At 37.5% G+C, this 72,089-nt stretch overlaps 1 protein-coding gene across 1 annotated transcript; it reads left to right on the forward strand.

The window, feature by feature from the left end:
• Positions 1-11,069: 11,069 nt before the first annotated feature.
• On the forward strand, positions 11,070-60,029 carry LOC126458040 (DNA-directed RNA polymerase II subunit RPB1). The gene is made up of 26 exons (XM_050094832.1): positions 11,070-11,218; positions 13,845-13,977; positions 14,059-14,195; positions 14,552-14,710; positions 14,790-15,083; positions 15,406-15,566; positions 16,654-16,875; positions 17,835-18,092; positions 18,841-19,051; positions 19,895-19,985; positions 26,229-26,347; positions 26,624-26,792; positions 27,771-27,940; positions 28,060-28,188; positions 28,270-28,492; positions 28,654-28,864; positions 30,164-30,414; positions 33,705-33,910; positions 35,142-35,405; positions 36,415-36,577; positions 44,695-44,924; positions 45,922-46,125; positions 46,223-46,526; positions 56,289-56,477; positions 58,185-59,323; positions 59,722-60,029. Exons 1-25 carry the CDS (start codon positions 11,141-11,143, stop codon positions 59,318-59,320), a joined length of 5,712 nt encoding a protein of 1,903 aa, XP_049950789.1. The 5' UTR covers positions 11,070-11,140; the 3' UTR covers positions 59,321-59,323; positions 59,722-60,029.
• The last annotated feature ends 12,060 nt before the right edge of the window (positions 60,030-72,089 follow it).

Here is a 72,089-nt window from a genome sequence, read left to right on the forward strand (position 1 = left end):
TGTCCTCAAGTACTGGGTGATCAAAAGTCAGTATAAATTTGAAAACTGAGTAAAGCACGGAATAATGAGTTAGAGAGGTACAAATTGACACACGTGCTTGGAATGACATGGGGTTTTATTAGAACCAAAAAAATACAAAAGTTCAAAAAATGTCTGACAGATGGCGCTGCACCTGATCACAATAGTAATAATTAGCATAACAAAGTAAGATGAAGCAAAGATGATGTTCTTTACAGGAAATGCTCAATATGTCCACCATCATTCCTCAACAATAGCTGTAGTCGAGGATTAATGTTGTGAACAGCACTGTACAGCATGTCCAGAGTTATGATGAGACATTGGTGTCGGATGTTGTCTTTCAGCATCCCTAGAGACGTCGGTCTATCACAATACACTTGCGACTTCAGGTAACGCCAAAGCCAATAATCGCACGGACCAAGGTCTGGGGACCTGGGAGGCCAAGCATGACGAAAGTGGCGGCTGAGCACACGATCATCACCCAACGACGGCGCAAGAGATCTTTCACGCATTTAGCAATAGGGGGTGGAGCGCTATCCTGCATAAACATCGTACGTTCCAGCAGGTGTTTATCATACAGGCAGGGGATGATGCGATTCTGTAACATATCGGCGTACCTCTCATCCATCACGGTAGCAGTTACAAAACCAGAATCACGTATTTCCTCGGAGAAAAAAGGCCCAATAACGGTATATGTGGTAAATCCAACTCATACCGTGACATGTCCCAAATGGAGTAAGAGTTTTGGTATCAACTGGTGCAGCGTACCTTCAAAACTGGTCTATTACGAATCATATTTCAGTCTGGAATGACTCAGGTAATGAGAATTATAAAGGTATTTTCCCACAGAGACAAAAATGATTGCAAATACAGTATTATGATTATCTTTGGAGGAAACTGAAATAGGTTTGTGATAAAGCACACTCGTTAACAAGCTGCAAGACTGTTTTGTTTCTGAAAGTGAAGTAAAGATTTAATTTCACAATGCACTGGAGTATTGTTTTTTTGAATATAAAATGTCACTTAAGTCTATAACACATTTGTTGTAGAAATTCCTTTTCACAGACATCATAACTGAATATAAGTGCATTAGTGGTTGTAATGGTAAGTTAAAATCATTATTAAAATGCCAATGCCTGCTCTCAGTACAGGTAACACCATCTACCTTTATTCATACTTTTGCGGTGTGTGAACACCACTAGCCCAAAACCAAATGAGCATTAAATGTGATCCACCTAGGAAATCATTCAGAATAGGTCATTGTCTATATGAAATCTTTTAATTCGAATAAACTTACCTGTCATACTCTTGAATGTTGACCTTCCTCCTGGGAAACCCTGCAGACTATGAGGAAAACTACTGCATATTAGTGCACATATGATTTAAAAATAATTCTTCAGTTTGTGGTTATATATTAGTGTTTTTTCTATAGTATGGTATACATATATAACTTTTCTTTTGATTTTATGTTTGCAAGATAGTGTGCTAATTGATTCATGTTATTAGCACTTATAACTGTTATTGCTAAAAATTTGATTTTCTCTATATTTTTACTGCATTTCCAATATCTAGTTACTAACACTTAACTGTTATCAATATTGTTACTTAATTTTCTTCTGTGACAACAGTAAAATTATAACCAATTTTGTTCATTCTGTACCAAACTTCCAGCATGATGTGTCTAATATAATTATAAAATTTAATCTATGGACAAAAAAAAACGAAACTAAACTAATTGTTGCATGCACCAAGGCATTTGAGCAGCCATTCTCCCCACACTCAATATGCGACTGATGTCGAAAAAATCCTAACATTTGGTACAGTGTGAAGTACACTCTACCACACTCTCTACTAAGCAAGATGGCACAAAGGTTTTATTATTTATTTATTTTTTATTTAGGATGACCAGATTAGGAGCTTAAGTCCTTCTCTGGATGTGACCAGGGACAACACATACCAAAGATATTACAAATAATTCCTAAGAATAATAATAATAATAATAATAACAGTATTAATTGACACTAATGGTAATAATAATGATGATATAGCTACATTAGCTTAGCACATTTGAAGCTATGTTTAATATCTACATCTACGTACATACTCCGAAATCCACCATACGGTGCGTGGCGGAGGGTACCTCGTATCACATCTACCATCTTCTCTCCCTGTTCCACTCCCAAACAGAATTGTACTGCAGTCAGCCTCAAATGCTGGTTCTCTAAATTTTCTCAGTAGCGATTCACGAAAAGAACGCCTCCTTACCTCCAGAAACTCCCACCCGAGTTCCTGAAGCATTTCCGTAACACTCGCATGATGATCAAACCTACCAGTAACAAATCTAGCAGCCCACCTCTGAATTCTTCTATGTCCTCCCTCAATCCGACCTGATAGGGATCCCAAATGCTCGAGCAGTACTCAAGAATAGGCCGTATTTGTGTTTTATAAGCGGTCTTCGTTACAGATGAACCACATCTTCCCAAAATTCTACCAATGAACCGAAGACAACTATCCGCCTTCCCCATAACTGCCATTACATGTTTGTCCCACTTCATATCGCTCTGCAATGTTACGCCCAAATATCGACGTGACTGTGTCAAGTGCTACACTACTAATGGAGTATTCAAACATTACAGGATTATTTTTCCTATTCATCTGTATTAATTTACATTTATCTATATTTAGAGTTAGCTGCCATTCTTTGCACCAATCACAAATCGTGTCCAAGTCATCTTGTATCCTCCTACAGTCTCTCAACGACGACACCTTCCCGTACACCACAGCATCATCAGCAAACAGCCGCACATTGCTATCCACCCTATCGAAAAGATCATTTATGTAGATAGAAAACAACAGCGGACCTAACACACTTCCCTGGGGCACTCCAGATGATACCCTCACCTCCGATGAACACTCACCTTAGAGGACAACGTACTGGGTTCTATTACTTAAGAGGTCTTCGAGCCACTCACATATTTGGGAACCAATCCCATATGCTCGTACCTTAGTTACGAGTCCTCAGTGGGGCATTGAGTCAAACGCTTTTCGGAAGTCAAGGAATATGGCACCCATCTGATGCCCTTCATCCATGGTTCGCAAGATATCATGTGAAAAATGGGCGAGTTGCGTTTCGCAGGAGCGATGGTTTCTAAAGCCGTGCTGATGCATGGACAGCAACTTCTCTGTCTCAAGAAAATTCATTATATTCGAACTGAGAATATGTTCGAGAATCCTGCAACAAACCTATGTTAAGGATATTGGTCTGTAATTTTGAGTATCCGTCTTTCTACCCTTCTTATATACAGGCGTCACCTGCGGTTTTTTCCAGTCGCTCGGGACTTTACATTGGGCAAGAGATTCGCGATAAATGCAAGCTAAGTAGGGAGCCAATGTAGCAGAGTACTCTCTGTAAACCCAAATTGGAATCCCATCAGGACCTGGTGATTTATTTATTTTCAACCCATTCGGCTGCTTCACAACCCCAGGGATGTCTATCACTATGTCCTCCACACGGGAATCTGTACGAGACTCAAACGGCGGTGTGTTTGTACGATTCTCCTGTGTGAAAGATTTCTCAAATGCTAAATTTAAAATTTAAGCTTTCGTTTTGCTGTCTTCCGTTGGCAGGCCAGACTGATCAGTGAGTGACTGGATGGAAGCCTTCGACCCGCTTACCAACTTTACGTACGACCAGAATTTCCTTGGGTTTTCAGCAACATCTTTTGCTAAGGTATGACGGTGGTAGTGGCTGTATGCTTCGCGCATCGCTCTTTTTACAACACCACCAATCTCTACTAACTTTTGCCTGTCCTCATTCTCCCGAACTTTCTTGTACCGCGAGTGCAACTGTCTTTGCCTCCTGAGCATTGTCCGAATTGTGCTGTTAAACCACGGTGAGTCTTTTCCATTCGTAACCCACTTTTTCGGCACATACTTCTCCAAGTGTGATTTACAATGTGTTTAAAATTTGCCCATAATTCTTCCACGTCCATCGTACCGGAAGTAAATGAAGTCGATTCATTTACTATGTGGGATGCTAACAACTGCTTATCTACTCTTTCTAGTAAGAACACTCTCCTAGCTTTCTTGACCGACTTTTTAACTTTCGTAACCATAGTCATAATGACAACATCATGATCACTAATCCCTGTCTCAACACTGACACCGTCGTTGAGGTCTGGTCTGTTCGTGGCTACCAGATCTAAAATATTTCCATTACGCATTGGCTGTCGATTTAGATGCTCAAGACAGTTTTCGGATAATGTGTTCAAAAGTAATTCACACGACGGCTTGTCTGTACCACCTGTAATGAATCCATAGACATCCCAGTCTATACTACGTAGGTGTAAGTCGCCTCCGACTAATATAGCATGATCTGGGTACTTCTGTGATACAGAGTGTAGACTCCCTTTGAATGATTCTAGAACTGTCACGGTGGAACCTGGTGGCTGGTAATAACACCCAACAATGAACTTTATTTCTCCTAGCCCTGTTAAACGTGACCAGATAACTTCACAATCACCCTCTACTTCGACCTCAGTAGACACAATATTTTTGTCAACTGCAATGAAGACACTACCTCCTACGGTGTCTAACCTGTCTTTCCGATACATGTTCCAACCCTCACTATAACTAGAACCAGAAACGATAAAGGAAAAGGAGACAACTCTTGTGACAAGAGATAGGGGAAGTTCAGTGGGATGGACGAGAATGAGCAGTTTAGAATGTGTGAGAGATGGCTTCTGCAATCGAAACGGATCATTGGATGTCTTTTGGAGTGTGGAAGGAATATAATTTCTCTGATATTTTTTTAGGAAAATTGTTCCAATATCAGGTTCCTGATAAAGAAAATAGTTCAGAAAGCATGACAGTGCTATGTGACAGTACAGAGAGAATTTCACTTTGCTGGGAAAGAGTATTTCTACTGTGCTGTTCAGATAGTACAGTAAAAGTCGAAAACAAATAAGACAGAGTACAATGACTGAGAACGCAATAGAGCAAACATAGCTCTCTATGCTTATTGTCATGTAGCCATCACAATTGTTTGTAGGCTGGTGTAATACGGCCAAAATAGCATACATCACAAATGTATATTACTTAGGTATTCATCACCAGTTCGAGCCTGCGTGAGCCATCATATGAAAGTACTTTGATAATGGTATCATCATAGTCAAGTAGGGGGAGTATTAGTGTCTCTAAGAGCTTTTTTTTAAGTTTAAAAGGAAATAGTTTCTATATTACTATAGTGTCATGGTTACCTTCTTACAGACTGCAGTTGTTTACTCAGGCCAGTTTAAACGATGATCCAGAATTATTCCCAAGTTCTTTGCAGAAGAAGAAAAGATTGTTTCTGTGTCATTTAGGATTAATTGTGGAAGTATTTGTCTGAGCTGGGAGGTAATAAATCCTTTGTGAGCGACTTGGTTTTTTGCCTGTTATATGGTTTAGGTTACAGACCCATGCTCTGCACATACACTATTAGGCAAAGTAAATAGGCATCTACATGGTGGATGCTGTGCACAGGTATTTTGGACTCGCACATAGCTACAACCGAGTTATATCAGCATATTGGTGATATTTGCAGAGGAAGAGGAGGCTTGACATATCATTAAGGTATAATGAGAAGAATAATGGGCGCAGTTTTGATCCTTGTGGGAACTCTGATATTACATCCCACCACTGTGACCTTTTTTTTCCAATCATTACACCCTGTCGGCGAGATGGAAGGTAAGTGTGGTACCACTGTACAGCACTTGAAGAACAAATTTTGGCTTGTGCGTTTAGGAGAGAGAATGTCAGAGCTGACAGTGTTGGAAGCTTTCCTGAAATCCAAAGAGCACATGATATTCGCCTGTTGTTTATCTATTGCTCGTTTCAGTTCACCAGTTACTTTTACAAGAGGAGTCGTCGTGCTGCGATTTTTCCGGAAATTGACTGGTATTTATCTTAAAGTTTATTTGATATTAAATAATTAGTAAGCTGTTCATGAACCATGTATTCTACAGCATTGGGTAATACTTGTAAAATACATACTGGACTCATATTCAGGAGAACAACAGTTTAAATCCGCCTCTGCCCATCCAAATCTAGGTTTCTGGAATTTTCTTGAATTGCTCTGTTTCCTTCGAAAGGGCACAGCCAATTTTCTTATTAATATGGGCTACATCGCTAAAGACCTCAACTTTGATGGGATATTAAACGATAATCTTTCTTCTTTCCTTTTCAATGCTTTTAACAGTGGTGTACAGAGTACTGCATTTTCCTCCTCAGTTGTTTAAATAGAATTCATTCCAGATCTCAAATGGGAATTGCCAATAATCCCATGGAACACAGGAATAAAATTTATGTTACATTTGAAGGGAATCTGTCTGAGCTATATTCAGAATCTGCAGAAGCATTGGTCTCTCTAGAAATGCCTGAGCCTTCACATGCAACATCGTGCAGCTATCAAATAGATGGCTAGACTCCCAGAATTCACATGTCAATGCATGTTAAAGAAAAAGTTGTTTTACTTTCTAAAGCGTGCAACTGTAAGTTTATCACATGAAAACAAAAATGAATCACTGATATTCTTGCCCTTTAAATTACCACAAGCGGAATTTTAACAAGTATGGAAAATTTTGAAACACAAAAACGAAATATTGTGATGAAGTCCAGTATATAGCAGGACTTATGATATGCACATACATAAGTGTGATACCACACTTAACACGTATGTACAATGACAAATCAATAAGTTTATTCTCATTTAAATAAAGAAGAATGCAATTTTACTAAATGAAAGAAATATTGATATCATATATGAAAATAAAAAATTATTCAGCTGTAAAATATAGAGTAGCAAATACAATATGCATCACATTACATGTTAGAGAAAACGTTTTTCTAACCAACAAATGTAAGAAATAATTACAATTTGAAATCATTTATTAAATTTTCGGTCCATCAAGTGGTTCATAGTATTATTATACATTCATTACACAAAATGAGTTTCGTTACCTGAGTTCTTAGTGTATACAGTAGGATGTAGCCCTCACTTACTTTAACAAACAAGGTACTTGTGATTAGAGCTGTTTTGATAAGCTGATAAATTGATAATTTGAATATCCCTGTGTCTGTACATCCAGAGGAAATTACAAAAAGGAAAATTTAAAAATTAAGGAATGGTAGAAAATGTGGAGTGACATGACCACCTTCAAAGTTACAGTAATTCAACGTTTAAGAATTTATAGAAACTAAAACACTCTCTGATCATGAATTTCTTTACTTAATTTTGTTTTCTTGAGAGACTTGTGATCAAAGACTGCCTTAGTTTCTAGGAATTAAGGAAAAGTTGTGCAGTGTAAACACAATTCTCCTTTAAGTAAGAGTTTTAAATGTGTGCTGTTATGATATTGTTTTGAATGGTGTTTTTTTAATTATATTTTCACATTACGTTGTTTCACCAACGTAGCATCTTAATGAGAGTAATCAACAGATAAAAACTGGAATCATGTATAAGAGAACTTAGTATCAGTTTACTCAGGTATGTTGTTCTTTTTAATTATTTTTATTTTCAGTTTTCATGTGTAGGGATTGAATATGTTTATATCTTTCGTTCTTTAACTAGTTTTGAAATATTGGCATCCTTAATAACCTGTAGAGATGTAATGAATTACACTGTGGTATCAATTTTCACTTCCTGTGATCCTACCTACATCTTCATATTCCTCTGCAAAATCTTCAATAACATTTACTACAAGCTACTCTTCATTTCTCATGTGAAGATCTACCTCTAGCTTCAGTTTTCTTTCCACTTGATGTTTCCCGTAGTCATATTTAGCTGGTTTTGTCACATAATGAAGTCGGTTGGGAGAAATTATTGTAGTCGGACCTTCAACGGTACTTAGTCAGACTTATGAGCACCTCTCCTAATTTCCTTATGAATCTTTACAGCAAGTAAATGTAATTATGTCCTCTTCCAAATGTATCACAAAGACCACAGATCTGTTGGAAACGATTTAGCGTTTCTCACAACTTATTTGTTTGTGGCTGTATGTGTTGAGAACCGAAATATCATGCTTTATCATTCTCATGATAACTGCTTGAGCATCTCGGGACACAGTATTATGTGTGGCATCTTAAGAGTGTTATTTAATTATTAATAATATACATATACTTGAGACAAGATACCGGTTTCCACCAATACTTTATGTCTAAGAAGTTTATTGTGTGGTTAAATCAGTAAGGAAAGTAGCTTCTATAGAAAGATCAACAGTCTTTGGACATATAGAGAAACAATCTATCAGATGTTACACATCTGACAAGAGCTGTAGTCGAAACATACACCTCATTTATTTCTCAAAACACAATACTGAATCAGCTGTTCAACCTCAAATTGTTGCCACTTATCAGTACTTTTGCTAGTGTAATGACTACTTTGGAAGATGGCATGTGGGGATAATTCATGGCTGGTTCACACACAAGGAACCGTCTGCAGTAATGTCTGTGCACATGACATGTGTGCAGATAGATCATAGCGTGTGGACCTAAAATTTGCACAGAAATAAGGTATGTGTAATCCTGGATATTGGAGTTACAAGTTTACCACACACAAGCGGATTTTAGCGACGAGCCACGGAAATTTTCTGACGGGTCTATGAATATTTCTAGATGCTGTTTCAATTGTAGGCCAACATGAAATAAAATTTCAACTATAAAATTTGAAATCAAGTTTCAGGAAAGAGCTCAAAAATGTGCAAGCCTCTGAAAGAAGTAGAAAAATGGGGGGGGGGGGGGAGGGGCTATGAACTGTAGAAACTAAGACTATGGTGAGTGCCAATAAGAAGCTGCTCGTACCATGTTCATTGCTGTATTAGTCATAGCTGTGCTACATCCATTATTGTACTGGTATTGCGATTTACTGTACTTTACAGAGGATCAAGAATACACTCTTCCTACCATATCGAAGCTTCACAATTTTCAGATGAATACCCACGATTTTGAATCAGATCCACATATCTGGAATGCTGCTTCCAGTAATCCATTTTTGATCCATTTTGAGCGATTGTTCTTTTGAGGAGTATATGAGTACATAGCATACAAGTCGACAGCGATTCCCACAATTTTCTTCCTAATAACGTCCAAATTAACTTTCTGTCGACGACATAAACGAATTTGAAAAGCTAAGGATTTCCTACAGTAAAATAAAGTCTGGAAACGCCGAAATATACAATGTACTTCGGCGAGACACAGCTGCAACTACAAAAACTGTCGGCTATGGCCTCTGTCCATTCAGGAATGCATTGCAGTTCAGGGACCGCAGATACATCACGAAAATCTAAACATATGCAACTAACAATGTCATTAGCGACTGTATTTTTCTCCCTCATTATAGCTGTCTATTCCACTTAAAGTTTTATTTAATGAAAATTGATTCATCAACTTATTTTCTTATTTATGTATAACGTGGCCGTCAGTTCCCGTTTTGTATTGTAGAAACTAAATCATTTGTAGCTTTCAGATATCTGACCCTGCTTTTGGAAGATCACTCAATGAAAAAAATATCCAAGTCGCAACGGAATATTTGCAGTTTACCGCGAAAAAAGCACAATATAATGAATATGAAGATTAAAAAACACAAAAGCACAAAATCCACTACCAATATATATATATATATATATATATATATATATATATATATATATATATATATATATATATATATATACAGGGTGTTACAAAAAGGTACGGCCAAACTTTCAGGAAACATTCCTCACACACAAAGAAAGAAAATATGTTATGTGGACATGTGTCCGGAAACGCTTACTTTCCATTTTATTACTTCTCTTCAAATCACATTAATCATGGAATAGAAACACACAGCAACAGAACGTACAAGCGTGACTTCAAACACTTTGATACAGGAAATGTTCAAAATGTCCTACGTTAGCGAGGATACATGCATCCACCCTCCGTCGCATGGAATCCCTGATGCGCTGATGCAGCCCTGGAGAATGGCGTATTGTATCACAGCCGTCCACAATACGAGCACGAAGAGTCTCTACATTTGGTACCGGGGTTGCGTAGACAAGAGCTTTCAAATGCCCCCATAAATGAAAGTCAAGAGGGTTGAAGTCAGGAGAGCGTGGAGGCCATGGAATTGGTCCGCCTCTACCAATCCATCGGTCACCGAATCTGTTGTTGAGAAGCGTACGAACACTTCGACTGAAATGTGCAGGAGCTCCATCGTGCATGAACCACATGTTGTGTCGTACTTGTAAAGGCACATGTTCTAGCAGCAGAGGTAGAATATCCCGTATGAAATCATGATAACGTGCTCCATTGAGCGTAGGTGGAAGAACAAATTAAAATGAGCTCTAACATGGAAATTAAGCGTTTCCGGATATATGTCCACTTAACATCTTTTCTTTATTTATGTGTGAGGAATGTTTCCTGAAAGTTTGGCCGCACCTTTTTGCAATACCATATATATATATATATATATATGTTTGAGCGGCGAAAACGGTTTATCTTATATATATATATATATATATATATATATATATATATATATATATATATATACGTGTGTGTGTGTGTGTGTGTATATGTGAGCGGCGAAAACGGTGTAGCTTTCAATGTTAGAGACGACATCAAAATTCTCTTCCCGAGAAACCTTGACATCATGAGGCGTGACGTGAGCGTCCATTGATGGCCTACGTGAATGCTGCCAACTGAAATGCTTTGTGAAATATATTTGTGGGTCGTTGCGTGACGATCAGTATGAATTGACCTGAATTATGATACGTTCTTTATACAATTCTTTCACTTTTGAGTGACTTGAGCGGCCTCTACTAATTGTGAAACGTTTTGCTTAGTTATCTCATAGCTGTAGCCTCACTGGCGCCTCTCTCAGCTAGGCGTCTCATGCGGCGGCTTGTGTCACTTGGTCCTTAAACGGGCCCTAGGTAGAGATGAAGACTCCTCCTTATTCCTCACACCAGAGATACTTGTACTCAACTTGTGTGGTACAACGAGGGTAAATTTATGGAATTGTCTTTGGTTGCAATATCTTTGAGATGTAGTAGGGAAAAACCTCGGAATTGCCATCAGTGGAACAAGTTGGGACAAGGCAGTCAAGATGTCGACGAATGATTCTAAGGCGCCTGTGCGTTACGTCAAACGTGTGCAGTTTGGCATCCTTTCTCCAGATGAAATTGTTAGTAAATAATAGTCGGATCAGCTATTGTGTGTTTGAAAATGTTTGATTTAAAGTGCCGTATTTTCAAGATTTTTGTACCCAGATTCTGTTGCGTAATTTGAAGTTTTCATTAGTAGTTGTAAGAAACATTACCCGAACATGATTGTGTTAGGTTCTTAATATCTGGACAGATATTGAAATTCTTGTAGTGTTGCGTGTGTGAAATTCTTGTAGTGTTGCGTGTGTTTTGTCAGCACAAAAGGATAAAAAGGAAGAAAGTCCTTGATAAATTTGGTTGATTTGTGGGTAGATTTAGTAGGATCTTGGGAATTAGTGATATGAAGTTTAGTTTTGTATGCAGAACTATCTTCCAGTAATTTAGCATAAAGCCTTGCAGGAGATGCCATTTTGCTTCTTCGAAAATGATGTGGCTTATTCTACATTTGACGTATTGTTTTATGGATGGTCTACAATCCATTCGGGCAATAGTAATATTTTTGAGTGGGAAATATTGCTTTCTCGTTGTATTTTCTATTAAAATAAGATAATGTGCGATGAAAGCTGCAGTGGGAGTTTTATCCCCACCAGAAACTTAAAAACACCATAATTTCCATCAAAGCTTCAGGTTCAGTGTTTGCCTTGGCTGAGTTTCCGTTTGTTTAGGAATATAGAAAAATCAGTGGTGTATGAGTAGAACCACTGAGTGATATTTTTGGCACGTGAATTTGAAGAAGCCATTAGGCATAGGAAATTGTTACATTACTTTGTGTACGGAACCCTAATGTACTTGTAGTTCATAGTTTCTCCAACACCAGCAACTTCATCGAAATATTGGCAGTTCTACGTGAATTTTTGTAAATATTGTAATGCATATTAGTAAAAGAATAAATTATTTTGCTTCCTGCTATCCTTGTCTGTCTTTGATTGGTTGATTTACAATACTACAGATAACTGTGTACTTGGTAAAGACCAGCGGTATGAAGATGTGAAAGTATAGCAGTTTTGGCACCTATTCTTTTTAACAAAGAATAATTTCTCCCAGTTGTATGTAATCACATAATACCTATCCTTCTGACTTGCAAATAGGCGCTTATGAATGTAAGTTTGAAGACCATTGAATAAATTCCTGTACTACTGGAAATTATTTAAGCTATTAAATAAGGATGAACATTTTCACTTTTGTTCTTATTGACAGAGAGAGAAAGGGGGAGGGGGAGCAGGGGATAAAAAAACCTGTGTACATGAAATTGCACTCAATTTTCCGATTACATGGTTTTGCAATATTGTGGTGAGAAAGGAATTTAATTAGTCTTCAGTTTATATAAAAGGGTGATGATGTACATTGCTGTCTGAATTGGATGATTGATAGGGACATGGGCTAGACATCAAAATGTCCTAATCCGTAAGGTGTATGAGGGGAAAGTAGTATTAAAATAATAAAATTGGAAAAATTCAGTTAGAAATTGATTTAACACAAAATTGACATATCAGTTATTTGGTAATACTTCAAAAGGCTGCGACAAGCAACAGTTCAGCACTAAGTTTATCTGTTGAGTGTGAAATTTAGCATTTTCTGATTGTTCAAACTAGGACACAACAAACTTACTGCTCCAATGTGAGCCTGTGTTCCATGAGTAATAACCTTTGTTGTCACTGGGATGTTGATACCTAATTTTCCTTCCTACCTTCTTTACTGTTGTGGAATTGTGCTATAAATTGTTTAATTTCTATGATTGTTTATTGTTCAATAACTTAGGTGTTACAGAAATGTTTCATATAGACCGTGGAAGAGTAGGTCATAAGTCGCCAAATAGTTGTAATGTTAAGCAGTGGAGAGGTGTTTATCTCACTTTGATGGGAAACTATATGAAAACTAAGAAACTTTTTATCCCTTTTTGTGCTTGCTGTTCGCCTAGTGCCTCATGTGTTATGGATAGTGACCATGTTAATTCATTTTTATACCTATAGTTACTTTTTATGCTAGAAAGTGATAGTTGAGTCTCTTGCAGTATTCAGATCACTCGGCTCCCTGTGAGTGAGATGGTGCAGTGGTTAATATATGGAACTCACATTTTAAAGGATCAGAATTCAAATATCTCTCCAACCATCAAAATTTAGCTTTTTGTGGCCCTAAGTCATGTAAGGCAAATGCCAGGATGGCTCATATGGAAAGAACACAGATTACCTTTTTCCACATAAGCATGTGTCCTGTCTGACCTTTGTTCCTTTTCGATATTTCATGTATTATATTGAGTCATCCTTCTGTCTCAGTAGTTGTACTTACAAAGTTAGAAAACATTTTCCTTCTATCCTTATGCAAATGAAAAAATTTTCCTTCTATCCTTATGCAAATGTATTACTGTGTGGGTTTTCCAAGACTTTAAAAATTCATGTTTGTGTTTTTACTGAAGTTGAAGGGAAAGTAAGGTCCTCATGAGACAAGTGACATTGAAATGCAATAATAGCTTGCAGCTGTGAGTATCATATACCACTTTTTAATGTGTAATAGTTTAGTTTTCTGGGTGAAGATATGCTGGTATCACATTTTTCTGTGCTGAAGATTTGGTTGTGTCCTCTACTGCACAGAGCTTTGTGGTACTGAATTTTAAATGGGCATTTAATATGTCGTCATATGTCTTTTCAGCGACGTATGTCAGTCACAGAGGGCGGTATCCGCTACTCGGAAACGTATGAAGGTGGTCGACCAAAGCTCGGTGGGCTGATGGATCCACGACAGGGTGTGATGGACAGAAATTCCCGATGTCAGACCTGTGCAGGTGAAATCACTGTAGTTGTAACAAAGCAATAATTTTTATACTTGGTTTAATTCTGAGTGACTTATTGTTTTTTTGTTGCAGGAAACCAAACTGAGTGTCCTGGACACTTTGGTCACATAGATCTCGCAAAGCCAGTGTTCCATGTTGGTTTCCTTACCAAAACTATAAAGATTCTGCGTTGTGTTTGTTTTTATTGTTCAAAGCTTCTCGTCAGTCCGGTAAGACAGTAGTATTTATGTATATTTTATTTCAGTCTTTCGATTAAGGTAGAATAATAAAATACTATTTATATGTGTGTCCTTTAAAGTGTTCAAATCATAGAGGTAGCAGTGTAATAAAAGGAGCACTGTTAAGTTTCTGTAGAGCATAGAAAATAATTTTTTTTTCTTTAGGAAGATTGTATTTCTTATACATTAAATTTTCTTAACAAAATTGTTCCCTAGTTTATGAATTTGCTTCTCTCATTGATTAAGCTGTTTATGAATTAATGATATAACAACAGTGTCGTATTTGTGGCTTATGCACTCATCATTATGCTGACAATGTAACAAATCAATATTTCTCATCATTTCAGACTAATCCAAAGATTAAGGAAGTTGTTATGAAATCAAAAGGCCAGCCAAGAAAGCGACTTACTTATGTATATGATCTGTGCAAGGGAAAGAACATTTGCGAAGGTGGTGATGAGATGGATTTGAATAAAGATAACCCTGATGATCCCAACAATCAACAGGTACAACTATACCATATTTCAGTCTTACTGAAACTTACTTCTGTGATCCACCAAAATTATGAAATTCTTTTGTTGTCAGCCTCGTAAGCAAGGTCACGGAGGTTGTGGCCGATACCAGCCAAGTATTCGTCGTGCTGGACTTGATTTGACTGCTGAATGGAAGCATGTCAATGAAGATTCACAAGAGAAGAAAATCAGCTTAAGTGCAGAGAGAGTCTGGGAAATCCTGAAACACATAACAGATGAAGAATGCTTCATTCTTGGAATGGATCCAAAATTTGCAAGGCCTGACTGGATGATATGTACAGTACTTCCTGTGCCACCACTTTCAGTGCGCCCTGCTGTTGTTATGTACGGTTCTGCGAGAAACCAGGTGTGTTTGTTGAATGCTGAGTGCATTCTCAGGAACAGAGAGTCATTATAATAGCAAGTTGATTCTCTCTCTCTCTCTCTCTTTCTCTCGCTGTCTGTGTGTGTGTAAGGGGGGGAAGGGTGGTGAACACTTTTTTATTTATGCTAATGCTTTGCTTTCATTAATTGCGCAGAACTCTCTTGTAAAATCAAAGTGTAATATCTACTTTATGTACTGTTGCATGTACATTTTTTTATCTTTTGTTTGACTTATTCTGCATACTTTGAGTTACTGTATGCAGTTCTGTAAATGGTTAATAATTTTGTGTGCCTTTGTTTTCCAGGATGATCTCACACACAAGCTCGCTGATATTATAAAATCCAACAATGAACTGATGCGAAATGAACAGGCTGGAGCTGCAGCACATGTGATATCAGAAAACATCAAAATGTTGCAGTTCCATGTTGCCACACTAGTCGATAATGATATGCCTGGTCTACCACGGTAAGCTGTATTCTTCATTAGATGTTCAATGGGTAATAGTTGATAAGTGCAGTTCATTATGAAGTGTGTTTTAATAAGGTGACATGCACAGTTAAGTAAGAAATGAACCACTCTAAACAATGAAGTACGAAGTTAATGGAGTTGATTGATTAAATTTTGCCATGGTGGTACAATGGTAAGTATTTGTTTAGAATTTAATTTATTAAAATGTCAAAGATGAAATGAATGTAAGCTAACGGAAAAACACCTTTAACTTTTGCAATGTATCATCATACAAGCCTAAAGCCCAGCGTTATTCTCTGTACTCATAGATTTGAAAGTGTATTTTCCATTTGAACCAAGGCTCTTAACCAGTTGTAATTATTGTGGAGTAGAGTTCTCAAAAAAAAAATTGTTTAGGATGATACAACTGCTTGCAATGATCCAGATGTCATTGCTGTCTTGATTGGAGAAAACCAGAATCTTACCTTACAGTTGTTCAGATTGACATTGTGTTGCTAAATCTTGTATTTTGCAGAGTTCCGCTAATGATGCTTGATACTTTGTGATGACTGTGGCTTGGAGGCCACTTTGATTATTGCCTTGTTAAGTACACAACATTTAATTGCCTGAGAGTTTTTGTAGGTTTAAACACAATGTACCACATGTCTTGCTTTTGCATTTATGTTAGCTGTTATTGTAGCTTTCCTTCACTTATTACAACAATTTAGAAAATTCCACAAATTTTATAGAGAATTGTGACAGTAGTGAGTTCTGTGCATATACATCAGAGTGTAGGTTATATTTAAGACATAAGCAGATTATTTTTCTCCATACATCTTGGATATTCAAATATGCTTAGCAGTGGCATAGTGGGTAGCTTTCCATTGGTTACAGTGGAATTGCAGAATTTTTTGAAGGTACAAACTCAAATGGTGCAATAATTTTATAATTCATTGTTTGTAGAGTTGACCCTACTCTTTTGCAATCTTATTTTAATAATGCTGAATTATTCTGGTGTCTTAATTTTATGGTTTATTAAGGATTGAAATTTTTATTTATGAAAACTATTTGTTCTGGTTTTACAAAATTATCTTTATGTTTCTAGTGCAATGCAGAAGTCCGGAAAACCTCTGAAAGCCATAAAAGCTCGGTTAAAAGGAAAAGAAGGGAGAATACGAGGCAATTTGATGGGTAAACGAGTGGATTTTTCAGCAAGAACTGTAATTACTCCTGACCCAAATCTTCGTATTGATCAAGTTGGTGTTCCGAGGTCCATCGCACAGAACATGACATTTCCTGAAATAGTAACTCCTTTTAACATTGACAAGTAAGTCAGTGTTTTGCTGTTATGATATGAGTTTGATTTGTTAAAGTGGTAAATGGCAGACATATGTGTTATTATTATTATTTGTTAATATTTTATCATTCCTCAGGCCATTTTTAACTAAAAGTATGTATTCAACTTCACTAGTAAAGTGACAAATTTGTGATTTCTGCAGCTCTCCTTCTTGTTACCTTTAACACAGATTTATCTATACCCAACTTTAGGTTTTCTAAAATAAACAGTTTTTGTCTTGCTGATAACCCTTGAGAATTCAGATTTAGTGGTATTGTTGACCTTATCAGTATTAATGTTTAATGAAGGGAATGTATGTCAAGTCATGGAGGTCTTTGACTTTTTGTAACATAATTTTGTTAATTAGATGTTCCTATGCAGATATTGTAAATGGTTGTTTCTGAGCAATTATGTGCCCAAGTTGGGAAGTTTACAGTAGGAAATAAGTTGATGACAGTGATACTGAAAGCAGTAAATGCTTATTGGAAAAATTCATAAGAAAATCGGTATTAAAATTACCAACAACCATTACATCCTTCTTTTGTTCTCTTAAATAGACCAGTTGAGATTCATGATCATTTATGAACATATTAAAGTCACCTGGTGGTGCTTGGTGTGCACCTACTATGACAAAGGATATTTTGTGCAACTCTGTCACGTGTTTCTATATTGCGCTCCAAGAAAAATTTTACTTGTCACATAACATTGTTTTTCCTTGCGAATTTCAAAGAAGTTATTAAATTTTAGTTAGCAGTGCTAATAATTATATCATTTACTTTAATAGAAAGGATTTAAAAACTACGCAATAATGAGTAGGGTGTGGTGTAACTCTTCTGTCCACGAACTTGGAGTTAAAGTACTCTTTCAGGAAGCCCATATCTAACCCGGAATAATCACTGTTAGGGAACATATGTTATTTGTGTTACTGTTAATCATTTAACTTTCTACAGGATGCAAGAATTGGTACGTAGAGGAAATTCGCAGTATCCAGGTGCAAAATACATTGTCCGTGACAATGGAGAACGTATTGATTTGCGTTTCCATCCAAAATCTTCAGATCTGCATTTGCAGTGTGGATATAAAGTAGAACGCCATGTCCGTGATGGAGACTTGGTGATTTTTAATCGGCAACCAACTCTTCACAAAATGTCAATGATGGGACATCGTGTTAAAGTTTTACCATGGTCAACATTCCGTATGAATCTCAGGTGAGGACAGTGTTTAAGCCAACCTTTAAAAAAATTATACATATGTCATTTATGTTATCACAACAGTGAGACAATAAATTTTCCCATAAGATTTGTTTCCGTGCCATAGTTTTTAGTTTGGTTATGGTTTTTTTGACCGGTGTGAATGCTACAAATGATTTCTCAGTTCTCTTTTATTTATTATAAAGAACAGTTGCTTCATTTGATGATTGTTCATTATTATGAATGTTTAAATGAGTAAGATTTGTAATTAACTAATAGTAGATTAAGAGTATAGAGGGTGGCCAAAAATTTCTGAAACACTTGTAGTGATGTTGCAGGTCAGATCGTACAGATACACAAATGTTAAGAAAAAAATTCAACACATTGCACTGTTTCCTTGTTATTTAGCATTAAAATTAGCCAGTGGGGTGTCGTGCTCACGTTCAAGCAGCCTACCAGAGGCAGTGTTGCCCAAGAAGTACTTTGTTTGGTTAACTGAAACTTGAATGCACGACGACCTGATCTGCTAACTTCAGCGCTGAATAACTCAGAAACAGTGCATGTATAAAATTTTTTTCTTAACATTTCAGTCTCAGTACAACCAGCCTTGCAACATCCCTAAAAGCGTTTCAGACATTTTCTGACTACCCTGTATAGTGTGTGACATATTGGCTTAAGGTGTCTGCATTAGGTATCTAATTTGGCGTTTATTGTTGAGTTCTATTTCCTCAGAGTCCGAAAAAGTAAAATCATTGTTTCTTTATAGTTGCACATCACCATACAATGCTGATTTCGATGGTGATGAAATGAATCTGCATGTGCCACAGTCAATGGAGACAAGAGCAGAGATTGAAAATCTCCACATCACTCCTAGGCAAATCATTACTCCTCAAGCAAACAAACCAGTTATGGGTATTGTGCAGGACACACTCACAGCTGTGAGGAAGATGACAAAGAGAGATGTTTTCCTTGAAAAGGTATTGTAAAATGAGAATTTATAAACATTTTTATAACGGGAAAGGAGCTTCTGAAGAAACACTGCAAGTAGATCAATGCTTAATAATACTGTTTAGATTTTGTTTCTAAGGTTGTTGAAACATTTTATTTAGTTTGGATGATTTTTATATTTGTGGAGCATATTGTCAACTTGTTATAGGTGATTAACTACATAACTTCATGTAGGTTTTTTAATTCATGTTATCTTCAACTACTCGGTCTTACAGTTATTAATATTTCAACTTAGTAGTTAAACTCATCAGCAGTATTTCTTTAGCAGACCTGAAATGCAAATTATCTAATAAAGGGAGGAGAAACTGTGATGCCAACTATTATTTTTATCTTGCCAGCATTTTCCAAGTTTCAGGTTGCTATCCAATAGAGTTTCATCTGCACCATGAATCCCTTTTATTTCCACATGGCTTTACAAATGCCAGCGAAAACAGATGACTCTTGTTCCAGAGACATGTAGTATTTCGACTTACATTGAAGCAGTGATTCTTGACAGTAACCACACTGTGGTTGTTTAGAAAGTGAACATACGATACCAACTTGCTATTTCTTTATGCATGAAATAGTATGTTTTGCCTGATTTTGAAAACAGTATGTCTGTTCCTCCTCTTGCAACTTTCTTCTCAAATGTGTGTTGAAAATTACTAGTTATTGATCTCCAAAGATATCAGTGCCATCAGGGTGTTAAACCTGAATCTTGCTTCAGTTTCTCCTGCAATATTTGAAATTACTACCTCAGTTCTTTGAGTTTTTTTTATCTTTTAGTGAGATTTTGTATTACTGTAATTAAATTACCATGATTCAACTTTCAGGAACAAATGATGAATCTTCTTATGTTTCTTCCAATTTGGGATGGAAAGATGCCACAACCAGCCATTCTAAAGCCTAAACCTCTCTGGACAGGTCAGTAAATAAAATTATCAAACTGTGCTTTTGTGTTTAAACATTTTACAAAACTTTCATTGACCGTAATCAGAGAGATCATTATGTGAGATCACCGTTGAAAAAAGCATACAATTTTCATGTTGGGGGTTGAGTTAAACTGGGATAGTCAATAAATATATCCAAATAAACATTACATTTATTATGTAACATGTAAAATAATGCAAAGTGAAGAAAGGGTAAACTACTTGAAGGAAACACGAAAAATTAATTATTTGATAATGTAATAGTTTGTGATTTCACAAATTGTTAAATAACATTATCTCCTTTGTTACCTGGATTAACTTTGTAATAGCGGATAGTGATACGGAATACTGAAGTGTTTAACTATGTTTCCCTTTTAGCATTATAATGATAAGTGATTGAGTTGATGGCTTTGCAGTTGCTTACTATCTGGATGTAACGCTGAAGTAAGTTTTACCTTTCTCAGTGAACATGCTCAGCTGTATTGATAGTAATGCTTAATAACAGTTTCTGCATCACTAAAGGTCATGAAGTAATATTAATGTCCTTTGTCATTGTAACTGTTCAGGTACATAATCACGGTTGTAGAGATTTTGCGTTTGATGTAAACTGTCATGATTACTGGGCACCACTCATTTCTGAGTTTTCTCTCTAGCAGTTATAGAAATATCTTATGTAGGTACCACTGGTGGCTTAGAAGACCATTCTGTTCTAGATAGCATCTTCTTGGTATTTACAATGAAGAGACAGTTGAGAAAGACTTGATGGGAGAGATGTCCAAAGATATTGTGACAGTACAGACTGTTTACTGTGTCCATGTCCTCCCACTTTCTGGGTGAGGTTAGAGATGTGCATGTTCCAGAGAAATATTTTATTGATTTATAACTGAAACAAGCACATCACTGTCTGTCAAGGAAATGGAAGGATATGGAAATCGTAGTTCATACTGCCACAGAATCTTTTGGGCATCTTTCACACCAGGTCCTTCTGTTTCAGATGAGCATCAGCCATGATGCTGTCATTGTCTGAGAGAGTGATTCGAGTGGCAGATTGTGCAAGAACTAGGGTTTCAGTATGTTTACAGCAGGCCATATCGGCCAAATACTCTCTGAAAGCATTTGACAGTGGTTACAGCACTTTAGTTATATGAGTTGGAGAAGCCTTGTCAGATCGGTATTGCAACTCTTATCTAGATGAGTTTGGTTAATCATTTTTAATGAAATCTGTTGTGAGCTCAATTTTTAGTTTAAACTAATTTATAATTGGAATTCCTCGGAGGTGTCAAATTTATCTAGAAGTTGATCGTTAAAATCACCTTGAAGTGCTTCATTCAGTTATATTAATTGTTTAAGGCAGCTGACGTTCTTTAAAAGCCTTTCACACAATATCAAAGTCCTTTGTTAGGTTGTGGCATGTTAACATTTTTTTTGCAACTGCCTGGCACAGTAGCTCATGTCAGTGGTGCTTTTGGAGGAGCAAAAGGCACACCAAGATTCAGAGTGAGTTCTGTCAGAGACGGTACAAAGCCTATTCAGCAGAGTTTTAGCAAAGATTTATTCTGCAATGGAGAGCAGGGAAATGACACAACCGTTACTGCAAATGCTAGGGTTGCGTTTCTTACAAATGATAATTATGCTTTTTGTGACAGTTCATACTATTTCTTTTCCCCACATTAAAAGAATTAGGCTGAATTTTCTTGTTGTGAGAGGTATAGTTCTCTGTATGAGTTCCAGAAGAATATTGTCTGGGCTGGGACTCTTTGCTTTTAGAATTTTAAGAGCTTTGCTGCACTCTAAATGGCAGAGGTGCAGCCATCCAAGAATGAGGAGGATTTTGCCACAAATTCCAAATAACGTCTTATGTACCAGATACATTAGGGTTTAATAGTAAGTTAGAATTATTTCCAGTTCCTCACGATTTTTTTGGCTACCAGTGAGAATAGTGATATTGTCTAAATTTTCTTATTGAGGAATTTTGGGCCCATAGAGATTTTTGGATGCCTGTATGTAGGTTCCCTAGGATACCTGCTGCTGTCTGGCTTTTTGCTGTCTCCATTTCATCTTTTTTACTCTAGAGAATGGATCCTGAACAAGGGACAGATGGGCTTCTCTCTGTCATCTTACCTTCAGCAGGTAACATCTTTTTACTCAGATAAGTGACATCGGTGATATAACGTGTTGACGCATTGTTCAACAATTCTGTTTTAATTTCTTGTCAGATGGTACTATTCATCAGAAAGACTTCCAAATATCCTGTTCAAAGTTTTGTTGGAATAAAGTAATGTTGTGTTTAGGTTGTAAATTTGGGCGAACAATCTATGTACTGTTGCCCAACCATACTTAGATTTGATAGCATAAATTTAGAATGAGATTTTCACTCTGCAGCAGAGTGTGCGCTGATATGAAACTTCATGGCAGATTAAAACTGTGTGCCGGACCGAGACTCGAACTCAGGACCTTTGCCTTTCGTGGGCAAGTGCTCTACCAACTGAGCTACCCAAGCACGACTCATGCCCCGTCCTCACAGCTTTACTTCTGCCAGTACCTCGTCTCCTACCTTCCAAACTTTACAGAAGCTCTCCTGCGAACCTTGCAGAACTAGTACTCCTGAAAGAAAGGATCTTCAGCATTTTTTCTTCACACCACATTTCAAAAGCTTCTATCATATTCTTGTGTGAATTGCCTATTGTTCAAGTTTCACTTCTATCCAAGGCTGCACTCAAATACCTTGAGAAAAGACTTCCTAATATTTAAATTTGTATTAGATGTTAAGGAATTACTCTTTTTCAGAAATGTTTGTCTTGTTGTTACCAGTCTCCATTTTATTTCTTACCTACCTCAACCATCATCAGTTATTTGGCTGCCCAAATAACGGAACTCATCTGCTATTTTCAGTGTCCCATTTCATAATCTAATTCCCTTAGCACCTGATATCCTTGGACTATGTTCCATTATCCTTATTTTACTTTCATTGATGTTCTTCTTATCTCTCTTTCAAGACTTAGCTATCACCAACATTATTACCATGTCATTGGCAAACTGAAAAGTTTTTACTTCTTCACACTGAACATTAAATCTGTTTCCAAATTTCTTCTTGGTTTCCCTCACAACTTAACTCAGTATACAAAAATAGAAGGAAAGGACAAATTGTTACTCACAATAAAGATGACACATTGAGTTGCAGGCAGGCACAGTGAAGAGATTCAATTGACTACATCTTCTGATTATTAGTGTCAACAGGCCCTGGTCATAAGATAAATAACTGTGTGCTTCCTTGCTTCTGTCTCTTCCATGCCTCTCCTCCCCTGCCACTCCCCCCCCCCCCCCCCCCTACCTCTCCAACTCCCTGCCCCACAGCCCACAAATATGTAAATTGAGATGTCGATGTAATCGTAGCTGCAGACTTGTAAATTCATGATAATTTATATTGAGGAAATAAGTCTGTGAGGTTAATTTTTCAATGGAACTTGGTATGCAACAGTTACACTGTAGGTATGTAAGTTCTAACAGATTGTCAAGATTAAGGCAAGTCGTTCTCTTTAATTTTTGTGCCTCAGCTTCTCAGTGTTCGCCTTCCAGTTGTCTGTAACCCTTTACTTGGAAGGTATTGTAATGCAGTTGTAAACTGATTTTTTTTTTTTTCCCTTCATTGTGTTCATAGTTTTGAAGCACAGAAGCTTATTAAGGCATGATGCATACCATAAACATACTGTTCTGGTGTCTGACCTTCTCTTTGAAATTCCTGACCCTGCTATCATGCTACATCTCATCAATTTAAAAAGAGCTAATCTCCATTTTAAGCAGCGCGCCATGAGTAAATATGTTTGCATCGAAGGCTACGCCGAACTTAACGGTAACTCTGTTCCTCTGAAGGCTTGATTGCACTTCCCTGCACAATGTAATTATATCTCACCATCCAATTTTACTGTGAGTGCAAGTGAGCGTGAGCACTTTTGTTCGCCTAGCTGCATCCTCAACAGGCCTGTGTTGTGGTATCATGTAAAAATTTGAAGTAAATTGGTCAAGAAAATCTAGAGATTTTTAGTAACAACATTAAACAATGACTTTATACAGTAGTGTGTATAAGTAATATATTTTGAACCCATTCTGATGTGTACAAGAAATTTAAACTTGTATGGAAATTCAACGGTCAATGTGGCACAGTTTTTATGGGTTGAGTGAACTTGTACTTTATGGCATATACCACAGCCCACTATTTAATATATTTTAGTTAAATCAGTATATCCTCCTCTTAACTTAAGCTGTAGGGTCCATATATATTTTTCCGTAATAGGTGTTTTCCTTAAATAGTTTGACTCAATTATACTAAGTGACATTTTTATGTCATATAAATAATATCTAATCACTAGCTCATTTCCTAGGAATGTAAAATAGGCTAATAGGAATGAAACTACTGCACATTTTCAGTCTGTGTGTAAAATCACCAGCAGGTGTCTTGCTTCAAAGAAAGTGTCCAGAGAGAAAACCTAATTTTTATTTGAAAGTTGTTTTATTCAACTAATGTCATCGGATGAATGTGATTACATGTAAAGTTAAATATTGTTCTTTGTTTTAAAACAGTCAGTAAGAGTTGTTTGCTCTATCCTTCCAACATAATGTACTGACAGAATTTACCGCAACAACTGCTTGACATTGGGAAAACTTAATTGAGCTGAGGAAGAATAGTGACGAACAGAGTCAAGCTCTTCCACAGCCACAACAAAACGTATTGCAGGTGCATCATCATCATCATCATCATCATCATCATCTCTGCCACCACTACAATAAACTGTTTCAGCTGAAGAACGAAATGTGGACTGTCCTGACAGTCAACATTCCTGAAATGTCATAGTTATTGAGACATCTGTGGTAACCTTCCATTCTTCTTCAGGAAGAGCACTGTCTCCTACAGTGACCAATGCTGTACAAAAGTGAGCATTTTCAAATCATTCTCAGTGCAGTAGGTTGAGTCCCAGCACTATAGGTAACAATAAACTTATCCTTAGTCTGTAATATGTTTCCTTTCTCTCTGGTAATAAAATTAATCTCTATATAACCACCTTAACTTGTTCTCATAGGATGCATTATGTATTGGTCCAGAGTACCATCTGCAGTGCAGTTTGCAGGATAAACATAAAATGTTGTTGTTGTTGTTGTTGTTGTTGTTGTTGTTGTTGTGGTCTTCAGTCCTGAGACTGGTTTGATGCAGCTCTCCATGCTACTCTATCCTGTGCAAGCTTCTTCATCTCCCAGTACTTACTGCAAGATACTGAGAAATTTTGTTACCTTCTGTTGTGGATTCTATCTGTCAGTAGTATAAGAAATCTTTGCTCATCTGCTGCAGTAATATTGTTACGTCTTCTGAGTAACCTTCTAAAAAGTTTTGCTATCATTTAGGCATTTCTGTGGGCATTCTAAGTGTGAAGCATTGTTTTTAAAACACCTAGTTTTTAAGTCCTTGAATTTTTAATGATACTTTTCATTTTACAAAATATTAACACACAACAGTGCAATCGATGTTAACTTGTGGCTTTTTTTTATAAGGGATGTAAATTGAAAGATACAGCAATGTCATGGCAAAACTGAAAATGTATGTGCCTTAATATCATGAAAAACTGTCTGGTCAGTTGAATAGTAAATTTTCTTCATTTAGTGAGTGTAATTACACTAAACTATCATAGGCACAGAATTTAGCGCGTTGGTAAACAACAAAATACTACAATGATTTTTGATTTACATCAAATTTTTTTCTACAGTCAATCACGTTTCTAGTTCAGTTAATCTTTCACATGATACATCTTGGGGAAATAGTATCGTTCAGTGTACTTTTTGTAATTTTATGAGGAGTTAAAAGTGATGCTTGCTGTGTGTGAGGTGCTGCATTATTTTGGAAACTCTATCACGTGAAAATTTATCATTACTACTCTTGTCATATGGGAAATTTGAAGGAAACTATGTTGAACCAGCAGCTTTTAAATTGCTGTACAGTCTCCATAATGATTCAGTTTGTTAATTTGGGAATTTCTGTACTCTTATCTACACTATTTTGTGTCATCTAATGAAGAGTTCTTAGTTTACTGTGAAATAAAGAGTCAATGCTATGTTTACACCATATGAAATTTACATTTTTACCATAATATATGACCACACATCTTCACATACGGCAGTATTACATATATCTGTGACAGTGAAATTAAGCTTTAAAATGTTGAATTAATGTATTTACTTCCCGGTTTTGCAGGCAAGCAGTTGTTTTCTCTCATAATTCCTGGTAACGTGAACATGATTCGTACTCATTCCACACATCCTGATGAAGAAGATGATGGGCCCTACAAGTGGATATCTCCAGGTGACACAAAGGTAAGATAGAAGTATTTGCATAAGGGCAGAAATGACACTCCCCCCATCCCTCTCCCTCTCTCTCTCTCCCCCTCTCTCCCCCTCTCTCCCCCTCTCTCCCCCTCTCTCCCCCTCCCGCCCCTTTTCACTCCTGGTACAAAATTTGCTGGCAGTATTGCTCGATATGGCAACATATGGCCTCGGAATTGAGAATGTAAACTTCAGTGGACACACATGAAGATAACCCAGCTGAATTAAACATGAATTTCATTTAACATAATTGATTTTTCCTCCTAGGTAATGGTGGAGCATGGTGAACTTGTGATGGGCATTCTGTGTAAGAAAACACTGGGAACCTCAGCTGGTTCTCTACTGCATATTTGTTTCCTAGAATTGGGTCATGAAGTGTGTGGTCAATTTTATGGAAATATTCAGACTGTAGTGAACAACTGGCTGCTATTGGAAGGTAACTATTTAGTGAATGTTTAACAGACTTTATCTTAAATAACACTTATAGCTCAAGGTGATATATTAGTGTGAAGATGATAGTAAGATTTTGAATGCAAGCATTACAGTTGAGCTATAAGTGCTACTGTTTGATATAGATCCCACATGAATAAGTGGAACCAGTTCACTTGTTGATGAAGATTTAAACTCTAAAATGCATCACTCACAAATGTAACATTAAAGTGTTACAAATACTTTTCTTTTTACGCGTTGCAAAAGAAGTTTTTAGTATCATCTAAGAGCAGCGATTATTTTGAAATATTTATATCAAATATTAATAGTTATGTTACTCCAATTGTGACAGTTATTTTGGCAGTTAAAATTGTGTTTGATGCATGCAATAGATAAAAATATAAGTTTTTTCCTGTAATTTACTATTTTATTATGCAAGTTACACAGAGGAAAAGTACTACTCATTTCTCATTGAGGCTTTCTGACAGCCACCCTGTATTGAATTTTACCACCTGAAGGATAATTTAGAAGTGCCAGATATTACATATTGGTATACAAGGTGGACAAAAACCAAACAAACACCTTCTGGAAACAATTTTCCACAACTAATAGGAATTTCTCAAATATGAAAGAGCGTTACTCATCTGTTTTCCCAAGAGAAATTGAAAACTAGACATACTAAAAATACTCAGTAAATCTTGTGCTTTGTTGTCTTGCACCCTAGAGGCTCTAGTGAATGAGAAGGAAAGAAAGTGCAGAAGTATAGAGGAAACTAATTTCAAATTGAGATGCTAAGAGGTACTTACTGTATATGGAGGATGAATATTTTATGTGGAACACTGAAGACCAAGAACTTATTTTGATTGCATTCTAGGTGTGCTGTAGTCTTACCTTTATCGTATAAGTTTTCCACCTCGTCAGAAGCATGTCTTAGACTATTTTGTTTGTGTCATACTTTTAAAACACTGATTTTTTACGTTGCTAGGTCACTCAATTGGTATTGGAGACACCATTGCTGATCCTCAGACTTACACAGAAATCCAGAAAGCGATCAAAAAAGCTAAGGAAGATGTAATAGAAGTTATTCATAAAGCTCACAACATGGAGCTTGAACCAACTCCTGGTAATACTCTGCGACAGACTTTCGAGAATCAGGTACTGTCGTCGTACAATGGTTTACAAAATGTATTCACACTTTGAAATGCAGGATTGAACCATAAAATATGTAAATATTGACTATCTTTTTTTTAACTTACATTTTCTCTGATTTGTAGGTGAACAGAATACTGAATGACGCTCGAGACAAAACTGGTGGTTCTGCCAAGAAGTCTCTGACAGAGTACAATAACTTAAAAGCTATGGTGGTTTCAGGTTCCAAAGGGTCAAACATCAACATCTCTCAGGTAACACTAATTGCATGCTTTCAGATGATGAATGAAAACCGTACATTCTGAAATGAAGTAATTGTTCTTTGTAATGTACAGGTCATTGCTTGTGTGGGACAACAAAACGTTGAAGGAAAGCGAATACCATTTGGTTTTCGTAAACGAACATTACCACATTTTATTAAAGATGACTATGGTCCTGAATCCAGAGGTTTTGTTGAAAACTCATATCTGGCCGGTCTCACACCCTCAGAATTTTTCTTTCATGCTATGGGTGGTCGAGAAGGTCTTATTGATACAGCTGTGAAAACTGCTGAAACAGGTAATTTTGCAGTTTGTCAAAAAGTCTGTTTCTTGCCTGAAAATCGACAATGTTTCACTTGCTGTTATTTTTTAAATAAGTTTATGAAAGCACATACATGATTAAATATTGCAATCACAAACCAATCTTCGTGTGTTAATGATTTTTTGTTGTTTTATTAGGATACATCCAGCGTCGTCTGATAAAGGCTATGGAAAGTGTAATGGTGCATTATGATGGAACAGTACGTAATTCTGTGGGTCAGCTCATTCAGTTGCGTTATGGGGAAGATGGGTTGTGTGGCGAGACTGTGGAATTTCAGAATCTCCCAACCATCAAACTCTCAAATAAAACATTCGAAAAGAAGTTCAAGTTTGACCCAACAAATGAACGGTAAGATAGCTCTGCTTCCTTGTCTGCTGCCCAATATGACTTTTTTATGTGGAAGTATGTCAGAATGCCTTAAAAACAAGAATTTTGTGATAATAGTTTTGATTTGCATTCAGAATTTTAAACTGCAAAAATTGCAATGCTCTTGGATTACTAGAGTCATGTTATACTTTAAATATTCTCTTTGCTGGTCATAAACAAGTTAGGACTTTTCATTTTTTTTATCAGTGGTTTAGTCAAAAGCAATAATAGATGGATTATGAGATTTAAATGAAATCATACTTACCAGTGTCCTAACTTGTAGATTATGGATTTGAAGTAATAGTGATCACTTCGATAATCCTAATGGTGGACCTTTAGTGCAAACACATATTTCAACAAAGTCTACTCTCTTCTAAGGCAGTTAGTGTTTGTTTCCTGACCTATTAATACCATATGTATGAGTACTTACAGTGATACCTATGTTGTTGTGACACAGGAAAATCCTGTGCGGAATGCCAATAATGCAAGGAGTAAAGATAACCACTCACCATATTATTGAGTTAACTTGCACATAAACAAGACAGAAAACATAACTTTGACTTCTGACAGTGTCTTTCAGAATTAGAGTGCGTGCACACTGTGACCGCCCCCCCCCCCCCCCCCCCCCCACACACACACATTTACACGCGCGCCCACCCACCCACCCACCCACACACACACACACACACACACACACACACACACACACACACAGAGAGAGAGAGAGAGAGAGAGAGAGAGAGAGAGAGAGAGAGAGAGAGATACTTTTTTTTTGAGGGGGGGGGGGGTGTTTCAGTAACTTAATGCCTCAACTGTAGGGTGAGTGGCTATCTTTGCCCCCTGGCATTATTTAAGACCTGTGTTCACATACTATTGCAGCATATCAAAAGTAGAAAAAATATTGTATTCAGATTCTGAGTGACCTGTTCAATCTTTCTCACCTTTTCTAATCATCCCACTATCTTCCCTGAGAAAGGAGCTAACATTTCTATTAGGTAGAATAGTAGAAGGTAAGTATTACTGTTCTGTCTCCTTGCAGTTTTAACTACATTCTTCAGCAAGGAAAAGATTTATTTGCTTGGCATGTGATATTTTATAATTTGTTTAGTTAATAACATTATTTAGTTTACAGAACATTTCAGCCTGTGTAAAATGCTGTGGAATAGGAGTAAGTACAATTAGTGTTGATAAGATGAGGCTGTTCTTTTTACTAATAAATCTGATAGAAATATGTCTTCTCTATACTGTCTTTGCAGTGTTTTCATTTGATTAATTTTATAGGCACCTGCGTCGAATATTCCATGAAGATGTCCTGCGAGAATTAATGGGCAGCAGTGAAGTAATATCTGAACTTGAGAAGGAATGGGAGCAGCTGTGCAGAGATCGCGAGGCTCTTAGGCAGATATTCCCAAGTGGAGAAAGCAAAGTTGTGTTGCCATGCAACTTGCAGCGTATGATATGGAATGTGAAGAAAATTTTCCATATAAATGAACGTGCCCCTACAGATCTTAGTCCACTCAGAGTTATTGAAGGTAAAAACAAAAACAAAGAATGTACTTAAGTCAACCTTAAATGAAGCATTGAAGTAATGTTCTTTCTACACTTATTGTATTTGATTATGTTGGGATCATTTTTGTAAAAGATGGAATGTTTTGATCTATTTTAATTTTTCATGAATAACACTTTATTTTAATGGTTTCATTCGTAGATTAAAAGAGTGAGAATGTTGTCACATTGATTGCAGAGACGTTTGTAACTCATTATTCATTTTTATTGAATGTAATTTTATCACAGCAATTTTCCTCTGCAAGTTTAGAATCTAAAAAAAGTTAAGTTATTTTAAAGCTAAGCTCACCAAGCCTAGTATGAACTTCTTTACAGTGTATGTTATGCAACATGAATCACCACCATACAACGAACTCAAACGATCACAAAGAACTTCCGTTGTTGATATCATTGCAAGCAAGACATTTTTCTGTCAGTATGTTTGGTAAAGTATTGACCAAGTGGTTTCCTGCACTAGATTCATTGTCAACTATCAACTTGGTGAGTGTTTTTCTGATTCATCTAACCTTTCGGCATATCCCACAGTATAAACCCTGAAGAACAAGAAGACCACAACTGTGCAAAAAATGGCTGTCTTTGAAAAAACATCTACATCTACATACATACTCAGCAGTCCACCATACGGTGCGTGGCGGAGGGTACCGCATACCACAACTACCATCTTCTCTCCCAGTTCCACTCCCAAACAGAACGAGGGAAAAATGACTGCCTATATGCCTCTGTACGAGACCCAATCTCTCTTATCTTTGTGGTCTTTCTGCGAAATGTAAGTCGGCGACAGTGAAATTGTACTGCAGTCAGCCTCAAATGCTGGTTCTCTAAATTTCCTTAGTAGCGATTCACGAAAAGAACGCCTCCTTTCCTCTAATGACTCCCACCTGAGTTCCTGAAGCATTTCTGTAACACTCGCGTGATGATCAAACCTACCAGTAACAAATCTAGCAGCCCGCCTCTGATTTGCTTCTATGTCCTCCCTCAATCTGACCTGATAGGGATCCCAAATGCTCAAGCAGTAGTCACGAATAGGTCGTATTAGTGTTTTATAAGCAGTCTCCTTTACAGATGAACCACATCTTCCCAAAATTCTACCGAAGACGCCTTCCCCACAACTGTCATTACAGGCTTGTCTCACTTCATATCGCTCTGCAGTGTTACGCCCAAAGATTTAATCGACATGACTGTGTCAGGCGTTACGCTACTAATGGAGTATTCAAATATTACAGGTTTCTTTTCCCTGTTCATGTGCATTATGTTAATTGTGCCGTACTTTGCTCAGATGTGTGATTAGATGCTCTGCAACTTGTCAGTCATCCACCTGATTGAAGAATGTGTTAAAAAAATTACAGAATGTGTTTAAAAAATTACAGGTGCATTTTCATTTACTGTTATGTCAAAGAACAGTGCTTAAATAATGAGTGCAGGAAAGTTCTGCAGCATTATTGGATATGAAGAGAGTATTCCTGAAGAAACAGTGTGGCTGTTGTTTACTTAAAAATTTATATCTGGTTTTATCTCTGCAGAAAATGACGACACACCTTTCGTGCAAATCATCTATTTTGTTCTGAACCATTTGCAGTGTAATATAATTTTCTCCATTTCTTGGCTTGAGTTTTCTCACCACAGCCTGATGGTAGGAATGCATTTCTCCACTACACTTCTCTGTGGTATTTTGGAGTACGAACTCCATAGCTACTCTGCAGACATCATAGTGGTTTCTTTGGCGTAGTTTTGAGTGCTGCACAACCTCAAAAGTTTGCTGACTCACAATACATGGCTGCTATTTTTACACAGTATCATGATCCAAATATTTTGAGATTGACACTCTTGTATGTGGCAGTAAAAAGACCAGAAAAATTCACATTTGCAAATATAGGTCTGAATTCTGCCTCAGAACTTAAAATTATCTTATAAATGCTATTTCATAACAAATTGCATCCAGATGAACAATTTTTTTTTCAGAGGTAATTTGAAATAGCTTTATTTTCTGCATATAAATATTGTAAATTTATTGTAGGTAATGGATGTTTCAAACTGCAGTGGTGTCAAATACCGCTAAAGTTTGGGCCTCAGCTATCTTATTTTCGGAAAGCAGTTGTGCAGTAGGTGTTGGAAAATGATTTGTGTTATGTGTTGCTTGTTTTTATATTTTGAAAAGAGTGAAGGTACTAATCATGGTCCATCAGAATTCAGTTAGGACCCTCGCCATACCAGAAGAGATCAGCGATCTCTATGACCATGTCATTTCTGCTTAAACAAACACAGAACACAGTGTGGACTGGGTGCCCTACGAGAGAGAGATGAGGCTTGTTTCCCTGCACACACAGAAGCTTCTTATGCCAAAACTAATCCCATTTTCACCCAAAATTGATTCTGATTTTGCCAAAAATGGTGCTATATTTTCAGGCCCCAGTATTACATTCCAAAATGATATCACTTTCCATTGTAAGACATCTGACACCCATTCTGACATTGTCATATGCATGTGTGTAGAAAACTTTGTTTTTATGAAAAAGATATCTTATAAAATTACTTTTGCTTGTGAGAAAGAAATTTTCCTGGCAGAAATAATTTTTTTTTCTTGGTTATGATTCAAGCTTTTTCCAAGTTCTAGTGAATTTTGTTGGCTTTTTGGATTTTTTTCTGTCAATCAGTATTTGAAATTATTAATGATCACAGGTAACCTCTTTGCTGGAAAAAAAACTTATGTTTTAACAGGTCCTGTACCAGTCAGCTAAAATTACATTGAGAAAACCTTCCTTTTGTGCTTCTCCTAGTTTTCTTTTCTGTTTTCATGTACTTTCTTATGTCATCCTGTGTTTTCCTTTAAATTACAGTATCTTGAAGCGTGGAGACACATTTTGTTGGAGAAATTTGCTATTGAAATTATCAAACAAATGCTACGTCATAACAATTTTTCTTTACTTTGACTGCTACCATATTCAGAGAATTATTTTCATATAGGTCCCACAATGGCTGCCGGCCTATTTTTCTAATATAATGATTTCCTATAAATTACTAAGTCATACACTGCATATTTTAGAAAAATATGGAATTAGGTACATCAAAAATTTGAGCAGAACATTTTTTTTTTTCCTTCATACGTACCACTCTGCCATTATCATCAATTACTTGTTTTTTTTCCCTGTTTTGCAAATGTTTGCTAAACAGATTATTTGGTTTACTTATTGAGTTTTCACTACGTTATGTAAAGGAAATTAATTCTTCATATAAAATGAATCATGTTGATTTTTTGCAGGTGTTAATGACCTTTTGAAGAAATGTGTCATTGTAGCAGGAGAGGATCATCTGAGTAAACAAGCAAATGAGAATGCTACTTTACTATTTCAGTGCTTAGTGAGGTCTATACTATGTACAAAGAGTGTTTCAGAAGAATACAGGTTATCTACTGAAGCATTTGAGTGGCTAATTGGTGAAATAGAGACAAGATTTCAACAGGCACAGGTATGTATGAAACAGCAGTACAAACTTTACAATTTCCTATTGTTCAGAAATTTGCCATATTTGTTTCATTCCATCACAATATTTTTTGGTGTACATGATTTTACTTCATTTTGTAAGTATCCTATGTTCATTTGTTCTATTCTTCCTGATGATAAAGTTAAACAGATACTCCCTTTCCAAACTAATGTCCTGATATTTTTCACAAGAGAGTGAGTCTTTTACCTGAGACACTATTCAAGGCTGATAAGTTGTGCTAATCTCATTATGTACCATATAAAAAGAATGAGGAAAAAGTTCATAGATGGTACTCTTTTTTTTTAATAAAAATGAACCACCTGATTTGCCATTCAGTTCCAAAAATAATTTGGAACATAGTTTGAACTTAAGGCAACTGTTTAACTCTGTTTTATCTTGCTACTTGTCAGAGGATGTCGGCAATTAAATATTGTTTTTAGTTTTTTACTTAACTGTAACAAGTATCGGTTAATTTCACTAATACCAAAGCAGGCAATTTCATTTATTTAGGAGATTGTACCTGGAAGTGTACTACAGTGTTAATGCATCCATAATTTTCCTGGCCCAAAGATGATGTTAATTTGTCTTCATCTTCTTTTAAATTTAAGCTTAACTTTTTGACATGCAATTCCAGTTACCTGTACTTACGTATTCAATTTAGTCTCTTCACGGTCAAATTGACTGTCTTCACAGTTACAATACTTCATGTGAGGCATCATCACTATTCATGTAGTTGTAGAATTAAAATGGGTATATGATGGGGACAATGCCAGCTTGTGTCTTCTAAAATGCTGCATAGAACAGTTAATTGCCACTATGAGCTAAAATAATGTCTATTACTCTGTTTGCATATTACTTTGGCTTCCATAGTACTTGCAAAGCTACAAAGCCAGACATAATCAAGGTGTCTGTTATTATTATTATTATTATTATTATTATTATTATTATTATTATTATTTTAAAGGGGATATACAGTTACCAAAAGTGATTAAATGCAACTCAAATATTACTGTTTTCTCAGAAATATTGAACTACTTCCTCCATTCGTATCTGAAATGAAGGATTTGTTTTTGTGTAATGCCAGCACAATAACTAAATATAAGTTACAGAATTGTAAAGTGTACTTGTTCAATATGAACCATAGTTTTGTGAATTTGTACTGGGTTATGTGTATTTAATCTCTTTATAAGATAATTTGATTGTAAAATGTTCACAGTGTAGTCCTGGTGAAATGGTGGGAGCTTTGGCTGCCCAGTCACTTGGAGAACCAGCCACACAAATGACACTGAACACATTTCACTTTGCTGGTGTATCTTCCAAGAATGTAACCCTGGGTGTACCAAGATTGAAGGAAATCATTAACATCAGTAAGAAACCAAAGGCTCCATCATTGACAGTATTCTTAACAGGTGCAGCTGCAAGAGATGCAGAAAAAGCAAAGAACGTTCTTTGTCGTTTGGAACACACAACATTGAGGAAGGTATGAAACCGTCCATCATAACCTGAGATTTTATTACAGTGAGTATATAATAAGTCTGTGAATATGATAGGGGAGGTTAACAGCCTGTCGGTGGTGAAGAATGAATGTTTAAATAAGATAATACAATTTAACAATGTAGGAAAATACAGTGTGTTACTTACCGTAAAGAAGACACACAAAGTTCTAGACGGGCACAATTAAGACACCTGGAGTTTATTGTTCGATAATACAATTTAAATTTAGTTAGGCTGGTGCATGGATTATGAAAGTGGTGAAAAGTAATTCTACTTTATAACTTTTATGACTTAATAGGAATCTGACAGTGCTTTTTGATGGCACTCAGGCAAGACAATTTGTGAATTTTGGTATGTCTCAGCAAAAAGTTTCAAATACATAAATATTATTTATGAAAGGCATTTACTTTGTGAGTGTTGATGTCTTGTAGGAGGATTGCGTCTTTGTTTGGTAATTGCTCGTCAGCTAACAAAGGAATCAGTGAAAACATCACTTTTGTAATATTGGAGGTAATGAGATTTTGGTAGACCAGTACAAGAAATCATAAGTCGGTAGCCCAGCTATCAGACATGTCTTTTTTTTTCAAAGAACATACATGACTTTTGTCCCAGCCCTGTGGCTCAACTGGGGTCCATAACCCTGGGAAACTAATAATATAACTTCATAAGCAGAACAACTATGTTAAATATCTCTGTGCGCTTGTTCAGCCTTAACGTATCCACTGTTTAGGGAGTGTTGACTTTACTCATTTGTACTCCATTGTCGTATTAGTCAACTATTCCTCAGTATTGTTTATGACTATAGTGCATCAAGCCAGTTAGATGATTTTCGTGGAATAAATGCGAAAGATTATTGTGGAATAAATAAGTTACAGGCGAAGTGTATGAACAAATGTAACATCCATTAAAAAAGTTAAAATACTTTTTTGCATCATTATTTTCATATTTATCTGCAATGATGGGAATAATTGATTAAATGCCTTTTTTTATTACAGGTGACTGCAAATACTGCTATCTATTATGATCCTGACCCGCAAAACACAGTCATTGCAGAAGACCAAGAATTTGTAAATATCTACTATGAAATGCCAGACTTTGACCCTACTAGGATATCACCGTGGCTACTCCGTATAGAGCTTGATCGTAAGAGAATGACAGGTCAGTTAATGGATGTTACTTTCCTTCCACATTAAATAGCCAGTAACATTGTTTACAAATCAGATTTGCATGGGAATCTTAGGCATAAAAAATGGCAACATGGTCAAAAACATAATTTGAAGAAAAATAATCACTACAATTATTATTGATGGCAAACTAATTGTTAACCATATTACGGAAGAAACTGTCTTTAGCTTGACTTTGATGAAAGTGAATCTCAGCTTATCAAGATATGATACACCCAGTACATAGAGTTTTTTGACAACTTGTTCTTGGGTCTTCCACATTTCTGTCAAGTATGGTGAATTTGTTGTCCATTTTGACAATGGGATCTGTATTTGTTGTATCAATAAGATCATCTCATTGTAGACAGACACGAATCCATCTTGTCCATTGGTTCCAGCCGAATCATCATACATGTCCGTATCCTCATGTATTAAGGCTGCAGCCATGGGGCATTGTGAGTTGTAAGTGGTTGCCAGTTTCCAGAGAGTGGAAAGGGACTTGTGTAAGACCAAAAGGAAGACATTTGGAGCAGTAAACAGTCGTTTCCAGTGTTAGAATGGATTGACAGGAGTCTTATAGCATAGGAAACTCATGATATCTCTGCCATAGGAGTGCAGATCTAGCTGAAGGAAAGCTTTAGTGATATTAGCTGTAATGGCTAAACATCGTAGGCGGCATTATGGTAGCACAGCCATTACTTGTGGTTGAAGGTTAGGACCAATTTCTAAATCACCATTAAGTGGTGGTGCATCTTCTTAATTAGCAGATCCAGCGAAAACAGCTTTTTCACTATTTTAACGACTGAGTGTTGTAAACGTCTCGTAGGTCATTGCGTTTTAGTAGACACGTTTGCAAGGTAGCTGATCATCTTAAAGGATTTGGGAACTTTTTAGGAAGAATGAATACAGACTTATTGGGAGAACAACTACTGTCGCTCATACTGGAAAATACGAAGTGTATTTAACTCCTACAAAATTGTGGGATCACTCTCCCTCATTGAAGGTTTGTGTTCAGAGCTAATACCCATCTACTCCAAATTCCAGAAACTCCTTATGATATAATTCGTTGACTCTCGTGCTATGAGATCAATAACATTAATGGCGGTGTGGATTTTTGAAGCACCTGGTTTAATTCTGCTAAGTAATCAGCTGAACCTCGAGGACGTTAAGATGGAGATATTCACATGAGCAATCTGTCATGAACAGTTTGCCAATATTGATAGACTCCCAGAAGCATATTTGTGGAAACATTCATGCATTTGTAAAATGGGCAGTGGTAGGTTACATGCTTATTTCTTATTTATGGCATCTCATGCCACAGTTGAGTGGGTGCTGAAGTAATGTGGACTGTCGATTAGGCTTTGATAGTTATTTGCTCGTCATTCTTTGTACCTCTTAAATTCAGACGGATGAGTCTGTGTGGCTAAGATATGGTAACCATGGACTCTAGTTGGTCAACCATCAGGGGCCGAGTGACAATCACTTGTAAATTCAGACTGGCAACCAATGATCTGTTAACATAGGTGGACTGGCTCCCAGCGTCCAGAATACAACTATAAGGTTTTCCTCACCTGTGAGTCCTGCAACATAATTGCATATTGTCTGCAGGTAAATGAAGCCTGTGTGTTGTTTGTTTACATTGCCCACTTTAACATAACACACAAACTGGGAAAGACCCAGCCACCTAAGTTAAGATCTTAGAATCTTGAGAGCACGAAAGTATTGTTCGGCCATGGTGGTGGCGGTCTGGCCACCAGCTGGAAACGGCCTGGTGAACAGAGTTCCAGGGTACAAAGAAATGCAGCAGAGGAAAGGAAATCCAGTACTAACATCACTTTAGCTGAAGTTGAAAGTGACCACCATTCACCTCTTGGCTGTTTTGGGCTGGTCAGTAACTTACTGAAGGCAGATCGAAGTTAGACTTCTGGAATTGCTGCTATTTCATCCGAAAGGTTTCGTTACAGTTCTTGAAGACTATGAGGATTGTTACAAGATACCTTAGATGTAAGGGCTCCCCACACAAAATAATTGCACACTGACAGATAGGTGACCTGGGTAGCTAGCCAAGGGTGCGACCATACTTACCTCTGCTAACAGCTTTGTCAGGTGTGAAGACTGTGTTAATGTGCCCCAGGGTTTGGCCGCCTGTATGGGCATTTGCCCATCCTGTTGGAAGTAACTGTAGGTCTTTTCCTCCTCCATTAATGCTGCCACAAATGGTTTCAAAATGTTGGCAATGTAATGTGCTTCAATCGGCATCTGATGAAAGAAGGTGCAACCAATAATATGGCATACAGACAGAGCACACCATACCCCAACTTTCTGATCATGCAGTGGTGTTTCGTGGAAGTTATGCAGAGTCTATGCTGCCCAGAACCTGTGATACCATGAGTAGATGTAACCAGTCAGGTGAAACCAGGCTTCATCAGACATAAAGAACAAATTCATGTCCAATCCATTCATTGTTATCTCAGTGAAGGGCCACTCGTAAAACTGGGGGCACCGAGGAGCATCTGCTGGTTTTTATGCATGAACAACAGACACTTGGTAGGGATGCATGTGCAGGTCAAGGTGGGAGTTTTCATCTGCATGATCGAAGTAATGTGCTGGTCTCTTGAGACAGGCATCAGGTTGATTTGGTAGGACTCCGAAGCATTTTCTGGTGAACTGTAGCCACATTTTCTGGTATGCGGGCATATTTCAGAATTATTTTCGACTTGTTCAAAGCAGAACCTGCCTAACGCCATTTTCGGACTAAGCATTGCATGGCAAGCTTTTCTGGCACTTTGATATCACTAAACTTTTCAGTAAACAACTGACCACACTGTTTCCATGAGTTTGTTGTCTTGTAACTTTCCACAACGAACACCTGCTGTTCCACTGTGAATACCATGTCCCCTTTGCACTGCTCCACTCCAACCGAGACGGCGTGCACGACACTCTGAACTGGTGTGAATAATATGGCGGGTGTGCATGTGGTGTGTGCGTCATGGAGTGTGGTTACATGCATACATTCACATCCAGTCATATCCCCCTCATCCAGGCCACTTTCATTTGCCCCATCCTGTACTTTAACAATTGTTGGGACTCCCAAAATATTCGTATGTTGGGGCTTCACTGTATGATTTATTTTATTACTAATTATTTAAGTAATTTATGTATGACAACATCTTGTAATTATTTCAGAGAGCTACTGAATGAATAAACACATAGTTTCAATTAAAATCTTCTTGGTCGACCACATCATTTAATTGCAATGTTACCTGATATCATTTATGTTATTTAATGAAACTAGTTGCATTTTGTCATTTATTATTTGCAATGACTAACCAATGTCAGGTAAATTAGGCTGTAAGATCACTAGCAGTTGATGTATATTACACAGGCAAGCCACTGCAGAGTACTAAAGCTGATGTACATGGCTCAATCTCTGTGACTGTAATGAGCCAAACATCTACTCTGAGCCTTATATTGCCCATGACTGGTCGTCATCATATTGCTTCCTCATATGTTGCAAATGGTGTGTCTCATCTGGAATAATCAAATACGATTCTAACTTACCTCATTAATTCCACTCTTCAAAACCAGTGTCTCGAACCACTGAACTAGACCTCGTTTAGCACTGTAGAAAAGATAGACGTTTCTTGGTCATAAATAGATTTTTGATGGTTGCCCTTACAGAATGAGCAGAAACCTCTGCCTTTCTTGATGCAGTTTTTAAAAGCATGGCCTTGCTTGAAGCAAAGGAAACAGCATTTACACAACTTCTGAATACTGAGGCTCTCCTGTACCTCTAGTATGTTTTGACAGTCATGACATCAGTGACCCTGTTGGGTGCAGAACATGCAATACAGTTCTGAGAGCTACTAATTACTGTATTGCATTTACAGCAAGTCTGTTTACGTTGTATATTAGGAGCTGAAGTGGAGGGTAGCATATTTGAATTTGGTTGTTCTTGTCCGCGAATCATATGAGCAGTGAGTGGACACTAGAAACTCCATTAACTTTAAAACATGCTTCAAAGAAATTGTCTTTTTACATGAATTAGCAAGCAATGACAAATTTCTTCTGGGAAGATGCGCAGTATATATGGAATTAAGAGTCTGCCATAGGCATTGATGTCTTCCACCAATGATTTCAGTGCTGTATTTTTCGGATACATTCTATGGATGTTAGGTTTTCCAGAGATATGAAATGAATAGGCAAATTCACTGCCAAATAATCTAGGTGTGCTCTGTTGCAGCCCTGAAGAATTTTTTTGTATCCTCAATAAGTTAATGTGGTTATGGCGATGCCCTTGACAAGCATCTTAGGTTCATCTTAGAGAAGGCTTTGAAGGAAGACGTTCTTACTAGTAATGGACGAAGAGAGTTTGCCATTGACTGATTGTTCCGAAAATCGAGGCCAGTTCTCCACATCTGCTGAGAAGGGCTGTAATTGAGTGGATGGTAATGTGACTGCTGTAATAACTGTGTTGGCCAGGGGACCATATTATTTCTGTTTAAAGATGACATGGGTTCAGTGTGCTTCCTTTAGATACCATTCAATATGATGATTAGGGCGCACTTCGCTTTATCTGTATACTCCTCAAACACCATTATATCAGTATTGTAATCCTTCTCTGAAAAAAGGTCATTTACAAGTATTTGATCATCCAGCAGTATAATAATTGACAACATGTCCTCCAAACGAGCCTTGTGTGTAAAGTCAGAGAGCAGTGTCTCAGCTGAGAATGCTCCAATCACGATGATGAATTGAATAATATTCGATTTGTTGAGTTCACTCTCTTTTCAGAATATTGAAGCGAAACACTGTGGTTGGTTAAATGTGATGATGCACTCCATGTATGATCTGTCACTCCATTTTCTGCGTGTCGACTTACCTTCTTACTAATTTTGGGTTGCCGTGACATGTATATGTGATGCTTTTTGTATTAGAGAGCAAATAGTTCTCGTAAAGATTCTTCAGTTGGTCCATAATTTACATTCTTGCCAGTGTCACTTTCCTCCTCGACTTCCATGGCACTACCACACCATGATGCCGGAGCATTAAGCATGCCTCCGCAGTAGGCGGAGGCCTGCATTCATCATCATGCCTTGCTAATATGATATGCTGTGATGACTGACTTTTTCATCTATCTGCAGCTACATCAGACAAGGGCTCAAGAGACACTTGTGCTTTCACAGCGACAAGAACATTTGTGTATACCAAAGAGAAGGAGTCATACAAAGATATTATAACGGATAATTCTACTGTGCTGCGAATGCTAGAAAATTTTGCCTATCTTCTAAGGATTCTTATTTTAGTTGTCCTAGCATTTTTTGTTACATTTTCAGTTGGGCTTTACCAACTTGTTAAAATTCTAGCAGTGCATTTTGAATTAGTTTGATGTCTGGCATCATGCCTACTTGATAAGGACTCCAAACATGGGAACAGTACTCTAAAATTGGTTGTACTAGTGTCTTGTATGACCTTACCTTTGAAGATACGTTCTTTCTTCCCAGAACCCTTTCAAAAAAATCTAATAATCATACCATTGCATAATGCTTCTAAGTATTACCCCTAAATACTTACACAAAATCATGTGCTCAAGACATTCAGCACTAAACTTGTATTCTCATACTGTTCGGTTCTTTCACTTTGTTATACGCATTCGCTTTCATTCATCCATTTTTCAAGAGAGCTGCTATTCATTACACCCGGTTCAAATTTTGCCCAAGTCTTTCTTCAGTTTTTTTACAATTGTCCTGTGACATTACTTTCCAGTAGCTATTAGCAAGAGCTAATTAGTTGCATGTTTCATGGATCATTTTGCACAATAGATCATAATGATGTGGAACAAATCGCTTTAATTTCACTTCACGAATTAATTTGTATATATGGTTACATTTTGAACATTCACAAAGTTTGTTTTTTTTTTTTTTTTCCACAGTGCTGCCGATCCCATCTGATAAATTTTTCATGTGTATTGGAAACATTAGATGTCCTGGGATCACAGCTGATTTTACTTTTGTTTCTTTGGAACATCCAAAGTCCAGCATAATTTATAGCATTCTATTGGTCAAATATTCCTAAACCCAATAAAATAATAGTGAACACACTCTCCGTATGTTTGTTTCTTAGTTAGTAGTCAGTGATGTGGTACATTTCAGAAATCTAGAACTACATTATCTACCTGTGTACTTGCATCTGTTATTAACAAGATGTTGCATATGAAAAAAGGTGGCTGTGTTTTGAATGAATGGTTTTTCCTAAATCCATGCTATTTCTTGAGAAACTTGTTATCTCCAGGAACTTCTTAATGTTTGAGCTTAGACTGTAATACGTTCTAAGGTTCTGCAATGGATGGATGTCAGTGATATCAAGGTTTATATGCCCCGGTAAATCTGGGAAAAACCTGGGACTTTTTTAGAATTTCAGGAATTTTTCATTGTTTTAGTTCTCAGTTAAAAAAATTAACTGGTAAGAACTGATACTCTAACAAAGACTTTTACTTCATCCCATTACTGCAGCAATAAAACATAAACAAGAGAATAATTCCAAAATAAAACTTAAGTTGCAAAGAAAATGTGCCATTGACAACAGCAAAATATAGTGCACACACAAATGTCTGCCAACAGAAAAATGTGTCAAAATGCTTTAGGACGAAGATTATGCAACACTTTGTAACAACGAATTGCTTTCAATGAGTGTGATGTCACAACTGTTTACATTTCTAACAGCTCGTGGGAAAATATTGTGAATGGTGGTTTGAGAAGTGTTACTTTCAAAGTAAATTCTGTTAAGCAAGATAAGTTAAGTTATGTGTGAGAATGTGCAGTGAACTTCTTAAAAATTGTGAAGTGTTTGACTCTCATACAAAACTTAACATTTTGAGGACCAGCCACTGAGAAAAATTTTGGGCCCAGATGATCAGCCATTTGCGCCTTTATTTTAAATTTTACTGGCACATTTGTGTTTGATATATCTTAAACTGTAACACACACTAAAGAGAGCAAGGTTAGTTTTTTATATTTTTATATTTATTTTAATTCTCTCATAGAACACAAATTGTGCAGTAACAATGGCAAAAAGTGTAATTATTGTTGGGAAAAATAGGGTGGGGTGAGACCTTGAGCAATTTTACATGCCTTTACCTTTTCTAAGAGAAAGTTGAAGTGCTCGATGGAACATGTATTTGATCAGGTAACCCACAAAATGTTCGGTGCACAGTGTTGAAATTTATAATACTGCTTGTGACCCTCAGAAAAGAAATCAAGAAATTTTTGATGACCAGTAATATTACATGTGAAAGCTTAGCTTTCCTTGTAGGTATACTGGGTGTTTCTTAATTTAAATCATTAAAATTTTCTAATTGTGGGTTGACGCAACTTTAATGTTGCTATTGGCTGGTTACATCACAAGTCCTATGCTCTGAATATCACTGGCTGGTGAGATCATGTGGCTGATCTGGGATTGGCTGACAAAAGCACATCACAATCTCGATTTCATTGCTTCGGAAGCTACCTTGCTCTATTTGGTGGAATTTGCATTTACTCTCTCATAATATATGAAAATATGCAGTACACATGTCACCGTGCTTCAAATATCTTTCCAAAACATGTTTTTTTTTTCCCCTAAAGTACCAGGAGTTCGATGTTGGTGAATAAAACGTACCATTGAAAGCATTGGCAAGTTTTACAGCTCCGGGGCAAAGCATATAGTGACTTAACGTGGAAAAAATGTTCTTTCACATGAGATATAGTATATTTTCACCCAGGGAAAAGGGTTTTGTTAATTGGGAAATCGGGGGGAAAATCCTGGAAATTTTTGTCCACGTATACATCTAGAGTATTGGTCTGGAATTCTGTGCATCCTACCTCTCACCCTTTTCCTAGACGCAGGCATGAAACCATTCTCTGTTTAAGAAATTCTCAATAAATGTGAGCTAGGAAAGGAACTAATTCCACAGGGAATTCAATGTAAAATGTAATTAGAAGTCCTGTTGGAAGGCAGTGCCACACACTGTGCATTTGAAACCAATCATGTGGCCCATTAAGGAACTGGTGACACCTTTTGATGATTGTAACAAACTATGTCAGCATATGTACATTACTTATTTCTTTTTGACAGATAAAAAGCTGACTATGGAACAGATAGCAGAAAAAATAAATGCTGGTTTTGGAGATGATTTGAACTGTATATTTAATGATGATAATGCTGAAAAATTGGTTCTCCGCATCAGAATTATGAATAGTGATGAAAATAAGTTTCAAGAGGAAGGAGAAACCGTTGATAAAATGGAAGATGATATGTTCCTCAGATGTATTGAGGCAAATATGCTGTCAGAAATGACTCTGCAGGTAAGTGTAAAGGAAAAATAGTATCGGTTTGCTGCATTTTTAAATGGCAGAACTATAGTATTTATCATTTACTACTAAAGTTTATTTTCACTGAACGTGTGTTTTCCTGGGGAGGAGAGTTCGATAATGTGTACTTTGAATGTATATTTCAATTATGGTTTCAATTATGAAACACAAATTAGTAAAATGTCACTTTGTAGAAGTGAGGAAAAAATATATCATCCCCAAAAAGGGGACGTAATGTTTCTGAGCCACTATGTTTTTATTGCTAATTTTTATTTGAAACACACGAAGCATCATAATTGCAGCTACTACTGGAACTTTTGTATGTGTCCTGCAGTCACAGATTTCAATTGCTCATCACTATCACTTTAATCCTTAATGGTTGAATGTTTGCATGAATTGGCACAGAGTTAAAAATTTGATATAATTATTTACATTTGAAAGCTGACTTTGAAATGAACATAAACAGTCTTGACTGCAACAAACCTTTATTTTTGTGGTTACCGGTTTCTGTTTGTTACTGAGCAGGTGATATTTGTGGGGTTTTTAACACCTGTTCCATTCCCCACCACCACCTGCCATTATGATATGAGGTCTGAAGATGGTCAGTAACTGCAAAAATAAAGGTTTCTTGTGGTTGAGGCTGTCTATGTTCATTTTCAAGTACTAAGAAAAACTGCTGTTCTCCACAAGAAGTATTCTCCAAAATTATTGAAAGCTGTCTATTACTAAAGAGAAGAAAATTGTTAAAACAGCAGATTATATTTATCTTCTTCTTACTGAATGTGCTCAGCATATTACAGTAAGTAGAGATAGTGGTACTGGGTGGTTTGGTTGGATTACCGCTTTCCAGTCTCATCATTTGGGCAAATCTAATTGTTGTGGCAATGAGTACAGTTCTTATGGAATTAGCGACTTCTAAATACATATGCTGTTAATTTAAATAAAGTTGTTTCCTTGGTTTTTGTTCTTTAATTTCTGTTTTTCTTTACAGGGTATTGAAGCTATTGGAAAAGTGTACATGCATCTTCCTCAGACTGATTCGAAGAAAAGGATTGTAATTACAGAAACTGGTGAGTTCAAAGCCATTGCCGAGTGGCTTCTGGAAACTGATGGAACAAGTATGATGAAAGTACTCAGTGAGAGAGATGTAGATCCTGTCAGGACTTTCTCCAATGACATCTGTGAAATTTTCTCTGTAAGTATGTTTTGTTATTTTTGTGTGAATGTTTTTATGTATAGACTGTTTGAGGAAGTACATTTTTGGACGTTGATACAAATAATTTTTTTTATAGGTACTGGGTATAGAGGCCGTGCGTAAATCAGTTGAGAAGGAAATGAACACAGTTCTGCAGTTCTATGGTCTCTATGTAAACTATCGACATCTTGCTCTTCTGTGTGACGTGATGACAGCTAAAGGTCATTTGATGGCTATCACACGTCACGGAATTAACAGACAGGATACCGGAGCGCTAATGAGATGTTCCTTTGAAGAAACTGTTGACGTGCTTATGGATGCTGCTTCACATGCAGAAGTTGATCCAATGAGAGGTGTCTCAGAAAATATTATTATGGGGCAGCTGCCGCGATTAGGCACAGGTAAGTTGACAAATCATGTAGATATTGACCATGTTCTGTGGTTAATTAAAAATGAGATTGAGAGTTGTTTTTTGCCGATCTGGATATAAAATAATGACATAATAAAACAATCTCACCTAGTCTGTGAGTATATGCTGTTTGTAAAGTACTCATAAAAGTGAAGTACACATTGTTGTTCTATCCAATTGTTCTATCTAATCATCTGTGTTGATATAAAAATGAAATTTACAGAATTCTAGATGAGTGTTTACAACATGGTAAGCATGGAAAACAAATGCCTACTTACTATGTAGTAACAGATGAATAACTGAGATATACTGAAAGATTCCTGCAGTTTTAGATTTTTAATGATGCTCCACCAGGAAAGAGGGTTGTAAGATTTGAAAGAAACTAGTTTTTTGCTGAAGAGACTAAAAAGTTAATGAACATCTTGTGCAGAGCAACACACAATTGGATAAGGATTATACAGAAATTAAAATTGAATTTCCAAAACTATCTATATTGTACATCTCTTCATTGCTGTGACATACTAAATAGTAATTCAGTCTTTTAGGCTGTGCAGCATGCAGTATATTGCTGATTTTATCAGCTGCATGCCCAGTGTCTGGCTTGACTTAACCCTGCTGTTATCTTCGGGTCAGTATGACCTGAAAATAAATTTGTTCTTCCATAACTTTTTAATATTTAAAAGGTATTGCTCCAAACTTTGATGGAAAAAAGAAAAAATCCTTCTCTTAACCTTGTTAGAACTTAATTTGTTACGCTTGGGTTTCTCTGGTTAGTATTACCTGGAGGTCTTAAAAAATTCACAGAATGTGGAGATATCATAGTCAAGTTTATTTCTACTTGCCTGAAGTTTTTATTTTTTTTATTTTTTTGTGACAAAATAAATGTTTAAATGTGTGAAGGTTACATAACAGTGCAAATCACTGCTTGTGTTCAAATTTTTATAGCACATTGTCTCGCTAACAATTACATTTTATTAACTGTTGTGTGCAGACACAATTCATGTATGTATCATAGCAATTTCTATGTTGCTATCATGACAGTGAATCCTTTCTGATGGGGCAATTGGAAGCATTAGTTAATGCATCTGATAGCAAGGAGAATATTTCTGAAGAAGTAAAATGCACCAGTGATGACATCATTCATCAGATGGAGAAGACGTTTCAGGAGTTGATACCTCAGATGACAATGTTTAAGCTGTTCAACTGATTCAGTCTAAAGACAGAAAGATCATGTGGAGTCTAGAACCTTTTCCGCAAACTGGAAGAGCATCTAGTGCAAAAATTATATAACTGATTCCTGGTCCAGTGAGATACACTATCACCAGAGTGGAAATGAAATCCCATGCTTCTTGACAGAGCGTAGGGAAATGATGCAGGAGACCCACACCACTGTACTAGGCAAGGTCCTAATGGAGGTGGTTTGCCGTTGCCTTCCGCCGACCATAATGAGGATGGGTGGTGTGGTGGTGGTGGTGGTGGTGGTGGTGGTGGTGGTGGTGGTGGTGGTGGTGAAGGTGAAGAAGACGACACAACACCAAGTCATCTCAGGGCAGGTGAAGATACCTGACCCGTCGGGAATTGAACCTGGGACACCGTGCATGGGAAGCGAGAACACCACCGTGTGACCACGAGCAGCGGACATAAATCATAACATGAGTCGGCAAAGAGTCTGTGGGATCCAGAAGCAGGTATAGCCATCTTTTCTACTGTAATGTTGCTGAAACGGTTCTGGTGCATATCACGTGTTACAGTTTGGTGGCAATTCTGATTGAAGAGCACATACAGTAAATGACAAGTTGGCACCTATAAGAGTTTTGTGGGATAAGTGGCTGGAAATACTTTCGAAACCATATAATCCAGGCACAAATGTAACTGTGGAAGAACAACAATATATAATGAGCAAACCTTCAAAATATGGGGTAAAAGTGTGGACACTGTGTGTTAGTCATACTACTTATGCTACAAAGATGCAAATCTATACAGCAAAATTACATGGGCAAGCGCCTAAGAAAAATAAAAGTATGAGGATTGTCGTGGATCTGACACATGAGCTAAAAAGGCAAAATGTCATGTATGCCAATTTCTTCACATCATATGCATCAGGCCAAGGACTTATCAAAAGATATCTTACAATACTGGGAACAGTAGCCTGAACTCCCTAATAACATATCAAACAAAGATGGTGTACACACTTCAAAGTTCTTTTTTGTTATGGGTACCGTAGTCGAATTTTGTGTTTCAAGAGAGAACATACAGGTTGTTCTGATGAGCACAGTGCACAACAGTGAGCAAATAAGCAACAGAGAAGACAAGAAACCAAAAATATTGGACTACAATGCAAGTAAGGGAGCAGTTGACGCATTGGATCAACTTATTGGCACATACACATGCAAGAGGAAATCCAACCACTGGCCTGTAATCATCTTCTACAATATACTTCTGCCTACAATGCTTTCGTGTTGTACAGAAAAATTAATTCATGGTAGAAAAAGATATTCTGTACGAAAGAAAAATATTTCTCAATGAATTGAGAAGACTCCTAGCTACTCCTTACATTGAAGCTAGAAAAATGCTGCTTTGAAATTTACAGTTAGTGGCTGTTGTTAGAAGAACACCAACAGGAATTCCATCAGCAACTGAAACTGCATACGCGCCAGATGCAAATTATGTTCATCAAGTTGTAACAACAAGACGGCAATGAAATGTTCAAATTGTAACAAATGTGTTTGTAAAGCTCACATCAGAATACCACTGCCCAAATTGTGGCATTCTGAGCCAAACTCTATTCTTATTTTTCCTGGGCTTGACAATTTATGCGCTAAGTAAAACTCTGTTGCCCAACAGCTCTTTGAGGGCAGAGCTTATGTCATCGTAGAGATTGTTGGCACGCGATTCTGTAAAATTTATTTGAATTGTAAAAATTATAATAATTTTTAACAATTTATGATCATCATGCCCTTTAAATATCATACAATCATTATGACCTGAAAGAGCATATGTGTATAGCTTTTCTAAGAAAGGTAGCAGGGTTAATATAGTTGTACTTCTGTTTACATTTGTGATATATTCGATGATAAGAATAAAGAGGAACGCAGATACACAGTGGTTCCAGTGCCAATCTGCCAATCTCATAGAGTGTTTGTTGTGGTTCACAAGAGAGGTGGGTAATTAATCATAACACTGACAAGTTGGAGGCCAAAGTGTGCTCCCACTTCTGTTGCCAGGTGTGTGTCACACAGTAGTAATCTTCTCTGTGTTTGTTTGTTGTTGAGATAAAGAGATTTATTATTGACATAAAACAAGCACATTTGAGGAAATGTTAAAACATCTTGACTCCTCTGATGGGAGGACTTCTGATTTTATTCTTTCTCAGTGGTACTTCTTTAAAATTTGATGACTGTGGTCTGTTCATTTACCTGAATTCAGTGTCTGGGCTTAAACAAATGAATTTTTAGAATATATCAGTTTGTACTGATGTCACATGACACTTGTCCACTGCTTGAATTGTTTGGTTGTAATGTAACAATTTTGGTTCTTTGTTTTGTTTCTTGGAGGTATTTCAGGATTATGATGCAGTCAAAATAGATCTCTCCTGTTGCAACACTTTGATCTCATCATTTCAGTGATAATCATAAATACTATTTCTCCTCATGGACGTCTCTTCATTTGTGCTCCAGTTTTCAATACCCATGTAAGGTTTGAGAATTGTGACAGTGTCACCTGACAACTTCAGTAGCTGGTTTATTACTTGGTGCACCTGTATAAACTAAAAAAAAAAATCCAGTTTCATAGTTAAATTGTTTTTAGTCAAAAACACGTTCAGTGCATGCACTGCTTGCAGTATTTATAGGGCATCTTCTACTTAATTTCTGAAAAGCAAACAATGGAAAATCCAGGATGGAATGTAACAATACCAGAGAAGGAAAGTTGCTACTCACCATATAGCGGAGATGCTGAGTTGCAATAGGCACAACATAAACATTCACACAATTAAAGCTTTTGGCCATAAAGGCATTTCAGGAGCTTCTAAGATGCAAGGCAAATCACTTTCCCCTTGTCTTACTTATCTTTGTCATCATGGTCGGTTTCAATCCTGAATGGTTAGAGAAAATGGATTTGGGGGGGGGGGGGGGGGGGTAGGATTAACTTCCTCCTTAGATAATGAAGGGCCATCATTAGCTGTACCCCAGTGGAAACTTCAAATTGAGAACAAAGAAAAATAGAACTCATCCCCTGGAAGGGTCCTTCTCCACCTGCTGTGCGAGCATGATGAAGTAGTTCGAAAGGGAATCACTGTTGCTATGGTAGAGAATGCTGCACGCAATTCCTGTTCGTCGGGCAGTATGCGTGTGGTGTTACAAAAGTTGGAACACCCTGTGGTCCGCTATATGGAAGGTGCTTTGACCCATTCTCAAATGGTATCCATAAAAGATCCATATTGTACAGCAATTTGCACCACAGGACACCCGACGACATGTTGACTTCACTCTCCACTTTCTCACAAGAATTGAAGTTGACAGTGACTGGCCCTGGACCGTCCTATGGTCAGACAAAGCTCATTTTTCTCTGATGTATGAGGTGAACACAACAGAATTGCAGAGTGTGGGGATCTTCACCAGGTTGGCGCGCAAGGACCAAAGACGTGCAGTGTGAGTAACCAGTATTACTGTGATATGCTTCGCCGGCGTGTGCCATGTCCGCCTTACAGGAGAGACACGCATTGCACTCAACAGTTTTTATGCAAGATGGGTTCCTACCGATGATTGCTTGTGAAGTTCACCTGCTTCTCTGAAACACATTTGGAAACATCGAATTATTAGATGATTGTTTCCAAACGCTTGGCCGGCACGATCAGTTGATTTCACTCCCTGTAATTTATACTTCAAGGACGGGGTTTACCAGGGGAACATTCACACACGCTGATCTGAAGTGCGGCATAGCAATAGAGTTGGCCAGCGCACATACGGATATGCTTCATTCTGCAATTCCTGTGCTTTCAAACTCTTCTGGATACTGATGGGTGCCATAATGGTACCGGTATGGATTGGCATGATGTACCATGGCAGCACATTAAAAGTGTTTCAGTTGAATTGATTCTGCATTATTTCTCTTCCCCTTGACATTAATGCTACCAAGTTTGGTACTCATATGATAATTAGTTTCAGTGTTTAATGTGTTTAAGAGGGAAAGTTTAATTGTAACTACCTGGTACACACCTTACACACATACGACTTCTTTATTTTTGGCGTGGACAACATCCTCAGTGAAGGATGATGTCCCATAAATAAACTAATAATGTTCCTATCCACCAGTTCCGACTACGGTTTTTGAGGTTTCCCATGATTGTAAGTGAATGCTGTAACTGGTAAGCCCCTCCCACTTATTCTCATATGGGATTCACCATTTGCCCCACTATCAACTTATCAACTTGACTGATAGTTGGCTGAAGAGAACTGCGACCCTTTAACGGAGTGGATCTGGAACAGCTCGCTCTGCTCCTTGGAGTGCAGAATGAGAAGATTAGAAAAGAATAATATATTATTATTATTATTTCTTTCACTTTCTCAGACGTTAAGTCCGGTTAAAAATGGAGTGACGCGGACCTTGATCAAGCGTCACTTCCTTTTAACTGTACGGTATGTGTTATATTGCATTTAGGAACTTTCGGGTAATTGAACATGAATCAATAATTACGGATTTCTGTAGTTGTATATATATGTTTGGATGTAGCTGTATTGCATTGATGTACTGGTGGATATTGTGTGGTATGACTCCTGTAGTTGATAGTATAATTGGTATGATGTCAACTTTATCCTGATGCCACATGTCTTTGACTTCCTCAGCCAGTTGGATGTATTTTTCAATTTTTTCTCCTGTTTTCTTTTGTATATTTGTTGCATTGGGTATGGATATTTCTATTAGTTGTGTTAATTTCTTCTTTTTATTGGTGAGTATGATGTCAGGTTTGTTATGTGGCGTTGTTTTATCTGTTATAATGGTTCTGTGTCAGTATAATTTGTATTCATCATTCTCCAGTACATTTTGTGGTGTATACTTGTATGTAGGAACGTGTTGTTTTAAAAGTTTATGTTGTAAGGCAAGCTGTTGATGTATTATTTTTGCGACATTGTCATATCTTCTGGGGTATTCTGTATTTGCTAGTATTGTACATCCGCTTGTGATGTGATCTACTGTTTCTATTTGTTGTTTACAAAGTCTGCATTTATCCGTTGTGGTATTGGGATCTTTAATAATATGCTTGCTGTAATACCTGGTGTTTATTGTTTGATCCTGTATTGCAATCATGAATCCTTCTGTCTCACTGTATATATTGCCTTTTCTTAGCCATGTGTTGGATGCGTCTTGATCGATGTGTGGCTGTGTTAGATGATACGGTTGCTTGCCGTGAAGTGTTTTCTTTTTCCAATTTACTTTCTTCGTATCTGTTGATGTTATGTGATCTAAAGGGTTGTAGAAGTGGTTATGAAATTGCAGTGGTGTAGCCGATGTATTTATATGAGTGATTGCCTTGTGTATTTTGCTAGTTTCTGCTCGTTCTAGAAAGAATTTTCTTAAATTTTCTACCTGTCCATAATGTAGGTTTTTTATGTCGATAAATCCCCTTCCTCCTTCCTTTCTGCTTAATGTGAATCTTTCTGTTGCTGAATGTATGTGATGTATTCTATATTTGTGGCATTGTGATCGTGTAAGTGTATTGAGTGCTTCTAGGTCTGTGTTACTCCATTTCACTACTCCAAATGAGTAGGTCAATATTGGTATGGCATAAGTATTTATAGCTTTTGTCTTGTTTCTTGCTGTCAATTCTGTTTTCAGTATTTTTGTTAGTCTTTGTCTATATTTTTCTTTTAGTTCTTCTTTAATATTTGTATTATCTATTCCTATTTTTTGTCTGTATCCTAGATATTTATAGGCATCCGTTTTTTCCATCGCTTCTATGGAGTCACTGTGGTTATTCAATACGTAATCTTCTTGTTTAGTGTGTTTTCCCTTGACTATGCTATTTTTCTTACATTTGTCTATTCCAAAAGCCATATTTATATCATTGCTGAATACTTCTGTTATCTTTAGTAATTGGTTGAGTTGTTGATTTGTTGCTGCCAGTAGTTTTAGATCATCCATGTATAGCAAATGTGTGATTTTGTGTGGGTATGTTCCAGTAATATTGTATCCATAATTTGTATTATTTAGTATGTTGGATAGTGGGTTCAGAGCAAGGCAGAACCAGAAAGGACTTAATGAGTCTCCTTGGTATATTCCACGCTTAATCTGTATTGGCTGTGATGTGATATTATTTGAATGTGTTTGGATATTAAGTGTGGTTTTCCAATTTTTCATTACTATGTTTAGGAACTGTATCAATTTAGGATCTACTTTGTATATTTCCAATATTTGTAGTAACCATGAGTGGGGTACACTATCAAAAGCTTTTTGGTAATCAATGTATGCGTAGTGTAGCGACCTTTGTTTAGTTTTAGCTTGATATGTCACCTCTGCATCTATTATCAGTTGCTCTGTACATCCTCGTGCTGCTTTGCAACAGCCTTTTTGTTCTTCATTTATAATTTTGTTCTGTGTTGTATGTGTCATTAATTTCTGTTTAATGACTGAAGTTAATATTTTGTATATTGTTGGTAGGCATGTTATGGGGCGATATTTAGCTGGGTTCGCTGTGTCTGCTTGATCTTTAGGTTTCAGATATGTTATTCCGTGTGTAAGTGTATCAGGGAATGTGTATGGGTCTGCAATGTAACTGTTAAATAATTTAGTTAGATGTGAATGTGTTAAGGTGAACTTCTTTATCCAGAAATTTGCTATTTTATCATTTCCAGGGGCTTTCCAATTGTGAGTAGAATTAATTGCTTGGGTGACTTCATGTTGCAAAATTATCACTTCAGGCATTTGTGGTATCATCTTGTATGTGTCTGTTTCTGCTTATATCCATCGTGCATGCCTGTTATGTTGTACCGGGTTTGACCATATGTTGCTCCAGAAGTGTTCCATGTCTGTTATGTTTGGTGGATTGTTTATTTTAATGTGTGTGTTATCTATTGTCTGGTAAAATTTCTTTTGGTTTGTGTTGAATGTTTGGTTTTGTTTCCTTCTATTTTCACTTTTTTTGTATCTTCTGAGTCGTTTGGCTAATGCTTGTAATTTCTGCTTCTTTTCGTCTAATTGCTCTGTCGCTTCTTGTTGTGAGATTTTACCTAACCTTTTTCGTTTTTTTTCCGAGATTTCATTTCTTATAAATTGTGTTAGCTGTCCGATGTCTTTTCTCAGTTTTTCTATTTTGATCTGTAGCCTGTGTTGCCATGCTGGTTTTGTGGGTTTCTTCTGTGTGTTGGTTGGTTCTGATCTCTGCCTAGTGTGTATATTTAGTGTAGTGAGTGCTCCTATATAAACCAGTAGTTGTAACTCTTCCATAGTTGTGTTTTCATTTATTTTGTTGTGTATGATTGTGTTGATAGTTTTTATTGTTGTTTCGACTTGTGGGTTATTTGGTGGTCTATGCAAGAATGGTCTAATGTCTGTATTTGTGTCTTTGTATTCTATATATGTTAGCTGAAATTTTTCTTCTATATCTAACATCTGTGTCACTTCGTGTTCTATTTGTGCTTGTTCTGGTGGCTGTCTTAAGATTTCGTTTTCCTCTGATTGTTTAATCGGTGCGTGTTGTTCTTTGTTTGTTTGCTCTGGGATGTTTGAGTCCATTACTGTATTTTCTTCTTCTTCTGATTGCACATTATTTTGTTCCAGTATTTGTTGTACTTGTTGTTTAATGTTTTCTAATTCTGACTGGGGTATCCTGTTATTTTTTATTATTACACGGATCTGATCAGCTAGTCGTTGTTCTGTTAAAAATTTTAATTCTTTGTATCTGGTAATAAATGTTGTGAATACTTGTGATCTGTATCCAGTTGTGTTGGTTCCTAAGTTTGTTGCTTGGTAATAACAGAACATGAGGTGTCGATTAACTTCATCTGACCATCTCATCCTCTGTCTTTGTTTTCCTTCTAGGGTGGTTGCAGGAAGCATATCCTGCAAAACACCTCTATTTGGATTTAAATCATTTTCCAGTTGGCTAGCAGTGTCGTTGCCATTGTGGGTGGGCAAAGGGTTCAAGCGTCGTCCCCGACCATGACGGCGCTTGTCCGAGGCTTCTTTAGTTCTGTCCTGAACCAACTAATCACACTAAAAGGGGGGTTAGCCCTATTAGTGGTTCGTTCTTTTCGTCGCCTTTTACGACTGGCAGAACGAGAGTGTGCTTCCATATCTCCTAACACAGTAATTCAGTGAGCACCACAAGGCTGTAGACATTGGAAAACATCTGCTATTTATGAGTTACGAGAATTTATTTTTTAGTACAACTAGCAATTGCCTCAAACTGTATAAAACACTTCTATTAGTTTGCAGATATTTGGACGAAAATGTTGAGGCTCTTAGGTGTGTAGAACTCCCACTTATAATTATGTTTAATTAAGAAATATTCTGTGCAGATATATACATCACATGGTGAAAGGTTGAATGAAAACACAGCTGTTACGTTCCTCAGTAACTTAAAAGTTTCAGCTGGAAGTCTTTTGTCAAGTCACAAAAAAAGTGTTTTCACATCAGTTTTCTATTTTAATCATATCAAAATTCAATAATTCATGCAGACTCGGATTGTAAGATAAAAAGGTGCACATTATTGTAATATGAATGTTGAAATAAAGTTTGTCAAAATCTTGTGTTACAGGTGCATTTGATTTGTTGCTTGACGCTGACAAATGCAAAGCAGGAATAGAAATACCAATGAGTGTGGGAGCTGGCATGATGGGAGGAGCAGGAATGTTCTTTGGTAGCGCAGCAACACCATCAATGAGTCCACAAATGACCCCATGGAACCAAGGAACTACACCTGCATACAACAGTGCCTGGTCACCAGGTATTTTTCTTGGGCATAAATTTCTTCTTTAAATGTTAATTGTGCATTAAGAGCTGTGAAGACTATGGTACAGTGTCGTTGGCCAATAGTCACTTGAATAACTCTGGTAAACTGATTATCCCCTAAATGGTCTGTTGACTTCTGCATGTAAATTAAAATAATGCCCACAAAATGTGTTCTGAAAATTTGACACCAAATCCACTAAGAATTTGTGAAATCAATTCATTAAATAATGTAACTCTTTGTAGTGGAAAGCACAGAGCCCTTACTCAGGAAATGCAAGTAGGAGATGAGTTGGCAGAGCCCAGATATATGGTGTTTATTCGCACATGTTTGCTTCAGATTACATGAGGTAGGACAGAAGTAGTGTACAAACTGGTTAAAGAAATCTTAATAATGGAGGAGAAGTTGTCACTACGTTTCTTAGGAACTGGAATACAGTGATAGGAGAGGCCAAAAAAATTTATTATAATAAGAGATTATGGGTTGAAGTGGAGAATGATAGAGGCTCTAAACATATTAAAGATAGAAACGAATTAATGACATCAGCTGCTAGTGGGGATTAATTTAAATCAACGGGGAAACATGAAAATTTTTGTGGGAATGGGATTTGAACCAGGTCTTCTGCTTACTAGGCAGATGTGCTGTCCACTCCGCTATCTGGACACAGTGTTCATCGCAACTGCACGGACTACCCTAACATGCCTCCTGTCAGTCCCAGATTCTCAATTTATCCACACACTACTTGATGTTGTGCCCCTTGCCCATCATCTTCATTACTCACGGCATTTCGCTGATCCCTGTAAGAGTTGAAGTGTGGTGTGCATCTGCACTGAAGTGATCATTTGGTCATCATCACATTAATTGTGTATGTGGTGGCTTTTCTTTTGGACGTGTCCAAAAGAATACACACCACGTTTTGTGGAGCCCATTATGTTGATTTTAGGTAAACAATTTTTTTCAAGCATCCTGAAAGGAAAAGGTACACTTTGGACTAAGCCAGGCAATGCTGATCATTCCTAAAGTGTCAGATGTAAACAGAGTCATACTCTTAGGAGGAAATGGAATTTAATTAATCGAAGAATGGTTTGAGTCAAAAAGTATGACAGCTGTGGGAATTTCATGGTAACAGATTTTTTGGCGATCACTGTGGTATAAAGAGAAAATATAAAAATGGTAAATAGCACACCACAATAGAGGACCAATGAAATTTTTAATTTGAGGAAACAGTGTGGTAATAGTTACTGAACAAATACTGATCTCACCTTTCAACTATTCTGAACTTTCGGCGTGATGTGAATTTTTTCCAAAGTAAACTAAAGAAGCTATATTTTGACTAAAGTTCAGTCTTGATTACATCATGTATGTTTTAATAATATAGGTAATCGGTTTCGGTTCTTTCTACAAAACCATCATCAGACCCATGGCTCACTTAGGATGGTAGGCGGAGCTCTCCTCGCTGCTACGCAGTCAACTGACCCTCCAGCTGTGATGATGGTTTTGTAGAAAGAACCAAAACTGGTTACCTATATTATTAAAACATACATGATGTGATCAAGACTGAACTTTAGTCAAAATACAACAATTAATTGATCACTGCTTTCCAAAAATGTTTACCAAAACTAAAGAAGCATTTATTTTAGTTTTATTTTGGAGATTCTTTTCATTGTAAACACATTTGTTGTAATTGTTGTTTATTCTTTACAGTTCTTGGCAGTGGCATGACCCCTGGAGGTCCTTGTTTCTCACCATCAGGAGCAAGTGATGCAAGTGGCATGTCACCAGGCTTCTCTCCATGGTCGCCAACACCAGGAAGTCCATCATCACCAGGACCTGCAATGAGCCCATACCTTCCTAGTCCTGCATCTCCCACTTATGCTCCTTCCAGCCCAGCTTATGCTCCAACATCACCAAGCTTGACACCCTCCAGCCCACATTACAGTCCAACAAGCCCTTCATACAGTCCCACTTCTCCACACTATTCACCAACAAGCCCTTCTTATTCTCCAACTTCGCCGTCATACAGTCCCACTTCTCCTTCCTACAGCCCTACATCACCATCCTACAGCCCAACATCTCCATCTTACAGTCCAACATCTCCTTCTTATAGCCCAACATCACCATCTTACAGCCCAACTTCTCCTTCCTACAGCCCAACTTCACCATCTTACAGTCCAACTTCACCATCTTACAGTCCAACATCTCCTTCGTACAGCCCCACCTCTCCATCCTATAGCCCAACGTCTCCTTCATATTCTCCTACCAGCCCATCCTATTCACCCACAAGTCCCTCATATAGTCCTGCTAGTCCAAGCTACTCTCCTAGCTCTCCAAATTACACTCCTGCTTCACCATCATATTCTCCTACCAGCCCTTCGTATTCACCAAGCTCACCCAGATATTCACCAACAAGTCCCAGCTATTCCCCCAGTAGTCCCAAATATTCACCAACATCTCCATCGTACTCACCAACATCACCCTCTTTTGCCTCATCCCCTCAGTTCACACCTGCTTCTCCTCAGTATTCACCAAGCTCTCCTGCTTACAGTTCCACTTCACCTTCATACTCACCGAGTTCTCCAAAACATACTCCCAGTGGATCCACACGGTACTCACCGTCATCTCCAAATTATTCACCTACAAGCCCTCTGTACTCACCAACAAGCCCTCAATACTCACCTGCTGCAAGCTCAAAGTATTCGCCTACCAGTCCAACATACACCCCTACATCACCCAACTACAGTCCATCATCTCCAACATACTCACCTGGAGGGGCTCCTGGCTACTCCCCAACTTCACCAACATATTCACCATCGTCTCCTTCCTATGAGACAGATGATTAAAAGGTCAGTACCTGAAGCTCTCATTTGATGCCAATGCTTGGTCTCTTTCTTAATGATTTTTACATAGTTAATAAATAAATAAATAAGCAAATGTTGTTGCTACAGATGTAAGAGTCAGATATGGTCCATGTAATCACTTTGGGTGTGTTCTTTCTGGCTTTGCTATTACTTATTTGCTGATAGCTGTATCAGCACAATTTATACACTTCTCAAGATTTGTCTGATAACTTTGCTGTACGGTTTAATGGCAGCTTACATTCCCTATCAGATTTGCATAACTTAGTTGTCACACACATATTCCTACCATAAATATACCAGTTAGAATTTTAAAAAAGAGAGTAATGGGAGAGGGAAATTGAAACATTGTTAAGTTTTATTTTTTATGATCTTTTTTTTTCCAGGTCTGCAGCATCCATCTGCAAAGAAACAAATCAGAGACACTTTGTATTATATTTATATAATTTTATACTGATAGTAAATATTATTAAATTAAATGTGATTTTATTGTATTTCTGTGATGGAATTCCAATCTACATATCCAATGTTATTTAACTTAATAGTTGAATATTTTTTGTTGCATTTTATATGCTGCATGTCCATGAAGACATGTGTTTTTTACTTGAACACTCTCTATTTTTTATGTTTGTTAAAGTACGATGTCAAATATAAATGTACAGTCACTTTTATGTAAATAAAAATGTTATCTGTATTCTTTTTGTTTCATTGTCTAATCATTTATAGTAATGAATGCTGCTTTGTTGACAACTGAGTTTGCGCACACACGCACTATGTTTGTGGAATGTCAGAAAGACGATGTCATTTTTGGAACAACTAGGAGAAAAGTTAAGGCCTTATTAAGCAGTTATCCATGTGATAATGTGTGTTGGCATTCTTGTATCTTAAATTACCTTCACAGCAGTTATTCTTTATTTCTTGAATTTTTTTTAGAAATTGACTGTTTAAGTGTTTTATGATATTAATAGCTAAATGGAAAATTTAGAATGATTAGATTATTTATTTTACTTTATTTTTTAATATTTTGTTACCAATATTGAGATAGTTTCAGTGTAGTGTTGCTGTGGACAAATTAGAGGCAGGTTAGTTGTGTTTAATTGTGTGATTATAACAACACACTCAATTTAGTGGCTGATCAGAATGCATATTGCTGAAGAAAATTTTTGATCCTTAAGTAGGGTTTGAGATTTTTAAGAAGTTGATGGAGTATATTGGATTGTGGAATTCCCAAATGGGTATATGATTTAACAAGCTTATTAGTTTTCTCAGATGGTATTAAAAATACTGTTCTAACTGTTTCGCTCTTGAGAGAACCATTCCATGGAGAACTGCCATACCATAAGTACTTTCAGTGCAGGGCAGTGAAACTTGCCTTTCTTGGGCAATGAGATATTTCAATGAAAGGTTTCTCAATGAGCAACTCTGCAAAATATGAGTAATACGAGATTTCAAGTAAATTAATCGTCACAACAAGAAGGCGTATTCCAGTGACGTTGGTGTAAATATCTTTTGGTGGTACACTGTATGGTGCAAGCAAGTTGGTAATGTGAAAATTAAAATTAATCAGCTTGCAGGTGTACCATCATTAATAAGATTTCAAAAAATAGGATTGTGTCTGGCCAGTGAGGATGTTGAATGATGCTTATTTTTCGATGATGTGTGACCAATCAATTGAGAGAAATTCTTATGCAGAAAGATACATGAATAAAGAAAACTATAATTAAAATGATATCAGTGAAGGGTTCTGTCTTCAATTAAAGCAGATTTAACGAATGAACATGAACAGTGTTCGGTTGTTTCATCATAATCAATCTGCGTCCAGTATTCGTTTGCTGTAAAACATAAAAATACTATAAAATTTATCACCATTACAAGGAGATAAGGAGAAGGTATGTGATCTTTAAATAATTACACATGATTAAGTATAATAACAATTTATATATTTCCAGCAAATTGTAGTACACCGAAACCTACATCCGTTCTCTTGGAGCCCATGCAGAAGAAAGATAGAAATATAATGATAAGATAATTGAAGAGTTATCTACTGTTTTGTTATCAACGATGTAATGTAAAAGCTCTAAAGCATTCTAGAGGCTTCTCTTTTAACATGTGTACTTTGATTACAAAAGAAGAAAGGTGTTTATCTGCATTTTACTAATGTCATTTCACAAAAAAATACTCACAGAAATACACTTAGGAATTCAGTATCCTTTTCCCACAGAGTTCTTTAGAGGTCACATAAAAAGATAATGCTTCAGTACGTAGGTCTGAGCGCCTCAGTGGAGCTGAAAACCATGCTGACAGCAGTATTATTACTATTAAAATTATCCTTCCTGGAGAGGCATCAACAGAGAAGCCAAGAAGGGAGGTCCCTAGGGTTTTCACTCTTAAGAGTGACATGGCTCTCTGTGGCAGCAGGATTCCCATGCTGAGGGATCAGTGTCACCTGGCTGCTAGTATTTTTAATTATGAATGTCTTCAGTGACTGCTGTTGGGGTTGACAGTGGAATGTCGATGTCGTGTGCATCAGAGAATGAGAATTCAAATAGTGAGGATAAAGCTAAGCTCACTGGACAGAATATTAGTTGAACCTTTGAAAGAGTACAATGAAGTGCAGTAGTTGGTGGAGAATTAGTACCAGGCAGTCACTGGGTCCCCCTCTGCTGATGTAAGGCATGGCAGTGAAGTGGTGTGTGTGTGTGTGTGTGTGTGTGTGTGTGTGTGTGTGTGCAGAAAGGAGCTATTGTGTTTGGACATCCCAATGACTACACTCTGAAGGAAATTGCCCGATGTATTAGTGTATTAACGCAGACTCCATGTTTAAAAGAAATGGTGTACCACTCGTAGTCATTTAACAATGTGTAAGAACAGCGGTTGTAAAAAGGCACTGTACTTATTAACTGGGACCAAAGAAAAGTGTCACATGTTGACAGTGACAATTGATAACAGATGGGAATTGCTGCTGCCAGTGAATGCAAATCCACTGTAACCAGTTTCAGAGTGAAGATAGTGAGGAGAAGTACATGCAGTGGACATTTAGTGTCTGAAACTTCGCAAAAAGCCATTGCTCAAAGCAATACACAAAAACTATGTGTCTTCAAAGGTTCCAACAACACTGAAACTGGACAGTAGATGACTGGAGGCATGTAATGTGGTCCAGCAAGTCACAATTTTGCCTCTTTACAAATGATGTAAGACGAAGTGCACCAACCACCCAATGAGATTTTTAACCCATAGTGTGTGGAGTGTGGTTCACACAGGACATGGTTTTGCAGTGTTTTGGAGATGTGTTTCACATTATGTTTTGGGCTGACTCATTCAGGTTACTGTGAACATGAATCAGGATGTGTATTTCAGCGTTCTCAGTGGCCATGTTTTTGTAGTATTCTGAGAACACTCCCATCTTCCAAGATGATAACAGCTGTGTTGACTGGTTCCTGATGTGATGTACACTTGGGCAGCGTATTGCATTTTGACTGGCCAGAAAAATCTCAATCTTTTAGAAAATGTCAGTGCCATTTGGAACAATGAGTGAAACATAGTACCACAAAATGAAAAGAAATGACCATATGGTATTGTTGGCCGGGAGGCTCCATTTGGGAGAGTCCGGCCGCCGTATTGCAAGTCCTTTTTAGTTCACGCCACTTCGGTGACTTGCGGATCAGTGATGAAAGGCACACAACACCCAGGCCCCTGCCAGGAATCGAACCATGCGTGATAGGCGGAAACGCTACGCTACGGAGGTGGACATAGTACCACAATTTAATAGCTTGAGGGGATCACTCCGTGGTTCAGGTCGAAAACAATTGATTTTCAGTTTTCATCATATTTTGATAGATAAAGGATTTATTTAAGTACTCTGGAAAGGATTTTGCTAAAAAAAAAAAAATTTTCCCAACATTTAAAGAGCATTTTCCTACCACGTATGTTTGTGCCACGCCCACTTGCCCACTTTCCTGTCACTCACTTTTCTGCGTGTATTTTAGATCTTTATATCCCCTATGTTGCACATTAGGGATTTTTTTTTTTTTTACTCCTGAGTGTGTTGGCTATCCTTGGAATGCAACAGTCGGTATTCTTTTGTTTCTGCTGTTCGTAAACAACATGCTTTCAAACACAGTTTTGACAAGTGTGATTGCGAGTAGTTGTTGTACTTATGTTTGCAGTGCTTATTTACATGTGTTTTGTTGCGTTTATTGAAGATGACGAAACGTAAAGGCATTTTCAAGAAATGACGATTTAGAGGAAACAAGTTTAGAAAGCTTTCTGTACAAGAGGTTATGTCGCCTGGCAATGATGTTTCTAATTCTAATTGTAATTCTTCAACAAGTGCATCATCAAAGAAGCTGTCACCATTTCAAGAGAGTTACAATGAATTTGCTGTAAGTGACAAGGCGTGCAGTAACATTATTATAAACTTGAAAATATTATCAGATGTAATGTCTAAATTTGTGCAATGTAGACAGCTTGGTGAGTCACAGAGTGTGAAAATATGTGAGAGTGTCAGTGGGAGAAAAGGCCTAGCAATTGCTTTGGATTTAACTTGCACTAAATGCTCAGCTGTGATTTCATTTATGAGTTCTTCAAAACCAGATGCAAGTGGCCCTTATGAAATCAATACTAGATTAGTTTATGCCTTACAATCCATTGGCAAAGGCATGGCTGCAGGGAGAACATTTTGTTCAGTGATGAACTTACATCAACCACCAAATAAATTTGAAAAACTGACTGCAATATTAGAGAAAGCTGTCTGTGAGATCAGTGAGGAAAGCATGAAACTGGCTGCTAGGGAAGCAGTGGAAGAAAATGATGGATGTTCGGATATTGTAGTTGCACTTGATGGAAGTTGGCAGAAAAGAGGACATACTTCTCTGAATGGAGTAGTGACTGTCACGAGTGTAGACACTGGTAAAGTGTTAGATGTGGAGATAATGTCTAAATATTGCAAATGTTGTAAAGTCAATGAACATAGAGAACACAACTGTGTGGCTAATTTTAGAGGAACAAGTGGTGGTATGGAAGTTCCTGGAGTACAACAAATATTTCATTTGCTCCATAGAAACAAGAGCCGTACAGTACACCAAATATTTGGGCGATGGTGACAGTAAGGTATACAACAATGTGGTGAACTCTAAACCATATGGAGATGCCATTATTAGCAAAATAGAATGTGTAGGCCATATTCAAAAACGTTGGGGAACAAGGCTGAGAAAAGTAACTGTTGATAAGAGAGGAAAAAAATTAGAAGATGGAAAATTGTTGACCGGACAGGGTTGGCTAACTAAAACTGAAATAGAAAACTTGCAGGTATACTATGGGCAGGAAATTAGGAGAAATAACGAAAATCTGGAGGCAATGAAGAGAGATGTTCGGGCCGTATTCTTCCACAGGTCATCTACTGATGATAAGCCTTGTCATGGATTGTGTCCATCAGGAGAAAATTCGTGGTGCAAATACAATAGGGCTCAGGCAACTGGAGAATCTTATTCTCACCAGCTTTCTCTTCCTGCTGCTGTTATTACAGCAATTAAACCTATTTTCAGAGACTTGGGTCATCCTGACCTTCTAAGGAAATGTCTGCATAGGCAGACACAGAACCCAAATGAATGCTTTAACAGCATAATTTGGAACCGCCTTCCTAAAACTGTATTTGTAGGTGTGCAAAGAATGAAACTAGGAGTTCATGATGCTGTTATTACATTCAATTGTGGTAATATTGGAAAGTGTTGGGTACTGAAAAAGCTGGGAATTAATCCTGGTGAACATATGATCTTTAGGCTGCAACATTGCGATAAAATGAGGATAGCCAATGGAGACAGGTCTGCATCTAATATGGCCAAGAAAGCAAGACAAACATCCGGGATGGTGAAAAAGAAGCTGGAAGACGTGCTAGAGGCCAAAGAAGGGCCATCATATGCAGCAGGACAGTTTTAATTAACTGTAAGTAACAAATTTCAAAAGTTTTTTCTTTAAAGTCAATTTCCCACAAACTAAAATTTTCAGTACATATGCCCCATTATATCAGAAACTATCATAGATAAATGAATGAAATTTTCAGAGACTCTGCATAACATAAAGAGCCACCTTTGGTACTACATTCATTAATATTCCCCCATTAGGAAGATCACAAAAAAAATATTTTCTGCAGAAAAAAACTTTATATATTTTGTTAATAAATTTAAAAAAAGTATTTCTTAAAAATTATAAAATGGATAAGTTGATTTTAGTACAGTTGACTCTATTAGCATCATGTAACATACAGTAAAAATATTAAGGTCCTGCATCAAATAGTTTTCTCAGAAATGGGTCAAATACTTGCCTAAATTAACATGGGTTAGATAGGCAGGGTGTGGTCCCCTTAATGGGATCTAATCCTCAATTGCTTCAATCAACTGGACATGACATACCTGAAGAAACATGTACACACTCTTCCTCTCTGAATTGACACCATTATCAAAACAGGAGCCAGTAAAAAAAGTAGTATTAGTGTGAGGTTTCTTACTGATGTTTTGTCTTGCAGCCTTAAAGAAATGATCATTTAGGTGTTCTATGTGGGTGGATTTCTGTTGAGCAGAACAGTATTATGTAGTTAATCCAGATTGCAGACCTCTGTCTTGATTGGCTGTCTACTCCAGCATTCTTATGGGAATGCAAAAGTGTGTACTTCATAAACTTCTGATGGGAAGGATGGACTGTTACAGCAGTAATACCCAATCAACCATGAGATTGTGACTGAACTATCTGGAGAAAACAAGTTATACTATTTGTGTTAAGAAAACTAAAAGGGTACAAGTTTGTGATCATTCATTCATAATACTCAAGAGTGAGAAGAGAATAAAAACCTCTTTCTACATCAACAGAAGTTTGGAAGAAACTGCTGGGCCTATTAAAGGAATAACATGATATTAAAACAGTGTTCTAGTGGTCAAGGCAGCATCACAAGGATTTAAACTTTTAAATTTCCTCAATTTAAGAGACTGCCTAATTGTAACTTAATAGTGGAGCAGCCTTAAGTAAATTAAGGAGTAGTTACCTGCCATGAAGACTGGTCACTAACCTCAAGGAATTATGAAAAGAATGAAAAAATGGAGGCATCAGAGAGTTAAAAAGAATGAAGAAAGCAAATGGATCACTGGGGGAGGGGAAGAAAAAAAAATCAGTTCTTCCATCTCACTTGAAAATAAAAGTGAATGAACCTTTAAAAGGTAAAATTCCAGTACTCTTGTCAGGCATATTTAAGAGTGTGGGAAAAACTATTCCTAGCTTTTGAAACTATTAGGTCCTTCCTCGGGAAGGAAAAATGGATAAGTTGGGTAAGGCTGGAAAGGAGAGGAAGGTCACCGAGATCACAGGATGAAGACCCACCTGTTGTGAAGACAAGGGGAAACAAAAGTTAAGTGGCAAATGGCAGAGAAAATAGGTCAAAAATATTGTTAAGTAGTGTGCCAGTTTCAGTCCAGAGACTATAGGAGGACAGAGTGAGAAATAAAGATGGATACAGAAAGAGGAACAAGAATCGTAAAATGAGATGGGGCATAATAGAGGAGGAGGTGAGAATGTAGATAAAAAAGGAATAAAAGAGGAATAAAAGAAATGACATAATAATTTGAGTAAATAAATAAAAATATTGTGGTTCATGGTGTGGGTTCTTGTAGTCATGTCCTAGTTCATGAACCACGGGCAACGTATGAGTGGCCAAGTAAGTGGTCCCGACAGTCGGGATACCAGTTACTTTGGAATAAGGCTGGGCATCTCGGACATATTCTGAGTCGTGGTCACCTTTGTGCTCATACGGCAAAGACTACCAAATCCACCGGTTAGTCCCTCAGCCGTTAGGGGTAAAACCCAATGGGACTCGGGGGCAAGTAAGGCTAGCAACCTGCTTCCCTGGTACTTTAAATATGATGCTGGCAACAATCAGAGCAAAATGCCTTGGACCTTTGGAGGTCCAAGATACGACTTGGCAAACAAATGGTAATGAGATGGGGAGCTATTAATATCAATGGGGGCCACTCAAGGAAGAAGGTAGAGCTGGCAGAGGCTGCAAGTAAGATGGGACTGGACGTTTTAGCTGTTAGTGACATTCGGGTAAGGTGTGAGAAAGAAGAGGAAGTGGGAGAATACAAGGTCTACCTGTCAGGAGTCAAAGCAGGAATAGCACAATGGGGTGTAGGGCTTTACATCAGGAAAGAAACGGAACCCAGCGTAGTTGCAATAAGGTATGTAAACGAACGACTGATGTGGATAGATTTGACAGTGTCTAGCAAGAAAATTATGACTGTGTCAGTATATTCACATTGTGAAGGGACAGATCAAGATAAGATGGATAGTTTTTATGAGGCACTCAGTGATGTAGTCGTTAGAGTAAAGGACAAGGACAGTGTTCTGCTCATGGGTGATTTCAACACCAGGATTGGAAATCGAACAGAAGGGTATGAAAAGGTTATGGGTAAATTTGGAGAGGATATGGAGGTCAACAGGAATGGGAAACAACTCTTGGATTTCTGTGCCAGTATGGGCTTAGTAATCACAAACTCATTTTTTAAACATAAGAACATTCACCGGTATACTTGGGAAAGCAGGGGAACCAGATCTGTCATTGACTACATAATAACAGATCAGGAATTCAGGAAGGCTGTGAGGGACACACATATGTCCTTGATGACACTGATCATTATTTAATCTGCAGTGAAATTGGGATTGTGAGGCCGAAAGTGCAGGAGGTCAGGTCCATATGTAGGAGGATAAGAGTGGAGAAACTTCAGGATAAGGAAATCAGGCACAAGTACATAACAGCGATCTCAGAAAGGTACCAGTTAGTTGAATGTAGTCAATTACAGTCATTGGAAAAGGAATGGACAAGGTACAGGGACACAGTACTAGAAGTGGCTAAAGAATGTCTTGGAACAGTAGTGTGTAAAAGTAGGATGAAGCAAACAGCTTGGTGGAATGACACAGTCAAGGCAGCCTGTAAAAGGAAAAAGAAGGCGTATCAAAAATGGCTACATACTAGAACTCAGGTAGACAGAGAAAGTTATGTTGAAGAAAGAAACAAAGCCAAACAGATAATTGCAGCATCCAAGAAGAAATCTTGGGAAGACTTTGGAAACAGGTTGGAGACTATGGGTGAAGCTGCTGGAAAACCATTCTGGAGTGTAATTATCAGTCTTCGAAAGGGAGGTAAGAAGGAAATGACAAGTATTTTGGACAGGTCAGGAAAACTGCTGGTGAATCCTGTGGATGCCTTGGGCAGATGGAGGGAATATTTTGAAGACTTGCTCAATGTAGGTGAAAATACGATCAGTAATGTTTCAGATTTCGAGGTAGAATGGGATAGGAATGATGATGGAAATAGGATCACATTTGAGGAAGTGGAGAAAATGGTCAATAGATTGCAGTGCAATAAAGCAGCTGGGGTGGATGAAATTAAGTCGGAACTCATCAAACACAGTGGAATGTCAGGTCTTAAATGGCTACATAGGATAATTGAAATGGCATGGGAGTCGGGACAGGTTCCATCAGACTGGACAAAAGCAGTAATCACACCAATCTTTAAACATGGAAACAGAAAAGATTGTAACAACTACAGAGGTATCTCTTTAATCAGCGTTGTGGGTAAAATCTTCTCAGGCATTGTTGAAAGGAAAGTGCGAGTATTAGTTGAGGACCAATTGGATGAAAATCAGTAACCTCTTAGAGGTTGTCAGGACCAGATCTTTAGCTTACGGCAAATAATGAAGAAGTGTTATGAGTGGAACAGGGAATTGTATCTATGCTTTATAGATCTAGAAAAGGCATATGACCGGGTTCCTAGGAGTAAGTTATTGTCTGTTCTACAAGATTATGGAATAGGAGGCAAACTTTTGCAAGCAATTAAAGGTCTTTACATGGATAGTCAGGCAGCAGTTAGAGTTGACGGTAAATTGAGTTCATGATTCAGAGTAGTTTCAGGGGTAAGACAAGGCTGCAACCTGTCTCCACTGTTGTTCATATTATATATGGATCATATGTTGAAAACAATAGACTGGCTGGGTGAGATTAAGATATGTGAACACAAAATAAGCAGTCTTGCATATGCAGATGACTTAGTTGTGATGGCAGATTCGATTGAAAGTTTGCAAAGTAATATTTCAGAGCTAGATCAGAAATGTAAGGGCAATGGTATGAAGATTAGCTTCTCCAAAACGAAAGTAATGTCAGTGGGAAAGAAATATAAACGGATTGAGTGCCAAATAGGAGGAACAAAGTTAGAACAGGTGGACGGTTTCAAGTACTTAGGATGCATATTATCACAGGATGGCAACATAGTGAAAGAACTGGAAGCGAGGTGTAGCAAAGCTAATGCAGTGAGCACTCAGCTACGATCTACTCTCTTCTGCAAGAAGGAAGTCAGTACCAAGACTAAGTTATCTGTGCACCGTTAAATCTTTCGACCAACTTTGTTGTATGGGAGCGAAAGCTGGGTGGATTCAGGTTACCTTATCAACAAGGTTGAGGTTACGGATATGAAAGTAGCTAGGATGATTGCAGGTACTAGTAGATGGGAACAATGGCAGGAGGGTGTCCACAATGAGGAAATCAAAGAAAAACTGGGAATGAACTCTATAGATGTAGCAGTCAGGGCGAACAGGCTTAGATGGTGGGGTCATGTTACACGCATGGGAGAAGCAAGGTTACCCAAGAGACTCATGGGTTCAGCAGTAGAGGGTAGGAGGAGTCGAGGCAGACCAAGGAGAAGGTACCTGGATTCGGTTAAGAATGATTTTGAAGTAATAGGTTTAACATCAGAAGAGGCACCAATGTTAGCACGGAATAGGGGATCATGGAGGAATTTTGTAAGGGGGGCTATGCTTCAGACTGAACGCTGAAAGGCATAATCAGTCTTAAATGATGATGATGATGATGAAATAAAAATATTATAATACACAGTCCAGTTACATTAATGTGACTACCGCCTATGTTCAGTGTCAATACGCGATAACCACTCACAAGCAGTAGGTGGCAGCACTGGCGATGAAGGGAATATAAACTGTGTTGTGGAGATGCAGAAAACAGTGCAGTATTTGTCATAATGCGGAAACGGATCAATTTATCTGATGCCCGAAAGGGCATGACCATTGGCTTTTGGACCAAGGATTTCCGAAATGGCTAAGTTTGTAAACTGGTCACATGCTGCCTTGGTTAAACTATACCGTGCAAAATGGTGCTATCTAGAATTGATGTTGAGGCATCTGTGGTGTGCCATGGGTCATAGATAACAGGGGTGAACAACAGCTGAGGAGATGTGTCATGTGAATAGACATGCAGTTTTTGAGCAACATACCACCCAGATGAACCAAGGGGGTACCAATGGTGTCTTCTCAATGATCGGTCAACGAACTTAGTTGTGTATGGGCCTGAGCAGCAGATGCCTGGTTCATGCATCCGTGCTGACTGCTGTTAATTGTCAATGAAGGTTGGAATCTGTATGCCAGTACCATAAATGGACATTCATTGAGTGGAGACAGCTCACCCTTCCAGATGAATTGTGTTTTGTGCTCCATCGGACAGATGTCCATTGGCATTTATGGCATGAAACATCTGAAAGCGTACACCCTTCAACAATCGTCAGAAGGGTCTAGGTTGGAGAAGGGAGTGTTATGGTTTGGGGAATGTTTTCTTGGCATTCCCTGGGTGATCTTACCATTCTGGAAGGAACAACGCATCAACAAAAGTATGTATCTATCCTCGGGGACCATGTCCGCCCAATGTCCTAGGCATGCTGGCATCTGCCAGCACGACAATGCGGCATGTCCCACAGCTCACAGTGTATGTGTGTGTGGTTCATAGAGCACCAGGATGAGTTAACCATACTCCTGTGGCAACCAAACTCACCAGCTTTAGACCCAGTCAAAAATCTATGGGACAAGACCACGGATCCTCAACTGATAAACCTAGTGGAGCTGGCCATGGCACCACAGTCAGCATGGTCCCAAATCCCTGTCAGTACCTTCAGAAACATCATTGACACAATTCCTGTATGTCTCGCAGTGGTCTCTACTACAAAAGATGATTATTCAGCCATTTGGTGGGTGGTTACATTAATGTGACTGGATGGTGTAATTGGGGTGGGTGAGGGAGGGGTGTTGCACACTAAGGAAGTCAAGATTTATGAGGGTTTGGATGGGAGTGTCCATAAGAGAACAAGTTCCCATTTGGTAAGTTCAGTGAAACTATAATTGGGTGGGACATGCCTTTTAGCCCATGTAGTGTAACAGGCAGTCATTGAGATGTGCTATACAGCATACTAGGCAATAGAGTTCTTTGTACCCTCCTTCTGCTTATAAAATGAGTAGACATACAAACTTTCCTTTTTGTCAGTGAATGATGTATTTAAGTTTCATGCACAATATCAAATGGTTCAAATGGCTCTGAGCACTATGGGACTCAACTGCTGTGGTTATCAGTCCTGCACAATATCATTCACACTTTCAACATACATATGTATCTTTCTATAAGTACCTTGTACCGTTGAACATTAGAAACAAAACGAGTTACAGTTAAAAGAAAGTTGGCTTGACTACCATGGCTTTCTTAAAATGAATCAGAAAATACGTCTTGCGTCTACGAAGGCTGTGTCAAGTGTCTATAAGAGAACTTTTTCAACTGTTCTTGTTTCACATAACAATAGTCAGTGACACAATAAGCACAAAGTTGCATATAGATTCCATGGTTCTTCCACACATGCTCGAAAATAAGCTGCATCTGGTCAAGG

The sequence above is a fragment of the Schistocerca serialis genome, chromosome 2 (assembly GCF_023864345.2).
Source record: "Schistocerca serialis cubense isolate TAMUIC-IGC-003099 chromosome 2, iqSchSeri2.2, whole genome shotgun sequence".
NCBI lineage: Eukaryota > Metazoa > Arthropoda > Insecta > Orthoptera > Acrididae > Schistocerca > Schistocerca serialis.

Excerpts from the sequence above, each read along its gene's own strand:
- LOC126458040 (XM_050094832.1), top strand. The coding sequence starts at position 11,141 with ATGTCGACGAATGATTCTAAGGCGCCTGTGCGTTACGTCAAACGTGTG. Across the intron at positions 11,219-13,844 it reads TCCTTTCTCCAGATGAAATT|CGACGTATGTCAGTCACAGA; the intron begins GTTAGTAAATAA and ends ATGTCTTTTCAG. Across the intron at positions 56,478-58,184 it reads CAACAGTGCCTGGTCACCAG|TTCTTGGCAGTGGCATGACC; the intron begins GTATTTTTCTTG and ends TATTCTTTACAG.